Raw genomic sequence first — 60,948 nt, forward strand, 5'->3', positions numbered from 1 at the left:
GGGATGTCCTTGTCCAAAAAAATAGGCATGGTGGACTTTTAAATTCCCTCCCTCTATAAAACAGAAATAAATATGTTGGCCTTCATAAATATTATTTTGGCCTTTATTCAGATTACAATCACTCACTTTAGGTTATTTGACAATGAAATAATCTCCAAAATATCATTTTTTTTTAAACAAAGCAATTTATTATTATTTTATTATTAACTCATTTAGAATTATATAAAAAAACTTAGATATCCTCACAAATCAGATTTGCCAATTAGATTAATTTATAATCCTCCATTTCCTCAAAAATGTATTACTGGCGGTCACGTCATAGATGTTTTATATATTGTAGGTCTACCGTAGTCAACATGAGTAATGTGCTGCTAAAAGTGGTGTAGGTCTTATTTATTTTAAAAGCATATTGAAGTTGGAAGCAATCGGATTTGAAGCAATAGCCCGTGTGTCAACTATTTTGCACAGTTTTGCCCCGCTCTGAGACAAGCATGGGGACTGGTCTTGATAAATCAATGAGATTTTATTTTCACTGAATCTCCATTTTGGTATTGGTTAAGACTACAATTAGGTTGTGGAAATGTTATGCTCTTAGTACTGTAGCCTACTCCCGACCGCCACGTTGTACAGAGCCATATTTTTCTAACGGAAAATATGAGGGTTTGATTTTTCTTGGAATTACAGCCAATATTGAAGACCATCAAACGCTTCTCAAAGATGCCCTCTGGTGGTCAAACTAGCACTAACTAGCATTAATGGCAAAAATGGCTGACAATTAAATAACGTGCCATAGAATTCTGCGGCAGTATGACGTATAATGAATTATGCTGCAGTATGATTAAACTTATACAAAATAAAAGTCCCATAAGTGGTGGGAGTTAAATCATTACACAAAGGCGAGTATTCATTGGGCTTTTCATTTGAATAACAAATACGTTTTTCAAAACTTTAATATTGCAAATTCTTTATGTGATCTGTGCATGATTCCGTATTGAATCAGGTCGTGGGCCGCATACACCCTCCGGGCCTGGCCTTTGCCCAGGCGTGATTTAGCAGATTGTGCCCGTATGTAAATGAGTTGGGGGAGGGGTGTGCCATGATGTCACACAGTATGGTGTGTGTGTGTGTGGGGGGGGGTCTCTTGAGCAGAGCCTGGCTAGGCGCCAGCCGAACTGAAGCTTGCTGATGCCTTAAGTGTGCATATAGAATGGATTCAGAAAGTATTCAGAGCCCTTGACTTTTTCTACATTTTGTTACATTACAGCCTTATTCTAAAATGTATTAAATTGTCTTTATCCCTCATCAATCGACACACAATATCCCATAATGACAAAGAAAAAACTGCTTTTTAGAAATGTTTGCTAATGACACGAAGCTGCCTAGCGGGGAATCGTAGGTGGCTCGTTTCATCTCGTTGTACTGTATCTTGTTATTGATATCAAGTCTTGTTTTGAGGTGTTTTGACTGATGTCATGTCTATGCTAACATGGCTAAAATTCGCTAGCTGGCTAACCAACAACTGTAACTATGTATTTGAAAGACGAGTGCTCATTATGCAAATGTGTGTATATATGTTTTCAATAAACATTGAGACAAAATATAGTCTACATGTTGACAAAAACTATCAACCTGTTTATATAGTACCACATACAGGTAGCTGCCAAAATAATGGAAAAACTTGAGTAAATGAGGGATACAAAGTATATTGAAAGCAGGTGATTCCACACGGGTGTGGTTCCTGAGTTAATTAAGCAATTCATATCCCATCATGCATAAAAACGCTGGGCAGACCATTATTTTGGCTACCATGTCTATGTCCCCATAGGATGACAATGCTACCATCCACAGGGCACGAGTCGTCACTGAATAATTGGATGAGCATGAAAACGAAATGTCATGGCCGTCTCAGTCAGCAGATCTCAACCCAATTGAACACTTTTGGGAGACTCTGGAGCAGTGCCTGAGACAGCGTTTTCCACCACCATCAACAAAACACCAAATGATGGAATTTATTTTGAAAGAATGGTGTCGTATCCCTACAATAGAGTTCCAGACACTTGTAGAATATATGCTAAGGTGCATTGAAGCTGTTCTGGCTCGCCGTGGCCCAACGCCCTATTAAGACACTTTATGTTGGTGTTTCCTTTATTTTGGCAGTTACCTGTATGTGCGTGTTCTTCATCTGACAGACAAGCGAGGGAGCTTGGGTTAAGGAAATCAGGGGTCATAGTGAGTGATGGCTATGGCAGAGAGAGGGGATAGCACAGACAAACCGCACACAGAGGGCAGAAAGAGAGATTAAGAGAAAAAAAGAAGAAAAAGGGAGATACAACAACACTTAGAGAAAAGAGAGAGATGAGAAACTCAATTTCTCATGTCTGTCAGTAAAGAAGAGTGATGACTAAAGCACACCTCCCTCTGATCATAAGCATGTGTCAGAGAACCCTTGGAGACCGCAGGACTAAAACATCATAAAAATCGCTGAGGTCCATCAAACCCCCCCCCCCCCCCATCAAAAAATGATATCCTTCATCCTTAAATTGACTGCTTTCTCAGACCCACAACAATAGCTCAACTTTAAATCTCCTAACCATCCCATCACAGCCCCCCCGCCCTTTGCACACGCACACACACACACTCCTGATATAACTCACAGCCACACAGAAAGTGTTAAAAAATAAAAATGGAAACAAAGTAACTAGATTAGATTTTTCCCTAGTGTAATCTTTGCCAAAAATATATTTCATTATATCTGCCGAAACCCTTTCCAGCAAGGCAGTTGGTTTTCATTCCAGGAAAAACAGTAGAAGTATTGCAGCAGGTATTGACTGTGGTGGTCATCTAAAAAGAGCCGAGGTGCTTCATTTATGCGATGATGACAAACAGAATGGTTGACATTGGCTCAGTAGGACTCCAAACTAATATCTACACCGGCTTATGTCCAATACACACACACACACACATACATCTGCAGACAAATAAAACGCACACACAGGCGAACAAAGTAAACACACACATACTTCAACATAACAAATAATGACATTTCTGAACCCAGCACACCTCTCTCTATCTCTCCTTGTTCACCAGTGTTGAAATGGGTAAAGTATTGGATTTGTCCACAAAAGACTCAAAAATGGCCAATTCCAACTCTCGGAAGGGCACAATAATAAGCCTACTACTGTTCCTTCTTATGTATTTATATTTGATCACCTTCCCCAGCTCTTCTATATCTACTACATAAAACATGACTATTCTGGTAGATCTCCGACTCTGCAATCCAATTAAATGCAAATACTGAACAGCAACATGACCAGCTTCTATACCTACAATTATTTGCACAATATAAAATAAGTCAGTGTCTCTTTTCAATTCCCATGTGCTCCAGCTCTATGGATGGCTCTGGATTAGGCTAGTGTGGTTGATTCTACCTAAAGTATGAGGCTAATTTGGGTAATGTACGCATCATCTAGTTGCTCATACAAAAATCGTCTCTCAAAGTTCTCTATGCACGAGTGCAACCATCAGAACAGTCTCGTCAATAACACTGCGCTTCGTCTTTTGCTAGCGAATAGCATACATCAGAATCATATCCCTAACCTGCGTACCTCTTGCTCTATCCTCAGATGACAGAACTGTTGCAATGGATATCCGTTGATGTACAGTATTTTCCAAAATACGGAGTACGATTATCCCCTTGACATGACTTGATCAATCCTGTGATCAATGATTGGGTTTATCGAATCGATGCGCACTAGGCACGGGAAGACAGCTGTTCGCTTTCAACCAGTGACTACCATCGCACCGCGAGCCTTTCACTCACTTGCGCCCTGAGAGAGGAGGGTATTTGCGAGTACACTACAACGCCAAATGTTCGCTAATTCAACAGACATTATGGCTCAATCTCAAATCGACCCCTAGACCCAGTGGCGGTTCGAGTTTGTATGGCTTCCTGGGCAAACCCCCACTCCCATTCAGCGTCCCCCAACAACAACAAAAAGCACCATTCTGCACTAACTGTAATATTTATTCAAACATTTGGAACACAAATAATCATAACATTTAAAACTATATAAAAATAAAAACAGGGTAGTCTAGTGGTTAGAGCGTTGGACTAGTAACCAGAAGGTTGCAAGTTCAAATCCCCAAGCTGACAAGGTATAAATCTGTCGTTCTGCCCCTGAACAGGCAGTTAACCCACTGTACCTAGGCTGTCATTGAAAATAAGAATTTGTTCTTAACTGACTTGCCTAGTTAAATAAAGGTAAAAAATATATATATGCAAAAATAAGACATGTCAATACATAACCCATCCCCTGACACTGTCAACCAAGAGTCCAGACTTAATCAATTCACCTTGGTGGTGTGCAGACTGGTTTTATATTATTATTAACCATTTCACACAAACCAGAAAAAAAATGCAACAATATGTCTGTAAACTATATTCACAGTATTATGAATGAATTGTGGTTTATTTGGTAGCCTTTTGTAGTGTGTCTGATTTGACTAATTTCATTAGTACTGTACAACATTAGAGGTGCACTATTTGATAGATTCCCCCGCTCCCTCTACCTCTAGCTTCCAGTGAGGAGACCTGATGTCAACCTACCCCCTCCCCATCTCGTACTTCTGAGTGGGAGACCTTCCCAGGCAGTAGCCTGCCTACCTCACAAACTAGAATCAGGAAGCCCACTCCGACAAGGTTCATTTACCCACAGTCCCACACGTTGATATGATATCATTGATGTGACGTGCAAATGAGCGATAGAAAACTGATCGCGCAAATGTCACCATTTCAATTTTTTGGGTGCGGGCACCCCTGTGCAGTCTCTGGCAAGATGCCGCCATGGGTGGCTGCCCATGTCACCCAATGCCACCACTGCCTAAACCATAGGTGTCAAACTCACTCCACCGAGAGCCGAGTGTCTGCGGGTTTTCGCTCCTCCCTTGTCCTTGATTGATAAACTACTCAAACCTGGTTGTCTCTGGCTTTGAATGGAAAAAACTAAAACCTGCAGACATTAGACCCTCCATGGAATGAGTTTGACACCCCTGCCCTACACCCTATGCACTTGTGGAGATAAGAGAGGGTTTGAAAGGTGTAAGCAATATGGTAGTTAGCACCACTTGCTAACTGATACATCACCATGGGCTATCACCATGAGTCTTATTCAGTACATGTAATTATTCCTTGCTTTTCTTAAAGTGGCAATATGTAACATTTTGGGCGACCTGACCAAATTCACAAAGAAATCGGAGTTATAGATCTATCATTCTCCTTGAAAGCAAGTCTGTGTACTATTTCTATGCTTCCATTCTTACGTTTTGTCTTTGCATCTACTTTTGGATTCATACATCAGCTTCAAACCACTGAAACAACAATATTTTTGTTTATGAAAAATATATTTCACATCGATTTAGATAGAACAACGATTCTCTACATTGTACTAGCTTCTTTTGTCACAAACTGACATTGCTCAAACTATTAGAGTTTTAGCAACCAGGAAATGGCGAAGCGATTTCTGCGTAGTGCAACTTTAGGTCCACCAACCTTGCCAGCATGCATGCCAGCTAAGAAGAAAGCTGGACAAGCTACTCGTAACTTGATTGATAGCTAGTTATCAGGTTGGTTGGATTGGAAACCTATCTGGGCAAGCTAAAGCTAACTTCATACAACTGCTAGGTGCCTAGTAGTATTACAGAGAAACAATAACAGGACCAATCTGACGGGGCACATGCCCCTGTGCCCCCTATGGGCATGATTCCTCTGATCACATATATATCTGTATTATGCATGGGAATACTTTGGAACAGCTTTCCAGAATTAAAATCACAGAGCTGATTTGCTGGTGTTTTCAAAGTACTTTATCCCCCGCCCCCAACTTAAAAAAACACCTAAACATAACAGTTTATATAAAATATAAATAAAAATCACCTGTGTCCTCCAGTTGGGGAACGCTGACGTAGGGTCTAAATGTAACGCTCGTCGACGTAAGGAAGAGTGGACCAAAGCGCAGCATGGAAAGTGTTCATGATCTTTATTGTCAAGAATCACACAAAAAAAAAAAAAAATCATCATCATCATCATCATCATCATAATCATCATCATAATCATCATCATAATCATCATAATCATCATAATAACCGCAAACAGTTCCGTCAGGCACAGACACTAAATGGAAAACAACACCCCACAAAACCCAAACGGAAAATGACAACTTATATATGATCCCCAATCAGAGACAACGATAAACAGCTGCCTCTGATTGGGAACCACACTAGGCAAAAACAACAAAGAAATAGACAACATAGAATGCCCACCCCAAATCACACCCTGATCTAACCAAATAGAGAAATAAAATGTCTCTCTGAGGTCAGGGCATGACACTAAGGGTCAATTTTGGGATTGAGTTTATAAAGCAATTATAGTATGAGGGTATTAGATCAGTGTGGCTTGCAAGCCTACTCGGCTATAGCCTATGTGGGTGAAATATGATTGTTGACTGTAGGCTATATTTCCAATTTGTCTAATTTGAAATAGGCTATAGGTCCATTTGGTATGCACAGATATGATTGCAAATTAATATAGTGTAATGATCCTTGCTATGTGAGCCATGTCGCAATTCCTTCCAAGTGAGTTAACCCTCATGCATAGGGTGATGCGTAAGGTGTTTGCCTTTCATGTCAGTGACCTGGTTTAACTTCCCTGCAGTGCTGTTTGCTAGTGGGATGGTGCCCGTGAGGCCATCAGAGAGATATGTGAGGGACTTTGTGTAGAGGATAGAGAGTAATGTAGTAACCTTAAACAACACCTAACGACCTCATCAAGAGGTTAAGTTGTTGGCTTGAAAGTCGCTGGACCAGGGTTCGAGTCCCGGTCAGGGCTACCCCTGAATTTGCTACAAGTGGAATGTTGGTCGTGGGGCTATCGGACGCCCAGATGTGAGAGGGAGCTGAGTAGCATGGGGACTTGTCCTCCCGTTCCATTCAATTTGAGGCTTGTTACAATTTTCAACAAGTTAACCCTATTGGTGAGATGCGTAGGGTGTTTGCATTTCACACCAGATAGTTAGGCCCAGGTTCGCCTCCCTGCCCTGTGTGCGCTACAATATTGTTATCATCTTCTATTTTTGTCATTTTGATAGACCACTATGTAACAAAGTAACGTGTCTCACGGTCACGACAAGTAACATTGAACATTGAAAATGGTGGACGGACAAACGAGCAATGTGCAAGGCTGGTTCAAAGCCGCATCGTCACACATTCATAGTACATACATTTTCGACTCTATATTTATCTAGTGAACCCTACTGCAGAATTCACTGGTATCTCACAAAACCAGAGGGATAAACAGGCCATAGTCTCGGGGTAGATAGGCTATCTCTAATCCCAGCAACCTATGTGTAATTTGGTCTGGATGAAGGTGGATTTGAAGAGATTAAGGGTGAAATTGTTTATATGAATGACATCTCAGCTGTGCTGTCTTCCTATCAAATCCTCTTATGGAAAAACAGTGAGATAAGGAGGCTTGCTCTATAACCCTGAACTAAGTCCTGCTGTATAGGAGAGAATAGGTCATATCACAGCAGAGGGCATGGTATGTCAGTGTAGAGGCACCCTCTGAGGGGGTTGACAACAACCAAATTAATCCGGGATTCAGGGGAAATGGAAAGGAAGCCTGTGACACGACTTCCGCTTTTGGATGATACCAAAGGTGACACTCACGCTTAACTCCTCCACATTCCCTGGATTGGTTGAACAGTGTAGAAGAGAACCTCCCCAACAGTTTTTTTCTTCTCCTTGACAGGATCAGAAAGAAACGCTGCTCATGCATTCTGGAATGTGTCTGTGAGCTGTAAACATGCTTTCTCCTGCTCGCTCACACACACACACACACACACACACACACACACACACACACACACACACACACACACACACACACACACACACACACACACACACACACACACACACACACACACACACACACACACACACACACACACACACACACACACACACACAGCAGAGAGTGGTATGTGATTGTGAGACAGGGATTCTTGTCTCTCCCCACATCCCACAACCTTCATCCTGTTCTAGACAGCCCACAAATCCACGTGTGTGTGTGCATGCTTGCGTGCATAAATGCATTTGTGAGCACACATGCTTGCATGCCTGTGTGTAGGTGTTTACCGCTACCGCCCCCCACAATAACTTCCCAAATCTGCCAGGCCTTTTCCACTGGTGGTGAGAGATAACCTTTAACTGTTTTATTCGGGGGAGATAAATCTCTTTTAATCTTTTTCCTCCGGAGTCCGATTCACCGTCACCTTGCAGTCCCAGAGCTGCAGACAGAGCCGGACTCTAACATGGTTAAACCACTGTCTGTTAGCCTCTTTACTGCAGCAATAAAGTCAGATTGACAGGCTTTGGGGAACAGGAAGACTGAGCTAGTCACAGTTAGCCAACATTAGCCCCAATAGATAGGTCTCTGGTTTCCGTGGAAAGTCTTTAAGAGAATAAACAGAAAGTTCTCTGAATTATTCTGAAGTTGATTTGATTCCATAGGCCACACCTGCTTTCTACTGATCTCACTCTATTGAAATGCGTTCTGCTATCCTTGGGCATTCTTAATGCACTTACTAATGCATTTCCATGCAGTTTTGGGGTTCAGTAAACATTGGAACAGTTGTGGTACACCTCTGTTCTCCACCTGACCCTTAACCCCATCCTCACCCCCTCTGTCCCCCACACCCTCAAGACTGATGCCGCTAGTGTCCCGTTGGGAGAATAATGTGTGTGAATGATTGTACAAATCCTACACCGCTCTCCATAATTCATTAAAATCCTGCTCAAATAATCAACTGTTTCCTGGAGTTTATTTAGACAAAAGTTTCACCTAACAATGCACACACACACACACACACACACACACACACACACACACACACACACACACACACACACACACACACACACACACACACACACACACACACACACACACACACACACACACACACACACACACACACACACACACACACACACACACACACACACACACACACACACACACACGGGAGTCCCCAGCCGTTCATAAGTCATAGTGTAATTTGGGCCAGCTCTCTCCCTGGTTAAGATGAATGTCTCTGCTCTGAGAGTAAATAAGATTCCTGGGCTGTGTTAATATTACCCAGCCGGCTGGAACTGAAACCAATGACTTCTGGGCGTTTTTCCTTCTTCTCATTTCTGTTTCATAACACTGTGGAGGGTAATGTTATTGCTGTGCTAAATGGATAGTTTGTGAGGAGGCGAAAGAATGCTAAAAATAGAGAATCGACCCCCTGAGAGGGACACTGGCTTTGGGTAGAGAGAGAGAGAGCGAGGGAGGGAAGGGTGAAAGAATGGAGGGAAGGATGGAGGGAGGGATAGAGGGAAATTGGCCCACACCTATAGGGAAATAGGCTCACACCTCCGATAAGATACGACTGATGCCCCTAGCCCCTTGCTAGAATACCATTCCCCCCCTCCATGTACCAAAGCGACCCTCTCAATCAATGCAGGTCAATCTGTGAAAGCGTGTGCGTGCAGGAATTCAGCTGTCCGGGATTTTCAGTCAATCAATTAACCCAATCAATCAATTAGTGCCCTATAGGTATTGACTTGTATGAATTATTCTAATGTGGGGATAGGCAACTTTGATGGGGGTGGGGCAACAAAAAGTCTGAACTCATCACACACCACATTTTGCCATGGGGCGTAGAGAAAATGTTGCCATTTTAAAGCAAGTTTGCTGCAATTCTACACATTTTGCCATGGGCGGAGAGAGGATTTAGCGAAAAATGTGCAGTTTTACAGGTCATTTCTTGAAATTCTACACATTTTGCCATAGGATGGAAGCTAATGTTTACAGGTACCTGATGATCAATGGGTCCCATTGATAATTCAACCATCTAAATAAATGTAGCTGACATGGACTAATTGAGTGACTGCTGATGCACAACCAAATATCGAAATGGCACCTTGAGTACTCTATTATTCGAACTCTCAACAGTAAGTTGAAACTCCGACTGAGTTCCTCGCCCCCCCCTACAAAAGGAAGTCCGCGGGTTTACAAAAGGGGAGTGTAAGGGTTTTCCTCTGGTGAAGGAGAAGCGGACCAAAATGCAGCATGGTGGTTATTCATGTTCTTTAATAAAGGAACTCAACATGAAATAACTAACAAAACAATAAATGTGCGAAAACCTAAACAGTCCTATCTGGTGCAAACACAGAGACAGGAACAATCACCCACAAACACACAGTGAAACCCAGGCTACCTAAATATGGTTCCCAATCAGAGACAATGACTAACACCTGCCTCTGATTGAGAACCATATCAGGCCAGACATAGAAATAGACAAACAAGACATCCAACATAGAATGCCCACTCAGATCACACCCTGACCAACCAAAACATAGAAACATACAAAGCAAACTATGGTCAGGGTGTGACAGGGAGCCGCACGCCACCAGTTGCCCATCCCTGAGCTAGCTACTAGCTAGTTCAATTCCTCTCACGCTTAAAAAGCCAACCATTTACAAAAAAAATTAAAACAGCATATTATTGATCTGAAAGATTAGCTGTGTTAGCCCTGTGTTAGCCCAGTTAACTGTGTTAGCCCAGCTTATTCGGGGTCAGTGATGCATAGAACAACCATGTACTTTCTATCTGAGGAACAACTGCTGTCATTTTGCAAGCAACATTTCCAAAATGAATGAAATAAAATTTAACTTCATTAAAATTTTATCTGTAATTGCTCATCTCCTGAAGCCTAACTGTCATCTCCTTATTTTCATACTGTACCTAAATTACAAAGGTTGGATATGCACTAAACTAGTTTGTATGTCAGCACTTAAAAGGCATGTACAACATCTGGTATATGGTTTGCCTCATATACATTGTTTACTGGTGTCATTTTAAATTGAGAACATACAAAACATTAAGGACACTTTCTCTTTCCATGTCATAGACTGGCCAAGTGAATCCAGGTGGAAGCTACGATCCCTTATGGATGTCACTTATTAAATCCACTTCAATCAGTGTAGATGAAGGGGAGGAGACAAGTTGAAGAAGGATTTATACGCCTTGAGACAATTGAGACATGACCTGTGTTCAAATACTCAAACTATCCACACTAACCATACTATTTGTGACATAAATTGAGTATGTAGTATGGTATGCTTATTGGTCATAATATGGTTCTAGTTATTATGCCAAAAGTTCCTGGATGGGAACTTGACTACTAATACATTGAATGTGCCAGTATATTAACTATATGCTATCTAACTAACTACCTAACATATACTGACTTCATTATTCACATAATTTTTAGCTTAGGTAAGTTAAATAGTCGCTGTGCATTGTCAATGGACATTATTAATTAAGTCGTAAGATGTCTAGCTAGTAATATGTTATGTTAACAATCTAGCAAGAAGTTACATAGTGACAGCATTAACTTCCGGTAGACAGGCGAAGTGCTAGTATACTCAACTGAAAGGATACCGTTCGTTTACAGTATACTAAAATGAACTATTAGCATGTAGTATGTAGTATATACACTTTAAGTATGTAGTATACAGTATATTAGTATGGGTATTCGAACACAGCTATGGATTGTGTATGTGTGCAACTCAGAGGGTGAATGGGCAAGACAAAAGATTTAAGTGCCTTTGAACGGTGTATGGTGGTAGGTGCTGGTTTGTGTCAAGAACTGCAACACTGCTGGGTTTTTCACGCTCAACAGTTTCCTGTGTGTATCAAGAATAGATGACCATCCAAAGGACATCCAGCCAACTTGACACAACTGTGGGAAGCATTGGAGTCAACATGGGCCAGCATCGCTGTGGAACACTTGACACCTTGTAGAGTTTGTGCCCCGAAGAATCGAGGCTGGTTTGAGGGTAATAGGGGGAGGGGGTGCAACTCAATATTATGAAGGTATCCTTAATGTTTTGTACACTCAGTGTATAGCTCAACATGTTAACAATGTATGAGTTTAGTTATTGCCTCTGGGAGCCAGTGGACCATTAAAAACATTTGGTCCAGTCACTGCCCCGGTTACTACTAATTGTGGTGAGCTCCAGGGAGCAATTAACAATAACTGGGTTGTGGGTTTGATTCCCGGGACCACCTATAGGATAAAAGTGTCTGCTGAATGGAATATATTATATTTGTACCCTCTGTCATGATCATAATGTTGTCTGTATAATATAACATTGTTGAACAACTCACTTGTATTGTCCAAAATGACAGCGTTTCGGTCAAAGACCTACTCTTCGTCGTGGGCTTTGTCAAAGGCCAGGAGAACTGCCTGTTCCTCAATGTGTGGACCCCCACCCTTAAGCCTGAGGCTGGGCCACCTGTGATGGTGTGGAGCCATGGTGGCTACCTCCACTTGCTAAGTAGGGGGAGAGGAGGAATACTCCCCGAGAGAGGAGCTGGCAGCCATGACTGAGATGGGGTACATCAGCTTCAACGACAGGTTCAACTCTCTGGGCTTCCTGACTCTGAAGCTGCTGGGAGAGTGCTCACCCACTAACACGTATAAGTTCAGGTAGTTCCCGTTGTGTCCCTTTTGCTTCTAGTTGATGAACTCTGGTGAAGGAATCAAATGTATAATAACCTACAACAGTACAGCAGAAGATGCCAATCCATAAATCCGTGGTCGCAACGTGACAAACTGCAAACGTCAGCGGCATGAAGAAAAATAGACGCTCTACTTCTTGGCATTTTGCTGGCAAGTAATGTGCAAATAACCCTTGACATTCAGACATTAACAAAGATGACACATTTTGTATTCCTCATGATATTCCCTGATCCTTGCCCTCCCCACAGTTTAAGGTTATGAGCATGCATAACTGCAAACTCCTGGCCCAACTCATTTAACACCAACTTAGCATGGCAAGCTCTCAATGTCCACAGCAGTTTTCTACCAGATTGCTCATGGTGTGTTCAAGTATGATAATGGAGGCGACGTAGCCATTTTACAAACTATTTACCGCTCTTAAAAGAGATTTACAATATTCATGGTATTTATATTTGTACTTTCATCACATTTAATATTTTAACGTGTGTATACCTACCCATTAAGATGTGAATATTTAATGTGTCTTTGTCTTGTCTTGCTACCGATGCTGGGAGAAAAGGTTTTCTTTCTTGCACGCTAACACACATACTGTACACACACACACACACACACACACACACACACACACACACACACACACACACACACACACACACACACACACACACACACACACACACACACACACACACACACACACACACACTGTGTGTAGTGAGCATGTAGAGCCTACATTCTTATTAGACTCACCTCAGCCCCAATATGTTATGACCCGTTAAATTAAATTAAGCTTTATCATGGTGTAGCTTTGGTGTAGCTTTTTCATGGTGCAACAGTTTTAACTCTTGAGGAAGCTATACACGCACGCACACAAAAGAGGTGGTCTAAATCCCCTGTCCCATGTCCTATATCCGTATCCTGATCTGAAAGTGTTGGGTATTGGCAGAAGCTTTCAGGTACCCTAAGTTAGATGTAGATTCTGAAATAGGAACAAGGATATGGAACATAGAAAACGAGGCCATGTCAGAATGGGATTGAGCCAGGCTTCACTCATATCTAATTGGTGTCCCGCCTTTTTGTGTCCCCCAGGAAACTACGGCTTCATGGACCAGATAGCAGCGCTGAAGTGGGTCCAGAGGAACATCTATGTGTTTGGAGGAGACCCCAATCAGGTCACCATATTTGGGCAGAGCTCAAGTAACGTGGGGTGGTAAAGAATTCTCTTTTATCTGTGAGACAGACATGGAGAGTTTGGTCGAGTCACTTTAGAGATTTAGATTTTTATGGTTGGTATGTTGTTCTTCAAAAATGTTGTTCTTCAAATCAAGTCACATTTTATTGGTCACATACACGTGTTTAGCAGATGTTATTGCGAGTGTAGCAAAATACACACAAAACAACTAAATCACAACAATACACACAATACACCTAAATCTAAGTAAAGGAATGAAATTAAGAATATATAAATATATGGACAAGCAATGTCAGAGCAGCATAGACTAAGATACAGTACAATATAATAGAATACAGTACATACATAGTAGATGAGTAATGCAAAATATGTAAACATTATAAAAGTGAGTTGTGTTCTATTATTTAAGTGGCCAGAGATTTCAGTCTATGTATATAGACAGCAGCCTCTAATGTGCTAGTGATGACTAGTCAACAGTCTGATGGCCTTGAGATAGAAGCTCTCGGTCCCAGCTTTGATACACCTGTACTGACCTCGCCTTCTAGATGATAGCGGGTTGAAATGGCTGTGACTCGGATGGTTGTTGTCCCTGATTATCCTATTGGCCTTCCTGTGACATTGGGCACTGTAGGTGTCCTGGAGGGCAGGTAGTTTGCCCCTGTTTCCGTATAATGCAGTGATACAGCCCGACAGGATGCTCTCAATTGTGCATCTGTAAAAGTTTGAGGATTTTAGGTGCCAAGCCTTCTTCACCACACTGTCTGTGTGGATGGACCATTTCAGTTTGTCAGTGATGTGTATGCCAAGGAACTTGAAGCTTTCCACCTTCTCAACTGCGGTCCCGTCGATGTGGATAGGCGGCTGTACCCTCTACTGTTTCCTTGAGTTAATAGTCGAAGATCCAACAGCCCACGATCAGCTCTTTTGTTTTATTGACATTGAGTGAGAGCCCTCACCTCCTCCCTGTAGGTTGTCTCATCATTGTTGGTAATCAAGCCCACTACTGTTGTGTCGTCTGCAAACTTGATGATTGAGTTGGAGCTGTGCGTGGCCACACAGTCATGGGTGAACAGGGAGTTTAGGAAGGGGCTGAGCACGCACCCTTGTGGGGCCCCAGTGTTGAGAATCAACAAAGTGGAGGTGTTGTTTCTTCCCTTCACCACCTGGGGGAGACACGTCAGCAAGTCCAGGACCCAGTTGCACAGGGCGGGGTGCAGACTCAGGGCCTTGAGCTTAATGATGAGCTTGGAGGCTACTATGGTGTTGAATGCTGAGCTATAGTCAGCATTCTTACATAGGTATTCCTCTTGTCCAGATGGGATAAGGCAGTGTGAAGTGTGATGGCTATTGCATCGTCTGTGGATCTATTGGGGTGGTACGCAAATTGAAGTGGGTCTAGGGTGTCAGGTAAGGTAGAGGTGATATGATCTTTGACTAGTCTCTCAATGCCCTTCATGATGACAGAATTGAGTGCTACGGGGCGATAGTCATTTAGTTCAGTTACCTTTGCATTCTTGGGTACAGGAAGTAGGGGTGCCGTCTGTCCTGAGCTGCCAGAGTCTCCCGTCTGTCCTGAGCTGCCAGAGTCTCCCGTCTGTCCTGAGCTGCCAGAGTCTCCCGTCTATCTTGAGCTGCCAGAGTCGCCGTCTGTCAGGAGCTGCCAGAGCCGCCAGTCAGCCAGGAGCTGCCAGAGCCGCCAGTCAGCCAGGAGCTGCCAGAGCCGTCAGTCAGCCAGGAGCTGCCGGAATCGCCCTTCACTCCGGAGCTGCCGGAGTCTCGGGAGTCATTCGGGACCCGTGGCTTGGGTCCCCAGTCCGAGGTCGGCGGTGAGGGTCTGCGCGTTAAAGAGGCCACGGAGGCGGGTAGAGAAGTGGAGAAGGACTATGGTGGAATGGGGTCCACATCCCACGCCAGAGCCGCCACCGCGGACAGACTCACACTCTCACATGCATATACACACTCTCACATGCACATACACACACACAAGCTTGCACACATACACAATCCACTAGACAGATACTATCGGTATACTGGATTCACACAGTGATTTTAAAGTCAACAGTGCCAACCTACAGGTTGGCACCAAAATAAAGGAAACACTAATATAGTGTCTTAATAGGGTGTCAGGACATCTTCAATGCATCTTGGCATAGATTCTACAAGTGTCTGGAACACTATTGGAGGAATGCGACAACATTCTTACATGAGAAATTCAAACGTTTGGTATTTTATTAATGGTAGTGAAAAACACTATCTCAGGCGCCGCTCCAGAATCTCCCATAAGTGTGTCAATTCGTTAGTAGGCAAACGGAAGACAGTCCTCCCCTCCTCGATAGCCTTCTTTTGGTGAGAAAGCACAAGTGTATCCTATCACATAAGAGTTTTGCTGTCTGCCACAGCCCATTTGAATAAGCTGTTGTATTGTCTGAGAAAAAAGCGTGCACACATTTACAAACGATATGATACTTATCCTTGAATCTATAAAATGTCTTGCACAACTAACTTAATTTGTTTTAATCAAATCTTTACACATTTATTTTGGGATCCACCCCTGTAAATGTAATTTGCTTGAGGATGCGTGAGTAGAGAAGGAGCCTCTCATTTCACACAAGCTGATTTTCGTAGACATTCACTCTCTTCGCCGTCGCTCTTCGATTACCTTTGACCTTTTTCAAAAAGAGGTGAGAGAGGACAGAGGAGAGAAGATGCAGGAGTTGAGCAAATGTAATTGAGAAAATGCCATTGTATCCCTAATTTACTTGTGTTTCTTTCATTTAGGCAGTTACCTGTATTCTTTTCATGGCATTATCTTTCCACCAGATGGCAACTGTGCACAGTACAACGTACATTGATACAATAGAATAGAGAGTAACTGTCACTATCTCGCTCTCTTTCTCTGTCCCTGCCAGGCCATTCCATGGAAGGAATAACCGTCGTGGAGGCCAGATAATCTCATACACCTGCCAACGAAGGGGTGCTTGGTGGTGGACGGTCACGTGGAGGAAAGAGGTGACTACAATGATGTTCCCTTCCTAATAGGAACCACAAAGCAGGAGACTGACTTCAAGTGAGTATTAATGGGCTCTGTTCCATTACTCTTAAACGCAGCCTCTCTTCCCCTCTTCCTTGAAGTTGATCTGACATGAGTGGATTGGTTTAAGCAAGCTCGATTTTGCATTGTATCCAACCCTTATTTAAAGGGCCATGGCTATGGAAACCTCTTTCTTATAGCCAATTCATGCTTGCTCCAGCAATGCGTTCGGAGGCTCTGTACAGAGGGTGTGATGCAATTGCGCAGACTCGGGAGGCCAAATCGAGCTCCGTACCACATTGCGATGCGCCTCCCAAATTTTGTGAAATGCTCTGAATGGTCAATCCGACTTCTACAGTGGCCATTCAGCATTTACTGCAATACGGAAGTCAGGAGTCAAATAAAATATAAAATAAAGGAGCAGAGCTGTTGTGAAGGAAGTTGTCACGGAAGTGAGTTTGTGTTTATACAGGACCTCCCGCCCCCACCTACCGTCAACCAATCATGTCCCCAAAAAATTGAGGCGCACGGCGATGCAGTACGGAGCTCCATATGGCCCCTGCAAGCCCCCGGAAGCTCCGCAATTGCTCAAACCCTCCATATGGAGCCTCCGGATGCATAGCCAGAGCAAGCATAAATTTGCTTCAACAATGCAGAGGGCTCCATAGAGCTCAGCATTGACATGACTGGTTGATAGAAAGTGGGGGCGGGAGGTCTTGTATAAACACAAACTCACTTCCTTCACAACTTCCTTCAAAACAGCTTTGCTGATGATTTTGGGCTGTGGAATGTTGTCCCAATGTTGTCCCATTTGAACACTCTGTCATACACGTCGATCCAGAGTATGCCAAACATGCTCAATGGGTGTCATGTCTAGTGAGTATGCAGGGCATGAAAGAACTGGGAATTTTTCAGCTTCCAGGAATTGTGTACAGATCCTTGAAACATCACGCTTATCAATGCTGATGAGGTGATGGTGGTGGATGAATGGCATAACAAGGAACCTCAGGATCTCATCACGGTATATCTGTGCATTCAAATTGTCATTGATAATATGCAATTGTGTTTGTAGTCCATAGCTTATGCCTGCCCATACCATAACCCCACCGCCATCATATGGCACTCTATTCACAATGTTGACATCAGCAAATCGCTTGCCCACATGACGCCATACATGTGGTCTGCGGTTGTTGGACATACTGCCAATTTCTCGACGTTGGAGATGGCTTATGGTAGAGCATTCAGCTCTGGTGGACATCCCTGCATTCAGCATGCCAATTGCACGCTCCCTCAACTTGAGACATCTGTGGCATTGTGTTTTGTGACAAATGGCACATTTTAGAGTGGCTTTTATTGTCCCCAGCACAAGGTGCACCTGTGTAGTGATCATGCTGTTTAATCAGCTTCTTGATATGCCACACCTGTCAGGTGGATGGATTATCTTGGTAAAGAAAAAATGCTTACTAACAGGGATGTAAACATATGTGGGCATAAGCTTTTTGTTCATTATTTCAGCTCATGAAACATGAGACCAACACTTTACATGTTGTGTTTATATTTCTGCTTAGTGTAATAATAAGCTACATTTATCAATCTGACTCCAATATTATGTGAATAAATGCTACAGCTCAGTTAGCAATGAGAAATCGGGAGGCCGGCATCCTTCCAGAGCTTGTTTGTCCATTGCCTCATTCACGGGGCGCCGCGATAATGCAGCTTGTGCATATCATACAAAATATATCATACAAAATGGGTGATGGACATCCATCAAATTAATACATATCATACTTAATGGAGTGACTCGGCTTCACATACAGAATCATACAAAATGCTCTGAGACCAGGTTGCCTTGTCAGTCATTGACCAATTCTTATGTAGTACCACTGCAATGTGTGGAATTATAATAATTTGTTTTTTTTTGTTTAGTTTTCAAAATATAAAATCATTGTCACTTGCTTGTTTTGTACTCCGGTGGTATGCTGAGCATCATGCTGTATTATGCCATGGACTAAAATACAAGGTATATTGCAATCAGTGATCGATGATGCTAATAAACACTCTGGGTGTATGTTTATATTCTTTATTGACACAAATAAAATAATATAAAGTCTTATTTATTTTGTAGCCCTGAAGAACATGCCGGAGTACAATACTACACATTGGTTGGTGTAAAGCAGCCGTACATCCATGAGAGGGCGCCAAAAGCACATAATATACTTAACATCAGCCTCCACTACATGAGGTGAGTCGGTCCGTAAAAATAGGACTGTAACGCAGGAGGACTGTACCTTTTTAAGTCATCATCATACAGCATGCATATTTCTGTCACGCGTGCTGCTGCGCCTGCTCAGTGCACCAACCACAGACTGTTCAGTGACAAATGAACCACTATCCCGTTAGAAGTAGCTAGCCCGTGTGCTCCAGTATGGACCCACTGTAGACTTCGCGGCTATTGTTGCGATTCCGCGATTTGGGTGACAGCTCCCGTGGATCTAAAATTCCAGGAGCGACGGGATAATGAGAAGAGGGAATTATAATATTTATACTGCAGGGATAGCGCAGAGAGATATCCACAATAAAAGGTAAATAATCTATATATTTCATTTATTGTTTTCTCGTGTAGAATTCTTCTGCTGGCATAACGCTACGTTATAGGCTATGAAAATGCTGATGAATGCCACAACACCTACTCGTGCGGTTTGGTTTAGCCTTTTGTGCGTTGCCTGTATTGCTTTTGAATAGGCTATAGTTTTGCGTCTCCACAACCTTGCAGTTAAACTCTGACACAGTGATCATATAGCAAATACATTATAGGTATAGTTATAGTTACCATTTTCTTGTAATTTACCCTATGAATGATGGAAGGTTTGCATTAATCTTCTTTTTTCAGAACAGTCTATTTCGTCATTCTCTGCTGAAAACACCCCATTAATATAATTATTAGCTATGAATGTCATTACATTTGATTCACAACAGGCAAAATCCCCTTGATATCAATGTAGCCTTTCTCTGTAGCATGGCGAATATGGTTATAAACAAACACCGCAGTAACTTGATTTCCTGCTTAGGATAAGATTCAGTAGATGGATTTGCAGGTTGCCCAACGTGAAATACACAGGAACTCTTATTTCCTTCCTTTTTTTGTTTTAAGTTCTGGAAAAGAGTATCTTTATTGTTTTTACAATATTATATATGCGCTATCAATCGTTGTGGTCATGCACAATTAGTCATGTGTTATTTTTTTCGCGTCGCGTGTGCGCGTGTGTTCCTGTGCATGTTCATCTGTTCGTGACTCATTCCCTTTGTATCTATGTATGTGTGTGTGTGGGTCAACTTCCTCTGGACCAGATGTATAGTCAATCAGTTGGGGCACAACAGGCTACTTAAACCCTCTCTGGTCTCTCTTCCGGCCTCTGCCCTGCTAACAGCGACATTCTCAGTAACTCCATATGCCTGCTATGATTTCAGACCACTGACCACATGGCAGTTTCAGCCAGATGCTTGGAATAGTATGCAGCACATGCAGCGCTTTATAATAGCGAGGATCACCGTCGCCTGTGTTCCCTCTTCTGAGTTTGTTGTTCTGAAAGTAAGATCAGAGGTAAAGAGGTGAAGCTGTTACTGACCATCAGTAGCCAACCATATTGATATTGATGTGTCCCGAACTGAGACCTTTGTTCCTTTGGTTAGGAGGGGTGTGTTGTCACGTTTCTTTTTACCCGTTAAGAAAACCAAGCAAATGTTAGGCCACACAGTGGAGGCCAGGAGGGTCAAATGTCTTTCTCCTTGTGGTCACCGGTTGTGCAGACATCAGTATCTGCTGACCATGAAGTTCCAGGTGTACTGTGTAGACTTCAGCCGTAGCCTTCAGTCATCTCCCCTGCTGTGTTTTATTTGTGCCAATGAGTGACCACCATCTGTCTGGCAGACATGTGCTTCATCCTCTACCTCACTGAATTATTCAGTAGGTCTCGCCTACATTCACATTCTAGACATTCAGTCCTGTCTGTGTTACCCTAAAGCACTCTTTGTAATTGTGTTTTTTAAATCATTACTGTATTTCTAATAAATCACTGTGTGTGTTTTATATGAATGAAAATAACTCCAAAATATATTTTTTTAATAATTTATTTCCCTGAACTTCCTTGACATGCTCAGTCTGATCATGTGGGCATTAGGAAACAAATGTTAAGATATTTACATACACAGCCCTGATTGACTGATAGGATGGTCTTGAGCTCACCCCTTACCCAGATGCACAGTCATTGGTCTATATAATTAGATCACATTGTGATGTCATGATCTGGTCCAAAAGTTCCATCCCACCTGAACAGGCTGATATTCCAGTTTAAAAAAAAAACTGATTTTACACAAAAATGACATTATTATAATTTTCACAATTTCAGTGTTATTTCGACCTCATGGAAATATATAAATGGAAAATCACATTTTTAACTGCACTGCCCCTTTAAGTTGACTCCAACGGCCCAGTGTGTGTGTGTGTGTGTGTGTGTGTGTGTGTGTGTGTGTGTGTGTGTGTGTGTGTGTGTGTGTGTGTGTGTGTGTGTGTGTGTGTGTGTGTGCAGGGTTATGTTCCAGCCCAGCATTGACAAACCTAACCTGACAATTGTGATACTCAGGTTAGACAACGGTGAGCTCAATCGGGTGTTTTAGGGTCAGGCTGGAACAAATCAAATCAAATGTTATTTGTCACATGGACCAAATACCGTGAAATGCTTACTTACAAGCCCTTAGCCAACAATGCAGTTCAAGAAATATAGTTAATAAAATATTTACTAAATAAACTAAAGTAAAAAAATATATATATACATGTATATAAAATAGCACAATAAATGTATATAACAATAACGAGGCTATATAAAGGGGGTACCGGTACCGAATCAATGTGCGGGGGTACAGGTTAGTCGAGGTAATTTGTAAAGTGACTATACATAGATAATAAACAGCGAGTAGCAGCAGTGTAAAAACAAAGGGGGGGGGGGGGTTAAAGTAAGTAGTCCGGGTGGCCATTTGTTGAATTGTTCAGCAGACTTACGGCTTGGGGGTAGAAGATGTTAAGGAGCCTCTTGGTCCTAGACTTGGCGCTCTGTGCGGTAGCAGAGTCTAGGACCAAGAGGCTCCTTAACAGCTTCTACCCCCAAGCCTATGACTTGGGTGACTGGAGTCTTTGACAATTTTCTGGGCCTTCCTCTGGCACCGGCCCCAGTGACGTACTCCCTGTAGCGCCTTATGGCCAGATGCCAAGGAATTGCCATACCAGGTGGTGATGCAACCGGTCAGGATGCTGTCGATGGTGCAGCTGTATAACGTTTTGAGAATCTGCGGACACATGCCAAATCTCCTTGAGGGGGAAAAGGTGTTGTCGTGCCCTCTTCACAACTGTCTTGGTGTGTCTGGACCGTGTTTGTTTGTTGGTGATGTGGACACCAAGGAACATGAAACTCTCGACCCGCTCCACTTCAGTCCTGATGTTATTGGTCCACGATGAGCTCCTTTGTCTTGCTCACATTGAGAGGTTGCCTCCCCACACTGTCTCCGACCCTGTTCTAGCTGCCTGTGCCTGACTGCCGGTGCCTGACTGCCGGTGCCTGACTGCCGGTGCCTGACTGCCGGTGCCTGACTGCCGGTGCCTGACTGCCGGTGCCTGACTGCCGGTGCCTGACTGCCGGTGCTTGAGGGATGTGTGCAGGGTCTACATATGTCCAACATGTGCCCCCTCAAAATGAATAACATAAACAATACAGTTATCTTTCATTAGACTTGTGCCATGCTCCTGTTGCATGTAGTTGCAAACAACATTATGGAAACCACTCAAGTGGTTGAAAGCCAGTCACACAACCTAAATTAAGAGATACCAGAGTGATGGAATTACATTTCCTTTTTTACCAAAGCTGCCTTTCAATCAAGTTGGAAAATAACAACTATTGGTTGTGTAATAATGGCCTCAAGGATAGTGATGAGATGTGTCCTGCTGTGGTCCAGATTACGACTGATCTGGAACCAGGACACTGGTAATGATGCAGCCCATAGAACGTGTGGATTAACTGGGATTAGGACCATCCCGCTGTTTTGTTTTGGAGAGCACAGTATTAACATTCTTGTACTGTAGGGATCCCACTGATGTGGTCTGTTCACATGATGGATTGAGTCAAAACCTGTGCTTGTGGTGTGTAGCACCACAGAGGCATAGTCATAAACATGCTACACTCTGCCACGTGTGAACAGGTAAACTCAGTGAGGGCAGAAAGCTTTGTAACGGGTTGGGAGGGCGGTGAAATCAATATTCACTTCTCGAACCAAAGCAAACTTCTGTAGGTCTACACTGGTTATCCATGTTCTCAAACAGGCCTACAGAACGTACAGTTGAGGACCCTTGAACTGGTTGCGTTACGTAATTTCATTGTGCACAGACATGTGCGCGTGTGTGTGTGAGGTAGATTCCTGTGTAGGAGAGTGAAGAGAGAGAGAGGGGAAGGGAGCAGGGAGTAAAAAAAGGAGTAAAAAAAACTCACGGACGCTTAATAAAGCTCAATCCAAGTTTATTCACCCATTGGGTCATACAGCTGATTAAACAAAAAAATCGTATTCACACAAGCACTGGTATTTAACCCTTTCTCCTATGCTGAGTCTTCTCCTACACCTCTAAACAGCCAATACATCTCTGTTGCTAGACAGAAACTTTGTGACATCTGTCCTTCCTCACTTCATCTAACCTGACCTCGACCCCAAATTGCTCACTCCTCCTCAACTCACAGCTGTTGCCTTGCACCAGACTGTCTCTTCTCCCATAGGATCCCTGATGGCTAACAATAACATATCCTGACAGAATGTAAACGTTCTACGATCTTCTCTCTCCCGCAGCGACGTATTTCAAATTTTCACATTTAAAAGCCAGCTCCCAACAGCAGGTACTGTCAGCCAAACACTGGCAGGACTCTTGGTTCCCAGGGGGCTTATATTACAGGTCCACCGAACAGACAGACACCCTGACGTCCTCCTCACACACTGCCAACATAATGTACATTCACATGGCTCTCTGCTTCTCAAACCTGTGTTCTGTTTACCTTTCACCCATTCAAATCTGCAAGTTTTGCTAGGTTTTTTATTATCTTCCTCAATAGACACCACGTTTTAAACTATCCCACTACGGAAGGCATGTGAAGGCATGTGAAGTGCATTCAGCCGTAGTGGGACACTGTGTCAACACTGAGCTGAGGGGAATTTACCAACTGAATGTACAAATACAACATCACCTCCTCTTTTTACAGACATAGCCACCTTCTTGTTTTAAATTCATCACCCATGTGTATCCAGTAGTCAGTTAGACCGACATCTGGGGTTGGCTTGCTGGCATGCTGTAAAATTAAGAGCATGTCTGTTATATTTTTGCCAACACATTTGCCCACAACCATGCAAACCAAAGCATTTGACACGGTTTGTTTTTTTATTTTCCTTTTCAGATATTGACATGAAGAAAGACATTGAGACGTGGATAGCAGAGGAACGCGCTGACATCATCTTGAAATATGATACGGTGGGTGGTGTTCAACAAATACACTGTTCAGAGGGTTTTTAGGATGCTGTAAACGGTTTTCAAAGCTCTAAAATTGCCATGTGCACTCCCACCGTAGTTATTTCTCAATTACCTGATGACCAAAATAACCCAAGCGACCTGTCCACCAAAAGCTTCTCCAGTTAGAGAACTAGATAAGGTTTGAAAGCTCACAGACATCAGTCATTACAAAGTTCCAGTAATAGTCATTTTAGTCACATAGCATTGCATAGCATAGCAATAGCGCTGTTTTGCCCCAGGCCTGCATTGATGTATCCATGAATAAGTTAGTCTAAGACTGGTCTGCTTATGTAGGTAGACTGCACCACCTCCATCACATCCATAAACAAGGAAATAGATCAACCACACCAGTCAAAACCAAACAGCAGAGCTGTTGTTGTGTCCACGCGAGTGCAGTTTGTAATGCACGTCCTTGATGATCAGATGTTAATTCACTTTGGCCTGAGTTTGTACTTTAAACAAACATGCATTCCATCTTCCCGTACATGTCATGGAGTTATCCCGTCTGACTGTACCACATGTCCTCTCTGTCTGCGTGTTGTCCATCTGGTTCACACAGGAGGAAGAGTTCGCACTTCTTTGAGCGTGTTGTTAAAAAGAGTGACCGTCGCTCTCAGAGGGAGAAGAAAGAGAAACCGAATTTGAATGTATGTGTGTGTGTTGCTAAGGAATGTGTGTGTGTGTGTTGCTAAGGAATGTGTGTGTGGGTTGATGAATAAGCCTAATAGCATGCTTGTGGTTTGTTGTGTAACAGAAAATGATTATATAATATAATATGGAGGAGATTTAGACACACATATGCAGCTAAAACAGTGACAGTTGCCAGGCAAACACAATCATACTGTACGAGTGATTACATAGGCCTATATGTGCATGTATGTTGTTAATTCTATAAAACCTCTAGAAGTATACGTTATAAAATGATAGATTATGCAGTCTGTTTAGTACAAACTGGAGGTCATGAACTTCAAGCGATCCAAATTACCCTAGTAATATCTGTCTGACAGTGTCCCCTCTTCAAATGTGTGTCAGCAGACACACAGACACTGGAAAGTGCAAGAGGGAGGGAGAGCGAGAGAGGGAGAACTACAGCGAATGAGATAGAGTTGACACTCGAAATAGCAAGAGAGAGCGAGTAGGAATGAGACAGAGTTAAATTTAGCTCACAGGCAACAAGACATGAGAACATACTGTACATAGGATCTGCATTTGAGCCAGTTTGCTACAGAAGGAAAATAATCCTGCAGCCACAAAAAATGTATAAGTTACGAGGACATTTTTGTATGTATCAACACTACATAAGAGAAAATTAAGTCTGATATTTCAAAGTCGAAATACAAACTTCAGAAGCCTTTAAAAAAAAAACTAAATACACTACAAGTAAAACACATGTTGCATTGCAGGAAAGTTATCCTGCAATAGGGTGATCATATTAAGATCGGACATCTGTAGAGGGGACCCTGTCTGGCCTTAGCAACACCTGTGACAACGGCCACAGCTAGACCATAGCAATCAATTACACCATGGTCTCTCTCAGCTACTGAACCATAACTGAAATCAGCTGATTTCTGTCTGTCTGTAGGATTCTACTGTCTATGTGGTATTTGACTTCTGAACAGAAGAAGCACACACTGTCTCAGACCTCAGGTGGTGACAGTACAGACACCATGTCTTTAGTGCAATTCACCATGGGTGTTCTGTTTAATGTAAGGTGCAGATGGCTTAGTCAGGTTGCCATTTCTGTTTCTGTTTGGCAAAGACAACAACTTGGCTGCCCTTTGATGTTGTCTTGCCAAACAAGGTTATGACTTATTATAAACTGGGTGGTTCAAGCCCTGAATGCTGATTGGCTGACAGCTGTGGAATATCAGACCATATACCACGGGTATGACAAAACATTTATTTTTACTGGTCTAATTACGTTGGTAACCATTTTATAATAGCAATATGGCACCTCCGGGGTTTGTGGTATATGGTCAATATCACACGGCTAATGGGTGTGTCCAGGCACTCCACTCCATGAACAACCTTAGCCATGGTATATTGGCCATATACAACACCCCCTCATGCCTTATTGCTTAATTATACAATGAGTGGGTGTAATCTTGAATGCTGATTGATTAAAACTGCATTCCAGCCGGTGTCTATTCCATAAGTTAAATCTATGACTTTAAAATGCCTATTTACTCTGTTCCATCTGACTGCACAATCCACTGTCTCATCAGCCCAGCCAGGCAATTTATAAACTTTATCTCCGCTATAAAAAAAACATGTAGACATGTATCTTACATTTCTTTTAGACTAACATTTATTTTTCAACAGAAGAGATTTGTATAAACCTCGCTGTCTGTCTCTCTGACATTTGCAACATTGTTTCAGTATTCAAGTTCGATCTCCAGCTGTCGCATAGTAATGAACGTGTCAGGAGTTGGAGGTCGGGATGAGACAGACACAGACAGCTTTTCTCATCCAGTCGATATCATGAATCAGCATCAGTTTTATGGATATATATATATACAAATACATATAAATGAAAAACCGGTCAAATGAAACAATAACAGCTAGTTTGCAGTATTTTTCCAGTTTCAGTTTGAAGTGATTGTGTTAGCTGTGTTGTTGGCTAGCTCCTCTGAACAGCAGTGTCCTGGCGAGAGAGGACATTTTCTATGCCAGGTGAAATCGCGCCTCATTAGCTCATTGTTATGGATGTATCCAAATAAATGTCAATAGAAAACAGCTTGAACAAAATGTAAATAAAATAAAATGTTATTGGTCACATACACATATTTAGCAAATGTTATTGTGAGTGTAGCGAAATGCTTCTGTTCCTAGCTCCAGCAGTGCAGTAGTTTCTATCAATTCATCACATCTGTTGCAAGGGGGTAAGGATGTTAGGGACAATATAGGATGAATCACAATAATTGTTTGCTAAAATAATAATTGCTTGAGGAAAATGTTCTGCAATGGCAATCCTGGTTATAGGTAACAATCCTTTGCACAAAATGCTGACATTATTACGCATATTCATTGTAAATGATGGAAATGAAGATACACAAGATATTTGAATATATATGTTTTTCCGTAACAGCTATATATAAACCAAATTGAGGTGAGAGCAATGGAAATTATTTTAGCTGTTATTCTGCTTCTGTTCAGTGGGTGGCACTGTGTGCTCTTTTCGAAGGATGGGTTCTGGCTTATCAGGGGCCTAGGGATCCGGGACACGGGGATGGTCTGCCGGTCACTGGGATGACAACCCAACTTGGTAGGGGCTTTGGCGGGTGGAGTAGTGGAGAACAATTGGAGGGTTACTTAGTAGCAATGCAAATATCATGGTACAGCTATGTGGCCACTCAATCACTATGGTACTTTTTAATACATTGAATAAATATATATATATATATATATATATATATATATTTAACCTTTATTTAACTAAGCTATGCCAATTGTGTGACGCCCTATGGGACTCCCAATCATGGCCAGATGTGATGCAGCCAGGATTCGAACCAGGGACTGCAGTGACGCCTCATGCACTGAGATGTGTATACTACAAGTGTACACGAAAAGTGTTGATGATGAATAGATTTGAAACTTGTATGTCATTATGGTGAAATGGTGAAATAAGTAGGGCCAGTTAGAATTGTAATTGTAAAGAAGAACAATATTTACCATGCTCAAAGAGGGAATATAAACTCATTCAAAATTGTAGATGAAGGTGAGTGGAAAATGGACTGGGGAGGGTGAAATACAGTTGTACGTTTACATACACTTACGTTGGAGTCATTAACATTTGTTTTTCAACCACTCCACAAATGTATTGTTCACAAACTATAGTTTTGGCAAGTCGGTAAGGACATCTACTTTGTGCAGGACACAAGTAATCTTTCCAACAATATTTGAATATTTCACTTATAACTCACTGTATCACAATTCCAGTGGGTCAGAAGTTTACATACACTATGTTGAATGTGCCTTTAAACAGCTTGGAAAATTACATAAAATTACATCATGACTTTATAAGCTTCTGATAGGCTAATTGACAAAATCTGAGTCAATTGGAGGTGTAACTGTGGATGTATTTCAAGGTCTACCTTTAAACTCAGTGCCTCTTTGCTTGACATCATGGGAAAATCAAAAGAAATCAGCCAAGACCTCAGAAAAAAATTGTAGACCTGGTTCTACCTTTGGAGCAGTGAAACGAGTCCTATATCGACATAACCTGAAAGGCTGCTCAGCAAGGAAGAAGCCACTGCTCCAAAACCTCCATAAAAAAGCCAGACTATAATTTGCAACTGCACATGGGGGCAGAGATCGTACTTTTTGGAGAAATGCCCTCTGGTCTGATGAAACAAAAATAGAACTGTTTGGCCATAATGACCATTGTTATGTTTGGAGGAAAAAGGGGGAGGCTTGCGAGCCGAAGAACACCATCCCAACCGTGAAGCACGGGGGTGGCAGCATCATGTTGTGGATGCTGCAGGAGGGACTGGCTTTGCTGCAGGAGGGACTGGTGCATTTCACAAAATAGATGGCATCGTGAGAAGGAAAATTATGTGGATATATTGAAGCAACATCTCAAGACAGTCACAAAGTTAAAGCTTGGTCAAAAAGGGTCTTCCAAATGAACAATGACCCCAAGCTTACTTCCAAAGTTGTGGCAAAATGGCTTAAGGACAACAAAATCAAGGTATTGGAGTGGCCATCACAAAACCCTGACCTCAATCCTACAGAAAATTTGTGGGCAAGAACTGAAAAAACGTGTGCGAGCAAGGAGGCTTACAAACCTGACTCAGTTACGCCAGTTCTGTCAGGAGGAATGGATCAAAATTCACCCAACTTATTGTGGGAAGCTTGTGGAAGGCTACCCGAAAAGTTTGACCCAAGTTAAACAATTTAAAGGCAATGCTACCAAAAACTAAACGTCTGGCCCACCGGGATGTGATAAAAGAAATAAAAGCTGAAATAAATCATTCTCTCTGCTATTATTCTGACATTTCACATTCTTAAAATAAAGTGGTGATCCCAACTGACCTAAGACAGGGAATTTTTACTAGGATTAAATGTTGTTGTGAAAAACTGAGTTTAAATGTATTTGGCTAAGGTGTATGTAAACCTCCGACTTCAACTGTATACTTCTCCCATGGGCAAAGAAACTCAGAAGGGGTGATGATATTAATTAACAGTTATTTTGATACTGTCCAAACAGCAAGGTAGAGGGATGATCTAAAATATGTTATTGGACCATCAACAGATATGGTTCAAATAATGATGATCCACGCTTCTTTGTAAATACTGTATATAAACTCGGCAAAAAAAGAAACATCCTCTGACTGTCAACTGCATTTATTTTCAGCAAACTTAACATGTGTAAATATTTGTATGAACATAACAAGATCCAACAACTGAGACATAAACTGAACAAGTTCCACAGACATGTTACTAACAGAAATGGAATAATATATCCCTGAACAAACAGGGGGGTGGGGGGGGGATCAAAATCCAAAGTAACAGTCAGTATCTGGTATGGCCACCAGCTGCATTAAGTACTGCAGTGCATCTCCTCCTCATGGACTGAACCAAATTTGCCAGTTCTTGCTGTGAGATGTTACACCACTCTTCCACCAAGGCACCTGCAAGTTCCCAGACATTTCTGGGGGGAATGGCCCTAGCCTTCACACTCCGATCCAACCGGTCCCAGACGTGCGATCCGGGCTCTTCGCTGACCATGGCAGAACACTGACATTCCTGTCTTGCAGGAAATCACGCACACAACGAGCAGTATGGCTGGTGGCATTGTCATGCTGGAGGGTCATGTCAGGAGGAGCCTGCAGGAAGGGTACCACTTGAGGGAGGAGCATGTCTTCCCTGAAACGCACAGCGTTGCGGTTACCTGCAATGACAACAAGCTCAGTCCGATGATGCTGTGACACACTGATGGAGGGATTGTGTGTTCCTGGTGTAACTCTGGCAGTTGTTGTTGCCATCCTTTACCTGTCCCGCAGGTGTGATGTTCTGATGTACCAATCCTGTGCAGGTGTTGTTAGACGTGGTCTGCCACTGCGAGGACGATCAGCTGTCCATCCTGTCTCCCTGTAGCGCTGTCTTAGGCATCACACAGTACGGACATTGCAATTTTTTGCCCTGGTCACATCTGCAGTCCTCATGCCTCCTTGCAGCATGCCTAAGGCACGTTCACACAGATGAGCAGGGACCCAGGGCATCTTTCTTTTGATGTTTTTCAGAGTCAGTAGAAAGGCCTCTTTAGTGTAAGCTGTTCGTGTCTTAACGACCGTTCCACAGGTGCATGTTCATTATTTGTTCATGGTTCATTGAACAGGCATGAGAAACAGTGTTTAAACACTTTGCAATAAAGGTCTATGTAGTTATTTGGATTTTTACAAATTATCTTTGAAAGACAGGGTCCTGCAAAAGGGCGTTTCTTTTTTTGCTGAGTTTATAATAAATGATCACCCCTGCAAGCAATGCAATACTCTATTATTATGGTGGGAGATTATAATACTGTTTTAAATACCTCAATGGACCGTAAAGGAAATCACATGACAAAATATCACACTCATACTCTTCAGGACGTCATGAATGTCATGAATACATTGGAACTAGTGAATATATGGAGTCTTAAATATCCTAATGATATATATATATGGCGGAGGTTCAATCAAGCTAGTCGTCTTGACTTCTTTCTTATGTCATTCTCGTTGGCACCAAAAGTGAAAAAAGTGTTGATGGCTGATATAATGCTGTCGGATCATCAGATAGTTGGCATATACATTACCCTTACTGAATTTCCATGTGGGCGAAGATATTGGAAATTCAATCAAAGCCTATTGGATAATAACTTGTTTTTAACTAGAGGATGCATTTTTAAATGCATTTTTTCAACATAACATAGGTACAGCATAACCGCTTATTGTATGGGACACATTTAAATGTGGCATTAGAGGCCATGCAATTCAGTACTTATGTCACGCCCTGACCTTAGTTATCTTTGTTTTCTTTATTATTTTGGTTAGGTCAGGGTGTGACGAGGGTGGTATGTATGTTTTTTCTTGTCTAGGGTTTTTTGTATATCCATGGGGTTGTGGTTTGTCTAGGTAAATGTAGGTCTATGGTGGCCTAAATTGGTTCCCAATCAGAGGCAGCTGTTTATCGTTGTCTGTGATTGGGGATCCTATTTAGGTTGCCATTTTCCATTTTGGTTTTGTGGGTTATTGTCTGTGTAGTTGCATGTCAGCACTCGGTTTATCGTAGTGGCACATTTTGTTAGTTTGTTTAATGTTCTTCGTTTAAATAAAGAAGAATGTATCTTATCACGCTGCGCCTTGGTCTCATCATTACGACGAACTCCTCTCTAAAACAAAAGCAATTTAGGTCAAAAGAGTCCACAATAACAAAGGACATAGAAGGTCTAACAGAACAGATAGATAGCAATAAAAAATGTACCATATAAGCATAGGTTAGAGGAAAAACAAAAAGAAATAGAGGAACTTATTCAAGAAAGTTAAATTGGAATATATTATATTAATAAAGCAAACTGGATGGAATATGTGGAAAAATGCACCAAATTCGTTTAAAATCTTCAACATAGAAATGCTACCAGAAATAATTGACTGAAACTTGTGACAAATGACGGAGTTACCCATGATTCACCAAATTATATTTTGAAAGAGGAAACAAAGTACTTTGAGCTTATGTTTTGGTTTCAGTCTCCTCCATCTCCTCTAACCGAAGCTAATTGTATGGATTATTTTCGATTAATAATGTAACATTAACAGCCGTACAGAAAGACTTGATGGTGATGGTGAAATAGAAGAGGAGGAACTACTTGATGCAATTAAAGACGTTATGTCCGGGAAAACTCCAGGGCTGGATGGCATAACAGTTGAGGTAAACCAAACCTTTGTTGATATACTCAGAGGACCATTATTAGCATGTTTTAATCACTCCTATGGTAGATTATCAGACACACACCAAGAATGTCTGATTTCATTATTACTGAAACAGGATACAAGTGGGAAATATAAAGATCCAGTCCATTTAAAAAAATTGGAGGCCCCCCTTACACTTCAGTGTTGTGGTGCAAAAATTCTAGCAAAATGTATAGCACATAGAATTGAAAAGGAATTGTCAGACATTATTCATTCTAATTAGACAGGTTGTTTACATGGGTGATACATTGGAGATAATATAAGGCAAGTACTGGAAACAATAGAACACTGGAAACCAGGCTATTTATAGCGGACTTTGAAAAGTATTTTGATAAAGTACGACTAGAGTTGATATACACTGCTCAAAAAAATTAAGGGAACACTTAAACAACACAATGTAACTCCAAGTCAATCACACTTCTGTGAAATCAAACTGTCCACTTAGGAAGCAACACTGATTGACCCGACCGCCACAGGTGGGGGTTGTGCTTACAGCCCAACACCGTGCAGGACGTTTGGCATTTGCCAGAGAACACCAAGATTGGCAAATTCCCCACTGGCGCCCTGTGCTCTTCACAGATGAAAGCAGGTTCACACTGAGCACATGTGACAGACATGACAGTCTGGAGACGCCGTGGAGAACATTCTGCTGCCTGCAACATCCTCCAGCATGACCAGTTTGGCGGTGGGTCAGTCATGGTGTGGGGTGGCATTTCTTTGGGTGGCCGCACAGCCCTCCATGTGCTCGCCAGAGGTAAACTGACTGCCATTAGGTACCGAGATGAGATCCTCAGACCCCTTGTGAGACCCCTTGTTGGCCCTGGGTTCCTCAGACCCCTTGTTGGCCCTGGGTTCCTCCTAATGCAAGACAATGCTAGACCTCATGTGGCTGGAGTGTGTCAGCAGTTCCTGCAAGAGAAAGGCATTGATGCTATGGACTGACCCGCCCGTTCCCCAGACCTGAATCCAATTGAGCACATCTGGGACATCATGTCTCGCTCCATCCACCAACGCCACGTTGCACCACAGACGGTCCAGGAGTTGGCGGATGCTTTAGTCCAGATCTGGGGGGAGATCCCTCAAGAGACCATCCGCCACCTCATCAGGAGCATGCCCAGGCGTTGTAGGGAGGTCATACAGGCACGTGGAGGCCACACACACTACGGAGCCTCATTTTGACTTGTTTTCAGGACATTACATCACAGTTGGATCAGCCTGTAGTGTGGTTTTCCACTTTAATTTTGAGTGTGACTCCAAATCCAGACCTCCATGGGTTGATAAATTTGATTTCCATTGATCATTCTTTTGTGACTTTGTTGTCATCACATTCAACTATGTAAAGAAAAAAGTATTTCACACGAATATTTCATTAATTCCAGGATGTGTTATTTTAGTGTTCCCTTTATTTTTTTTGAGCAGTGTATAAAAGCCTGGACCATTTAAATTTTGGAGAAGCTCTTATAAAATGGGTTAAATATTTACCAAATAAACTAAAGTAAATAATTAGAAAAAGTAACACAATAATATAACAATAACAAGTCTATATCGGGGTACCGGTACCGAGTGTGCGGGGGGGTGTACAGGTTAGTTGAGGTAATATGTAAATGTAGGTAGGATAGATAATAAACAGCGAGTAGCAGCAGTGTACATAACAAATGGAGGGGAGGGAGGGAGCAGTCAATGTAAATAGTCCAGTGGACATTTGATTAATTATTCAGCAGTCTTATGGTTTGGGGGTAGAAGCTATTAATTTTGTCTGGCTTGCCGTTCCAAATAAAATGGCCTTAATTTAAAAAGAAAATGTTTAAAAAGGTAGAATCTTTGTAAATGACATCATAAAAACGACTGGTGGACTAATGTCATACATGCAGCTAACTAAAACATATGGAAATCTCTGCTTTACAAAAAATTACAACCAACTAATTGCAGCATTACTGCAAAAAATGTGGCACCTGACCACATGACTGAACAGTAGTCCAGGTGCGACAAAACTAGGGCCTGTAGGACCTGCCTTGTTGATAGTGCTGTTAAGAACAGACCAGCACTTTATTATGGATAGACTTCTCCCCATTTTAGCTACTGTATCAACATGTTTTGACCATGACAGTTTAAAATCCAGGGTTTTGCCAAGCAGTTTAGTCACCTGAATGTGCTAAATTTCCACATGATTTATTACAGGATTTAGTTGAGGTTTAGGGTTTAGTGAATGATGTGTCCCAAAAACAATTATTTTAGTTTTGGAAATATTTAGAACTAACTTATTCCTTGTCACAAATTCTGAAACTACCTGCAGCTCTTTGTTGAGTGTTAGTAATTTCAGTTGCTGTAGTAGTTGATGTGTATAGTGTTGAGACATCACACACATAGACACATTGGCTTTAATCAAAGTAAAGATTGAAAAAAGTAAGGGGCCTAGACAGCTGCCCTAGGGAATTCCTTATTCTACCTGGATTATGTTGGAGAGGCTTCCATTAAAAAACACCCTCTATGTTCTGTTAGACTGTTAACTCTTTATTCACAATATAGCTGGGGGATGTAAAACCATAACATACTTTTTTCAGCAGCAGACTGATTGATAATGTCAAAAGCTGCACTGAAGTCTAACAAAACCTTTTGATCATCATTTGTGTAAGTGCTGTGCTTGTTGAATGTCTTTTCTTATAAGCGTGCTGAAAGTCTGTCAATTTGTTTTTTTGTAAAATAGCATTGTATCTGGTTACACATTTTTTTTAAAGGTTACTATGTTTACCAACGGGCTGATTGGTCGGCTATTTGAGCTAGTGAAGTGGGCTTTACTATTCTTGGCTCGTGGAATTACTTTTGCATCCCTCGAGCCCTGAGGGCACACACTTTCTAGTAGGCTTAGATTGAAGATGTGGCAATATCCCCAGTAATTATCCATCCAAGTTGTCAGACCCCAGGGCTTGTCATTGTTAATAGGCAACAATCCTTTTTTGCCTCTTTCACACTCACTTTATGGAATAAAATAAAAAATTACAACACGTGTCTTTCAGAATTTGGTCTGTTATACTTGGATGTGCAGTGTCGGCAGTTGTTGCTGGCATGTCATGCCAAAGTTTGCTCATCTTGCCTATGAACATATCATTAAAGTGTTGGCAATATCATTTGGTTTTGTGAAGAATGAGTCATCTGATTCAATGAATGATGGAGCTGAGTTGTGCTCCAAAGCTTTTTACTATCATTATTTATATCATTATCACTTTCCTTCATAGAATAGTTTCTTCTTATTTTAGTCACTAATTTCTCAATTTGCAGTATGTATGCCAATCGGTTGTGCCTCCAGACTTATTTGCCATACCTTTTGCCTCATTCCTCGCAATCAAACCATTTTTAATTCCTCATCAATCCAAGGGGATTTAACAGTTTTTACAGTCATTTTCTTAATGGGTGCATGGTCATTAATAACTGGAATAAGCATTTCATAAATGTATGACCTCTTATACACTATATTAGGCCCATCTTTTGGAACGTTGGTTTTCCTAGATATGGCTACTATATTATGATCACTACATCCAATAGCTTTGTATACTGCTTTAATGTAAATTTCTACAGCATTAGTAAAGATGTGATCAATACATGTTGATGATTTCAATCCTGTGCTGTTTGTAACTACCCTGGTAGGTTGACTGATTACCTCAGCCAGGTTGCAGGCACTGGTTATAGTTTTAAGCTTTTTCTTGAGTGGGTAGCTTGATGAAAGCCATTCAATAATGAAATCTCCCAGAAAATATATCTCTCTGTTGATATCAAATCAAATTTTATTTGTCACATACACATGGTTAGCAGATTTAAATGCGAGTGTAGCGAAATGCTTGTGCTTCTAGTTCCGACAATGCAGTAATAACCAACAAGTAATCTAACTAACAATTCCAAAACTACTGTCTTATGCACAGAAGTGTAAGGGGATAAAGAATATGTACATAAAGATATATGAATGAGTGATGGTACAGACCAGCATAGGGAAGGTACAGTAGATGGTATCGAGTACAGTATATACATATGAGATGAGTATGTAAACAAAGTGGCATAGTTAAAGTGGCTACTGATACATGTATTACATAAGGATGCAGTAGATGATATAGAGTACATTATATACGTATAAATATGAGATGAATAATGTAGGGTATGTAAACATTATATTAGGTAGCATTATTTAAAGTGGCTAGTGATACATTTTACATAATTTCCCATCAATTCCCATTATTAAAGTGGCTGGAGTTGAGTCAGTGTGTTGGCAGCAGCCACTCAATGTTAGTGGTTGCTGTTTAACAGTCTGATGGCCTTGAGATAGAAGCTGTTTTTCGGTCTCTCGGTCCCAGCTTTGATGCACCTGTACTGACCTCGCCTTCTGGATGATAGCGGGGTGAACAGGCAGTGGCTCGGGTGGTTGTTGTCCTTGATAATCTTTATGGCCTTCTTGTAACATTGGGTGGTGTAGGTGTCCTGGAGGGCAGGTAGTTTGCCCCCGGTGACCTCACTACCCTCTGGAGAGCCTTACGGTTATGGGCGGAGCAGTTGCCGTACCAGGCGGTGATATAGCCCGCCAGGATGCTTTCGATATTGTATCACATACAATATCTTGATACTCCCCATCCCGGATCCGGGATCGTGAATAAAGCCTCAGGCTCATTAGCATAACGCAACGTTAACGATTTCTGAAAATCGCAAATAAAATGAAAATAATGTGCCTGCTCTCATGCTTAGCCTTTTCTTAACAACACTGTCATCTCAGATTTTCAAAATATGCTTTTGAACCATAGCAATTCACTAACTTGTGTAAGAGTATGCAAAGCTAGCTTAGCATTTTGAGTAGCATTTAGCACGCAACATTTTCACAAAAACCAGATAACCAAATAAATAAAATCATTTACCTTTGAAGAGCTTCGGATGTTTTCAATGAGGAGACTCTCAGTTACATAGCAAATGTTCAGTTTTTCCTGAAAGAATCTTTGTGTAGGAGAAATCGCTCCGTTTTGTACATCACATTTGGCTACCTAATCTAACCGAAAATTCAGTCACCAACAACGTCAAACTTTTTCCGAATTAACTCCATAATATCGACCGAAACATGGTAAACGTTGTTTGGAATCAATCCTCAAGGTGTTTTTTCACATATCTCTTCATTGATATATCGTTCGTGGAAGCCTGCTTTCTTCTCTGAATTCCATGTAAAAATACTTGCAGCTGAGGTTTGCGCACCAATTTCGGCGCAGGACACCGGGCGGACACCTGGTAAATGTGGTCTCTTATGGTCAATCTTCCAATGATATGCCTACAAATACGTCACAATGCTGCAGACACCTTGGGGAAACGACAGAAAGGGCAGGCTCATTCCTCTCGCATTCACAGCCATATAAGGAGACAATGGAAAACGGAGCCTCAAAAATCCTGCTGATTTCCTGGATGCCGTTTCATCTTGGTTTTGCCTGTAGCTCACGTTCTAGGGCACGCACAGAGAATATCTTTGCAGTTCTGGAAACGTCAGAGTGTTTTCTTTCCAAAGCTATCAAAAAAAGCTATCCAAAGCTATCATATATGCATAGTCGAGCATCTTTTTGTGACAAAATATCTTGTTTAAAACGGGAACGTTTTTCATCCAAAAATGAAATAGCGCTCCCAGAGTTTCAAGAGGTTAAAAAATTGTCCGACTGGCCGGTACTCTGATGGTGTTGTTGATTGCAGAAACAGTCATGGGTCCACCATGTCAGACCTAGGTACACTGCCGTTCAAATGTTTGGGGTCACTTAGAAATGTCCTTGTTTTCCATGAAAACATACATGAAATGAGATGCAAGATTTTTAATTAAATAATAATTGTGTCATTTAAGACATTACATTTAAGTCATTTAGCAGACGCTCTTATCCAGAGCGACTTACAAATTGGTGAATTCACCTTCTGACATCCAGTGGAACAGCCACTTTACAATAGTGCATCTAAATCATTTAAGGGGGGTGAGAAGGATTAATCCTATCCTAGGTATTCCTTGAAGAGGTGGGGTTTCAGGTGTCTCCGGAAGGTGGTGATTGACTCCGCTGTCCTGGCGTCGTGAGGGAGTTTGTTCCACCATTGGGGGGCCAGAGCAGCGAACAGTTTTGACTGGGCTGAGCGGGAACTGTACTTCCTCAGTGGTAGGGAGGCGAGCAGGCCAGAGGTGGATGAACGCAGTGCCCTTGTTTGGGTGTAGGGCCTGATCAGAGCCTGGAGGTACTGCGGTGCCGTTCCCCTCACAGCTCCGTAGGCAAGCACCATGGTCTTGTAGCGGATGCGAGCTTCAACTGGAAGCCAGTGGAGAGAGCGGAGGAGCGGGGTGACGTGTCCTTCAAACTTTGCTTTCGTCAAATAATCCTTCATTTGCAGCAATTATATTTGGCATTCTAGTTGTCAATTTGTTGAGGTAATCTGAAAATATTTCACCCCATGCTTCCCGAAGCACCTCCCACAAGTTGGATTGGCTTGATGGGCACTTCTTATGTACCATACGGTCAAGCTGCTCCCACAACAGCTCAATAGGGTTGAGATCCGGTGACTGTGCTGGCCACTCCATTCTAGACAGAATACCAGCTGACTGCTTCTTCCCTAAATAGTTCTTGCATAGTTTGGAGCAGTGCTGTTGTCCTGTTGTTGGAGGAAATTCACTCCAATTAAGCGCCGTCCACAGGGTATGGCATGGCGTTGCAAAATGGAATAAGAGCCTTCCTTCTTTATGATCCCTTTTACCCTGTACAAATCTCCCACTTTACCACCACCAAAGCACCCCAGACATCACATTGCCTCCACCATGCTTGACAGATGGCGTCAAGCAATCCTCCAGCATATTTCCATTTTTTCTGTGTCTCACAAATGTTCTTCTTTGTGATCCGAACACCTGAAACTTAGATTTTCTGTCCATAACACTTTTTTCCAATCTTCCTTTGTCCAGTGTCTGTGTTATTTTGCCCATATTTGTCTTTTTATTGGCCAGTCTGAAATATGGCTTTTTCTTTGCAACTCTGCCTAGAAGGCCAGCATCCCGGAGTCGCCTCTTCACTGTTGACGTTGAGACTGATGTTTTGCGGGTACTATTTAATGAAGCTGCCAGTGAGGCATCTGTTTCTGTTTCTCGAACTAGACGTGTCCTCTTGCTCAGTTGTGCACCGGTGCCTCCCACTCCTCTTTCTATTCTGGTTAGTGCGGAGTTTGCGCTGTTCTGTGAAGGGAGTAGTACACAGCGTTGTACAAGATCTTGTACAAGATCTTCAGTTTCTTGGCAATTTCTCAGAAAAATAATAGATTCACGAGTTTCAGAAGATATTTCTTTCTGGCCATTTTGATGCTCCAGATACTAGTCTAATTCGTCTTTTAAAATTATGAACTTGGATTAGCTAATGCAACGTGCTAATGGAACAAAGGAGTGATGGTTGCTGATAATGGGCTTCTGTGCGCCTATGTAGATATTCCATAAGAAATCTGCCGTTTCCAGCTACAATAGTAATTTACAACATTAGCAATGTCTACACTGTATTTCTGAGCAATTTGATGTTGTATTTATCGACAAATAAAACATGTTTTTCTTTTAAAAACAAGGACATTTCTAAGTGACGCCAAACTTTTGAAAGGTAGTGTATGCATGGAGGAACATTACCAAGTCCAAGCATGTTCTCTGACCATGTCTCTCTCTCTCTCTCCCTCTCGCTTTCCACACATTCCTTCTCAAATCAAATCAAATTTATTTATATAGCCCTTCGTACATCAGCTGATATCTCAAAGTGATCTACAGAAACCCAGCCTAAAACCCCAAACAGCAAGCGATGCAGGTGTAGAAGCACAGTGGCTAGGAAAAACTCCCTAGAAAGGCCAAAACCTAGGAAGAAACCTAGAGAGGAACCAGGCTATGTGGGGTGGCCAGTCCTCTTCTGGCTGTGCCGGGTGGAGATTTATAACAGATCATGGCCATAATGTTCAAATGTTCATAAATGACCAGCATTGTCAATAATAATAAGGCAGAACAGTTGAAACTGGAGCAACAGCACGGCCAGGTGGACTGAGGACAGCTTTGAGTCATCATGTCAGGTAGTCCTGGGGCATGGTCCTAGGGCTCAGGTCCTCCGAGAGAGAGAAAGAAAGAGAGAATTAGAGAGAGCACATGTGGGGTGGCCAGTCCTCTTCTGGCTGTGCCGGGTGGAGATTATAGCAGAACATGGCCAAGATGTTCAAATGTTCATAAATGACCAGCATGGTCAAATAATAATAAGGCAGAACAGTTGAAACTGGAGCAGCAGCATGGCCAGGTGGACTGGGGACAGCAAGGAGTCATCATGTCAGGTAGTCCTGGGGCATGGTCCCAGGGCTCAGGTTCTCCGAGAGGGAGAAAGAAAGAGAGAATGAGAGAATTAGAGAATGCACACTTAGATTCACACAGGACACCGAATAGGACAGGAGAAGTACTCCAGATATAACAAACTGACCCCAGCCCCCCGACACATAAACTACTGCAGCATAAATACTGGAGGCTGAGACAGGAGGGGTCAGGAGACACTGTGGACCCATCCAAGGACACCCCCGGACAGGGCCAAACAGGAAGGATATAACCCCACCCACTTTGCCAAAGCACAGCCCACACACCACTAGAGGGATATCTTCAACCACCAACTTACCATCCTGAGACAAGGCTGAGTATAGCCCACAAAGATCTCCGCCATGGCACAACCCAAGGGGGGGCGCCAACCCAGACAGGATGACCACATCAGTGAATCAACCCACTCAGGTGACGCACCCCTTCCAGGGACGGCATGAGAGAGCCCCAGTAAGCCAGTGACTCAGACCCTGTAATAGGGTTAGAGGCAGAGAATCCCAGTGGAAAGAGGGGAACCGGCCAGGCAGAGACAGCAAGGGCGGTTCGTTGCTCCAGAGCCTTTCCGTTCACCTTCCCACTCCTGGGCCAGACTACACTCAATCATATGACCCACTAAAGAGATGAGTCTTCAGTAAAGACTTAAAGGTTGAGACCGAGTTTGCGTCTCTGACATGGAAAGGCAGACCGTTCCATAAAAATGGAGCTCTATAGGAGAAAGCCCTGCCTCCAGCTGTTTGCTTAGAAATTCTAGGGACAATTAGGAGGCCTGCGTCTTGTGACCGTAGCGAATGTGTAGGTATGTACGGCAGGACCAAATCAGAGAGATAGGTAGGAGTAAGCCCATGTAATGCTTTGTAGGTTAGCAGTAACACCTTGAAATCAGCCCTTGCTTTGACAGGAAGCCAGTGTAGGGAGGCTAGCACTGGAGTAATATGATCACATTTTTTGGTTCTAGACAGGATTCTAGCAGCCGTATTTAGCACTAACTGAAGTTTATTTAGTGCTTTATCCGGGAAGCCGGAAAGTAGAGCATTGCAGTCGTCTAACCTAGAAGTGACAAAAGCATGGATGAATTTTTCTGCATCATTTTTGGACAGACCGTTTCTGATTTTTGCAATGTTACGTAGATGGAAAAAAGCTGTCCTTGAAATGGTCTTGATATGTTCTTTAAAAGAGAGATCAGGGTCCAGAGTAACGCTGAGGTCCTTCACAGTTTTATTTGAGACGACTGTACAACCATTAAGATTAATTGTCAGATTCAACAGAAGATCTCTTTGTTTCCTGGGACCTAGAACAAGCATCTCTGTTTTTTCCGTATTTAAAAGTAGAAAGTTTGCAGCCATCCACTTCCTTATGTCTGAAACACATGCTTCTAGCAAGGGCAATTTTGGGGCTTCACCATGTTTCATTGAAATGTACAGCTGTGTGTCATCTGCATAGCAGTGAAAGCTAACATTATGTTTTCGAATAACATCCCCAAGAGGTAAAATATATAGTGAAAACAATAGTGGTCCTAAAACGGAACCTTGAGGAACACCGAAATTTACAGTTGATTTGTCAGAGGACAAACCATTCACAGAGACAAACTGATGTCTTTCCGACAGATAAGATCTAAACCAGGCCAGAACTTGTCCGTGTAAACCAATTTGGGTTTCCAATCTCTCCAAAAGAATGTGGTGATCGATGGTATCAAAAGCAGCACTAAGGTCTAGGAGCACGAGGACAGATGCAGAGCCTCGGTCCGATGCCATTAAAATGTCATTTACCACCTTCACAAGTGCAGTCTCAGTGCTATGATGGGGTCTAAAACCAGACTGAAGCATTTCGTATACATTGTTTGTCTTCAGGAAGGCAGTGAGTTGCCGCGCAACAGCCTTTTCTAACATTTTTGAGAGGAATGGAAGATTCGATACAGACCGATAGTTTTTTATATTTTCTGGGTCAAGGTTTGGCTTTTTCAAGAGAGGCTTTATTACTGCCACTTTTAGTGAGTTTGGTACACATCCGGTGGATAGAGAGCCGTTTATGATGTTCAACATAGGAGGGCCAAGCACAGGAAGCAGCTCTTTCAGTAGTTTAGTTGGAATAGGGTCCAGTATGCAGCTTGAAGGTCATTACTATTTTCATCATTGTGTCAAGAGATATAGTACTAAAACACTTGAGTGTCTCTCTTGATCCTAGGTCCTGGCAGAGTTGTGCAGACTCAGGACAACTGAGCTTTGAAGGAATACGCAGATTTAAAGAGGAGTCCGTAATTTGCTTTCTAATCATCATAATCTTTTCCTCAAAGAAGTTCATGAATTTATCATTGCTAAAGTGAAAGTCATCCTCTCTTGGGGAATGCTGCTTTTTAGTTAGCTTTGCGACAGTATCAAAAAGGAATTTCGGGTTATTATTATTTTCCTCAATTAAGTTAGAAAAATAGGATGATCGAGCAGCAGTAAGGGCTCTTCTGTACTGCGCGTACTGTCTTTCTAAGCTAGTCGGAAGACTTCCAGTTTGGTGTGGCGCCATTTCCGTTCCAATTTTCTGGAAGCTTGCTTCAGAGCACGGGTATTTTCTGTGTACCAGGGAGCTAGTTTCTTATGAGAAATGTTGTTAGTTTTTTGGGGTGCAACTGCATCTAGGGTATTGCGCAAGGTTAAATTGAGTTCCTCAGTTAGGTGGTTAACTGATTTTTGTCCTCTGGCGTCCTTGGGTAGACAGAGGGAATCTGGAAGGACATCAAGGAATCTTTGTGTGAATTTATAGCACGACTTTTGATGTTCCTTGGTTGGGGTCTGAGCAGATTATTTGTTGCAATTGCAAACGTAATAAAATGGTGGTCCGATAGTCCAGGATTATGAGGAAAAACATTAAGATCCACAACATTTATTCCATGGGACAAAACTAGGTCCAGAGTATGACTGTGACAGTGAGTGGGTCCAGAGACATGTTGGACAAAACCCACTGAGTCGATGATGGCTCCGAAAGCCTTTTGGAGTGGGTCTGTGGACTTTTCCATGTGCCGACGTGGATAACAACATCTCTATACTCATCTAAGGCGAAGTCACCAAAGATTTGAATATTATCTGCTATGACCACAAGGTCTGATAGGAATTCAGGGAATGAGGAACGCTGTATATGGCCCAGGAGGCCTGTAAACAGTAGCTATAAAAAGTGATTGAGTAGGCTGCATAGATTTCATGACTAGAAGCTCAAAAGACGAAAATGTCATTTGTTTTTTTGTAAATTGAAATTTGCTATCGTAAATGTTAGCAACACCTCCACCTTTGCGGGATGGACGGGGGATATGGTCACTAGTGTAGCCAGGAGGTGAGGCCTCATTTAACACAGTAAATTCATCAGGCTTAAGCCATGTTTCAGTCAGGCCAATCACAACAAGATTATGATCAGTGATTAGTTCATTGACTATAATTGCCTTTGAAGTAAGGGATCTAACATTAAGTAGCCCTATTTTGAGATGTGAGGTATCATGATCTCTTTCAATAATGACAGGAATGGAGGTTGTCTTTATCTTAGTGAGATTGATAAGGCGAACACCGCCATGTATAGTTTTGCCCAACCGAGGTCGAGAGACAGACACGGTCTCAATGGTGATAGCTGAGCTGACTACACTGACTGTGCTAGTGGCAGACTCCACTCAGCTGGCAGGCTGGCTAACAGCCTGCTGCCTGGCCTGCACCCTATTTCATTGTGGAGCTAGTGGAGTTAGAGCCCTGTCTATGTTGGTAGATAAGATGAGAGCACCCCTCCAGTTAGGATGGAGTCCGTCACTCCTCAACAGGTCAGGCTTGGTCCTGTTTGTGGGTGAGTCCCAGAAAACAGTTTTCAACCAGCGATTGAGTTGTGAGACTGAGGTAGAGCTCATCACTCCCCCTAACTGGGAGGGGGCCAGAGACAATTACTCGATGCCGACACATCTTTCTAGCTGATTTACACGCAGAAGCTATGTTGCGCTTGGTGATCTCTGACTGTTTCATCCTAACATCGTTGGTGCCGACATGAATAACAATATCTCTATACTCTCTACACTCGCCAGTTTTAGCTTTAGCCAGCACCATCTTCAGATTAGCCTTAACGTCGGTAGCCCTGCCCCCTGGTAAACAGTGTATGATCGCTGGATGATTCGTTTTAAGTCTAATACTGCGGGTAATGGAGTCGCCAATGACTAGAGTTTTCAATTTGTCAGAGCTAATGGTGGGAAGCTTCGGCGTCTCAGACCCCGTAACGGGAGGAGTAGAGACCAGAGAAGACTCGGCCTAATGGGGAAAACCGGTTGAAAGTTTCTGTCGGCTGAATGAGCGACACCGGTTGAGCGTTCCTACAGCATTTCCTTCCAGAAACCGCGAGAAAGTTGTCCGGCTGCGGGGACTGTGCCAGGGGATTTATACTACTATCTGTACTTACTGGTGGCACAGACGCTGTTTCATCCTTTCTTACACTGAAATGACCCTTTGCCTAACGATTGCGTCTGAAGCCGGGCTTGTAGCACAGCTATCCTCCCTGTAAGGCGATCGTTCTCCTGTATATTATGAGTACAGCGACTGCAATTAGAAGGCATCATGTTAATGTTACTACTGAGCTTCGGCTGTTGGAGGTCCTGACGAACCGTGTCCAGATAAAGCGTCCGGAGTGAAAAAGGGGAAAAGAGGGGGAAAAATTATAAAGAGGGAAAAAAATATACATATATAAACGGTAATTAAAAAGTAAAAACCGTAAAGTTGTCAAGTAGCAAAATAGGTTGGCAACAAAACGCACAGCAACTCGTAAACAAGTCTGCAAGTTGTGACCGGAAATTACGAAACTATAGTTTCGTATAGACACAAACTCTCCCTTACACTGTTTAACTATATCCATCTCCCACTTTCTTCTCTCTGCGTTCTCCACCCCAAATGACATCCGCCAGGACCTATTTTTTAGCCCTCACTTTCTCACACTTGACACCATTTGCAGTCTACCCTCCGGGAGCCATCGCTGTGATCGTTCGTCTGTGGTGGCATGGTTTGGTTTCTGTGGTTTCTGTAGGCTGAATGTATCGACCCTCTCTCTCTTTGCCCGCAACCTGCTTTCTGATTGTTTTCTATGCTTTCTAATAGTTTGCCACATCTATGTAGTCCATTGACTAGTCCTGAGAGAAAATTGTCCTCCGCCCCTTGGGCAATATCTGCGCCACAATGTACATATGGCAATGGTATTTTCTGTTCTAATGGCCGCGATTTAACACAGCATAGAAAGACACAATGCATCCATTTGTATCATCTTTGAGACAGGCACAGCGATGTGATGCACTTGTACTAAAATCAAATGCATTGTTCTCTAGAGAACAGCATGTTTTGTGTTTTTCCCAGTGGCCCAAAGTCTGACTTTAATTAACTATTTAAAAGCAACAGGCCAACTTACTGCATGTTTTCCCTTGGCTGTGTGCTGTTTCTGATTTGTCTGTGTGTTATTCCAGGGCAGACAGGAGGGGATGGTGATTGACTCCTGGGAGGATGCAGACTACAGTATTTACAGAGTCACCGACCGTTTCGGATTTCTGCAGTAAGTCAAACTGGGTTTGTGTGTACAGTATTGTACACATTACTTTACTGGCAGACTCTGACTGATGTTGTCCATTCCCCCCCTCCCACAGTGACAAGGAGCTGCCAACCCTTAGTGCACATGAGGAGAAGGTAAGAAGAGGAAATGCAACATATGCATCAAAAGGGTCAAAGATACACACTACAGTTTCCGTTATGCGCTATATTGAAGCCACTAACTAACCTTTCAAGTGTGACCTCTAACATATAGAGGTGTAATGTTCCTTGTGCAGCTGTTGTGTGTGTGTGTGTGTGTGTGTGTGTGTGTGTGTGTGTGTGTGTGTGTGTGTGTGTGTGTGTGTGTGTGTGTGTGTGTGTGTGTGTGTGTGTGTGTCAATGCTTAGTGCGTGCTCTGTGTGTGTGTATTAGCCAATCCATGCCGCCCTCCCACTAACTTAGGGCCACATCCATCTAAGGCGAAGCCGATCCGTAGGCATCTCACTCACTCCTGGAATGGGAGCTACGCTTCCTCTCACCATAGAACCGGTCATGTGGTCGTGATTGATTCAATTAATACCACATTTAACCTTGGGCAGAATTGGATAAACTCTCCTCAATTTTAAATGGCAATGCAGTACAAACCAGCACATGCCAAATCATAGCAGTTGTGGTCAGGACACCAGGTTCTCAAGTCAAGTGATATTTTATATGATCCCACGAAGGGAGTTTATTCAGTTGTAGTTTTAGAAGAAACATTGTAAGTACTGTGTTTATTACTGTACTATACTGTATAGCGTAAATGTGCCTTATTCATGTAAATGTGTTTTCATCTTGCATACATAACATTTCACCTAGTATTTTCTGTTTCGCCCTGACAGAAAAATAACCTGGAAATTGAAAGGGTGGAGAAATGGCTGAAGATGGTGAAGAAATGGGATAAATACAGGAACAGTGACAGGGTGAGAATCTCTCTCTCCCTCACACACACACACACACACACACACACACACACACACACACACACACACACACACACACACACACACACACACACACACACACACACACACACACACACACACACACACACCCTTTCCTTGTGTTTATAAATGTTTATATTAGCCTGAAATGCTCACTCAACATTTACACTCCTGCCTCAACCCCCCATTTGTGCATCACCTGACTCTCCCTGTGTGTGTACCACTGCTCTCCTCTCAGATGGTAAAGCGTGTGTATAAGGGTATCCCACTGCAGCTGAGAGGCCAGGCCTGGGCCCTGATGCTGGATGTGGAGAAGGTGAAGAATGAAAACGAGGGGAAGTATGAGGTAAGAGAGTACCCAGTATCTAACACGCACGCACACACGCACACATACACACACTGTTGGTTCATCAAGCATCTACTCTAAACAGTGGGATTTGATACCGTTCTCCAACCAGCACGTTGCAGTCTAAAGCCAGTGGTCACTCAGGACCACTAAACCATGTTGTTATGATTTGAAGGCGACTGCCACTTCAGGTCTCAGGAAAGTGATGTCATTGTGCTAGGCTACGCTATCAGTAACCAGGTTCACTACATGGGCAGAGTTCATGAAAAAAAAACTTTGCAACATTACTGAATACCCTATACCTGTGATTGTCTTCAGAAATGTCTTCACACCCCTTGACTTTTTTCCACATTTTGTCCTGTTACAGAGTGGGATTAAAATTGATTTAATTGTCATTTTTTGTCAACGATGTACACAAAATTCTCTGTAATGTCAAAGTATTAACGGAACATAAAACACTGAGATATTTTGATTAGATAAGTATCAATACATCTTAGTATCACGTTTGGCAGTGATTACAGCTGTAAGTCTTTCTGGGCAAGTCTCTGTACAGTATTTGCCCATTCATTCTTTTTTTTTATTATTCAAGCTCTGTCAGGTTGGTTGTTGATCATTGGTGTACAGTACAGCTATTTTGAAGTCTTGCCATGGATTTTCAAGCCGATTTAAGTCAAAACTGTAACTAGGCCACTTGGGAACATTCAATGTTGTCTTGGTAAGTATCTCCAGTGTATATTTGGCCTTGCAATTTAGGTTATTGTCCTGCTCAAAGGTGGATTTTTCTGCCATTGTCTGTTGAAAAGTTGACTGAACCAGGTTTTCCTCTAGGGCTTTGCCTGTGCTTAGCTCTATGTCTTTTATTTTTTTATCCCCCCAAAAAAATCCCTAGCCCTTGCCAATGACAAGCATACCCATAACATCCATGCTTGGAAGTATGAAGAGTGGTACTCAGTGATGTGTTGTGTTGGATTGCCCCAAACATAATGCTTTGTATTCAGGAACAAAAGTGACTTTCTTTGCCATATTGTTTGCAGTATTACTTTAGTGTTGATCTATTCTTAGTTTTCTCCTATCACAGCCATTTAACTCTGTAACTGGTTGAAAATCACTTTTGGCCTCATGGTGAAATCCCTGAGTGGTTTCCTTCCTCTCCGTCATCTTTGTAGTGACTGGGTGTATTGCTACACCATACAAAGTGTAATGAATCATTTCAACATGTTCAAAGGGATATTCAGTGGCTGCTTCTTTTTGCTTTTCCCATCTACCAGTCGGTGCCTTTCTTTGCGAGGCATTGGAAAACATCCCTGGTCACTGTGGTTGAGTCTGTGTTTGAAATTCACTGCTCGACTGAGATAATTGTGTATGTGGGGTACAGAGGTGGGGTAGTCATGAAAAAAAAATGACACACACCATTAATGCACATAGAGTTAGTCCATGCATCATATTATCTGGCTTGTTAAGCTAATCTTTCGTCCTGAAGTTATTTAGGCTTGACAAAGGTGTTGAATACTTATTGACTCAAGATATTTCAGCTTTTTCTTTTTTATAAATGTGTAAAAAAAAAATCTATACAATCTTAATTCCACTTTGACATTATGGGGAATTGTGTATCGATCAGTGACACAAAATACAAATGTAATCCATTTAGCTGTAACACAGCAGAATGTGGGACAAGTCAAGGGGTGTGAATACTTTCTGATGGCAGTTAGACAGCACATGAACATACATAGAAGTGTGCTAATCTTCCCCCACATATTGCAGCCTGAAGCCAGTGTGCTGAACACAAAATATTGTAATGTTATACCCCAAGACCATTTCATGTTTATAGGACCATCATTTTTCACAACTTCCCCCAATCCCATCCACCCGTTGCTACATTCAGCAGGATTATAGTCACTGGCAGGTGTCTTCACTGACATTTTCAACATGTCCCTGAGTCTGTAATATCAACATGTTTCTAGCAGACCACCATAGTCCCTGTGCCCAAGAACATGAAGGCAACCTGCCTAAATGACTACAGACCCGTAGCACTCATGTCCGTAGCCATGAAGTTCTTTGAAAGGCTGGTAAAGGCTCACGTCCGTAGCCATGAAGTGCTTTGAAAGGCTGGTCATGGCTCACATCAACACCATTATCCCAGAAACCCTAGACCCACTCCAATTTGCATCCGCCCCAACAGATCCACAGATGATGTGATCTCTATTGCACTCTACACTGCCCTTTCCCACCTGGACAAAAGGAACACCTATGTGAGAATGCTATTCATTGACTACAGCTCAGCATTCAACACCCTCAAAGCTCATCACTAAGCTAAGGATCCTGGGACTAAACACATCCCTCTGCAACTGGATCCTGGACTTCATGACGGGCCGCCCCCAGGTGGTGAGGGTAAGTAGCAACACATCTGCTACGCTGATTCTCAACACTGGAGCCCCTCAGGAGTGCGTGCTCAGTTCACCCACGACTGCATGGCCATGCACGACTCCAACACCATCATTAAGTTTGCAGACGACACAACAGTGGTAGGCCTGATTACCGACAACGATGAGTCAGCCTATAGGGAGGAGGTCAGAGACCTGGCTGGGTGGTGCCAGGATAACAACCTATACCTCAACGTATCCAAGACTAAGGAGATGATTGTGGACTACAGGAAAAGGAGGACCAAACACGCGCCCATTCTCATCGACAGGGCTGTAGTGGAGCAGGTTGAGAGCTTCAAGTTCCTTGCTGTCCACATCACCGACAAACTAGAATGGTCCAAACACACCAAGACAGTCATGAAGAGGGTACGACAAAGCCTATTCCCCCTCAGGAAACTAAAAAGATTTGGCATCCGGACTGGTTGCATCACTGCCTGGTATGACTATTGCTCGGCCTCCAACCGCAAGGCACTACAGAGGGTAGTGCTTACGGCCCAGTACATCACTGGGAATAAGCTGCCTGCCATCCAGGACCTCTATACCAGGCGTTGTCAGAGGAAGGCCCTAAAAATTGCCAAAGACCCCAGCCACCCCAGTTATAGACTGTTCTCTCTACTACCGCATGGCAAGCAGTACCGGAGTGCCAAGTCTAGGACATAAAGGCTTCTCAACAATTTTTACCCCCAAGCCATAAGACTCCTGAACAGGTAAACGAATGGCGACCCAGACTATTTGCATTGTGTGCCCCCCCAACCCCTCTTTTACGCTGATGCTATCATATATGCATAGTCACTTTAACCATATCTACATGTATATACTACCTCAATCAGCCCGACTAACCAGTGTCTGTATATAGCCTCGCTACTGTTATTTTTCACTGTATTTTTACTGTTTTTTATTTCTTTACTTACCTATTGTTCACCTAATACCATTTTTGCACTGTTGGTTAGAGCCTGTCAGTAAGCATTTCACTGTAAGGTTTACACCTATTGTATTCAGCGCAGGTGACAAATAAACTTGATTTGATTTGACATTGTTTTTGATTGATTGTTGGGTGCGGCTCCAAAAAGAGAGAGGATTATGTTACTGTATGTAGGATGAAAACAGGCAAATGGCATTGAGATGGAGATACAAAGATCACACGCACATCACACAATAACAGAGGTTTACTGACAGGGGATTATGGCTTTTGATATAAAGTTAATATAATAATATATTGCCTATATGCTATAGAATCTATGATTTTGAGAAGAAAAAATATTTTGGGCAAGATTTTTTTACCAAGACTGTGTACTGTTGATGTTCATTAATTTCTAATATGTTTGAAGTGTGCAAGGGATTTAGAAAATGTATATATTGTTTTAATTGACTTTTTCAGAGGATGAAGGAACAAGCCAGAATCTTCTCCCAGGAAATCAAACAGATAGATCTGGACGTGAATAGGACATTTAGAAACCACATCATGTTCATGGATCGATTCGGAGTCAAGTAAGTTGGCAGCTGTATTCTACCATAAGGGTGGCTGTTCATGTACAGTGGCAAGAAAAAGTATGTGTACCCTTTGGAATTATCTGGATTTCTGCGTAAATTGGTCATAATCTTATCTGATCTTCATCTAAGTCACAACAACAAACACAGTCTGCTTAAACTAATAACGCACAAATTATTGTATTTTTCTTGTCTATATTGAATACATCATTTAAACATTCACAGTGTAGGTTGGAAAAAGTATGTAAACCCTTAGAGTCTGCTAACCTGGAGTACAATCATTGAGACGAGATTGGAGATGTTGGTTAGAGCTGCCCTGCCCTATAGAAAACACTCACAAAATGTTTGTTTTCTATTCACAAGAAGCATTGCCTGATGTGAACCATGCCTCAAACAAAAGAGATCTCAGAAGACCTACGATTAAGAATTGTTGACGTGCGTAAAGCTGGAAAGGGTTACAAAAGTATCTCTAAATGCCTTGACGATCATCAGTCCACGGTAAGACAAATTGTCTATAAATGAAGAAAGTTCAGCACTGTTGCTACTCTCCCTAGGAGTGGCAAAGATGACTGCAAGAGCACAGCACAGAATGCTCAATGAGCTTAAGAAGAATCTTCAAGTGTCAGCTAAATGCTTAAAGAAATCTCTAGAACATGCTGACATCTCTGTTGACGAGTCTACGATACTTACAAAATTAAACAAGAATGGTGTTCATGAGAGGACACCACGGAAGAAGCCACTGATGTCCAAAAAAAACATTGCTGCATGTCTGAAGTTCGTAAAAGAGCATCTGGATGTTCCACAGCACTACTTGTGAAATATTCTGTGGACAGATGAAACTAAAGTTGAGTTGTGTGGAGAAAAAAGGCACACCATCATCAAAACCTCATCCTAACTGTAAAGTATGGTGAAGGGAGCATCATGGTTTGGAGCTGTTTGCTGCCTCAAGGCCCGGACAGCTTGCTATCATCAACGGAAAAATATTTTTCAGGAGAATGTAAGGCTATCTGTCCGCCATTTGAAGCTCAATCGAAGTTGAGTGATGCAACAGAACAACGACCCAAAACACAGAAGTAAATCAACAACAGAATGGCTTCAACAGAAGAAAATACGCCTTCTGGAGTGGCCCAGCCATAGTACTGACCTCAACCCAGACCGTCTGACCTCAAGAGAGCGGTTCACACCAGACATCCCAAGAATATTGCTGGACTGAAACAGTTTTGCAAAGAGGAATGGTCCAAAATTCCTCCTGACAGGTCTGATCTGCAACTACAGAAAACGTTTGGTTGAGGTTATTGCTGCCAAAGGAGTGTCAACCAGTTATTAAATCCAAGGGTTCACATACTTTTCCCACCCTGCACTGTGAATGTTTACATGGTGTGTTCAATAGAGACATCAAAATGTACAATTGTTTGTGTTATTAGTTTAAGCAGACTGTGTTTGTCTTTTGTTGTGATTTAGATGAAGATCAGATCAAATTTTATGACCAATTCATACAGAAATCCAAGTATTTCCAAAGGGTTCACATACTTTTTCTTGCCACTGAATGTCTCAGTGCTGATCTAAGTTCAGATCTCCCAGTCTATTTAATATTAGAGTGGCTCCGGTTTCGGATATTCTGGAACTCGTGGTGCTATTTATACATAGATTTTTACGTAGCTGCTGCCTACTTAGCTCTCACTGTTCGCTGCTGCTTCCCCCTCATTGATATGGAGGGGGAAACTTTGTGCTGTACACAAAATACATGATCAACATGTTCGTACAATCTTTGGTGTCTGTTGTAACAGTATTGCAAACATAAGCACAACACAGAGGCAGTCTATTTCATGTATTCAGGCGAGTACACTACGTGACCAAAAGTATGTGGACACCTGCTCGTCGAACATCTCATTCCAAAATCATGGGCATTAATATGGAGTTGGTCACCCCTTTGCTGCCACAACAGCCTCCACTCTGCTGGGAAGGCGTTCCACTCCGTCAAACCCAGATTATTTTGTCGGACTGCCAGATGGTGAAGCGTGATTCATCACTCCAGAGAATGTGTTTCCACTGCTCCAGAGTCCAATGGTGGCGAGCTTTACACTACTCCAGCCGACGCTTGGCGATCTTAGGCTTGTGTGCGGCTGCTCGGCCATGGAAACCTGTTTCATGAAGCTCTTGACATTGCTTTCAGAGGCAGTTTGGCACTCGGTAGTGAGTGCTGCAACCGAGGACAGACTATTTTTTACGCACTACGCTCTTCATCACTCGCCGGTCCCATTCGGTGAGCTTGTGTGGCTTACCACTTTGCAGCTAAGCTGTTGTTGCTCCTAGAAGTTTCAACTTCACAATAACAGCACTTAGTCGACCGGGGCAGCTCTTGCACATGCAGAAATTTGACGAACTGACATGTTGGATAGGTGGCATCCTATGACGGTGACACGTTGAAAGCCACTGAGCTCTTTAGTAAGGCCATTCTACAGCCAATGTTTGTTTATGCAGATTACATGGCAGTGTGCTCGATTTTATATACCTGTCGGCAACGGGTGTGGCTGAAATAGCCAAATTCACTCATTTGAAGGGGTGTCTACATACTTTGGATACATAATGTATATATATCACAAGCAAGACAGACAGGCAGTCAAAAAATAAATTATTTTCTCATCATTGCAAACATTGACTAGTTTTTCTTTTTCATCAACTCTCACTACGATAACTATGAAGATTAGCATCACAAGTAGTAGGCAGTCTAAAGCACTAGTTAAGTGCAATACCATGGAAATGAATGTTGAAAGTTACATTTATATTTCTAAACTTAAACACTATGCAAAGGCCACACGCAATCTTGAAATAACCTATACATGCTGTGACATTATATTGATTTTGGGGGGCTGTAAAAGGGAAAAACCACCTTTTCTGTTAAGTTCAACGAATCACGACCCGCCATAGGTTATCAACGGTGCTATTGATGAGATAGTTTGACTGTCAAGTCCGTGTATCGGTGTGTGGCCCGTGACTTTTATTAAGAGACTTTTATTGAGAAAGAAAATAATAGCTGCCCCTGCGACTCCCAGCGTGTTTGACCTAATCAACAGTACAAAACCAAAGATATTGATCTGTTTTAAGCAATTGTGTCATCGTGTTGACCATAAACATATATACTAACATCACCAATCTGAGGTAAAAAAGGACGTGTAATTCCCCCCCCCCAATTCAATGCGGTCAAAACGTCAGCTTGTGTAATGTTGTCCACACAACATATTGTCCACACATCATGGAAAGCAGCGAAATTAACCAAATTTCTATTTAGTGGAATAATCCAAAACACAAATGGATTAATAGTCTCAATTGCTTTACTGACAATAATGCAATATTGAACTAACTCAGATGTTGCAATCTACACATGTTTGATATTTAACATTAGCTACAGGGGGTAGTCGTTGAAAGTCCAGCATAGATGAACAGCCAACGTGTTGATGATGCAATTTAGCTACTCTAAAAGGGCAAAGGTGATGCAGTAGCACGGGAGTGCGCAGTCTTCTCAAATGTGAAATGTATAAGTTCTCCACACTCGAGAATGCCCTCGAAGAACTCACTCAGAGCATGGGAGTATGCATGTTGAGAATCACCCACAGGCACGCAGTCTAATTAGAAATGTGATGTTATTTTTTCATCTTCATTCCGAACAAATAAAATACAAATGTTATTTGTCACAGGCTTCAGAAACAACAGGTGTAGACTAACACCGAAATGCTTACTTCCCAACAATGTAGAGAGAAAGATTTTTTAAATTATAGAAAATAGTTATAACACAAGGAATAAATACACAACTTATTAGTAAATAGACAGCTACGAAAAATATAGATGAAAACTGCATTAGTAAATAGTATGGTCTGCAGCTTATCATGAGATATTGTAACTCTTGGGACTTAACATTCGAGATTGTGCACCGGCTGTTGTTAACAAAGAGTCTCACCTCCCCATATTTTCAGGTCATTTATTTAAATCACAAAGCTCATATGCCTTTACTGTGGTGGAGGGACATTCTCAGCAACAAAAGAGCGATCAAATTCAGATCCTACATATGTACAGTATATAAAGGTATGATGTGTTAACAACGTGCTTCTACACCTGCATTGCTTGCTGTTTGGGGTTTTAGGCTGGGTTTCTGTACAGCACTTTGAGATATCAGCTAATGTACGAAGGGCTATATAAATAAATGTGATTTGATTTGATGTGAAAGTTGCCTGAACCACAGCAATTACCATTCTCTGTCTCTGAATGACTGACCTCTCCTCTCTGCGTCTACACAGGCAGCAGTCTTTATTTCATGTCCTGTCTGCCTATTCAGTCTACAACACGGTGAGTTTGTTTTAGTCTTCCCTCAGTCATAAATAATGTCAATATTTACGTAATGTTTGCATCCAGATTCAGCCCAATGTTCAGAAATTAACTGCTTCATAACACTAAAACTAGTGGCAACTGAGCTGCCTCCAACTATAAGGAGATGAAACCTGGACAAATTTAGCCTGGTGATCAATGTGACATTGTTGGACCTCTAACCTCTGACCCTGTAGGAGGTGAGCTACTGCCAGGGCATGAGCCAGGTTGCTGCCTTGCTGCTGATGTACATGAACGAGGAAGACGCCTTCTGGGCCCTGTCACAGCTACTGACCAATCAGAAGCATGCCATGCACGGTGAGCTGACCAATAAGATACCATGTAAACATTGGTTGAATCAATCAGATATGTCATGCATGGTAGTCCGACCAATCAATGATAGGAATCAGCTACATTACCAGTGGAATAATATATGAATATGTAATAAAATCTTAATAAAGATATGGAATTGACTAGTCAGTACATTCTGTTATGGAGTTCTAGCCACAAGATGTACCTGTGTGTTTACACAACTTAATAAAGCAGTCGAATCATACACTTTCTCTCTCATTCTCCCTCTAAGGTTTCTTTATTCCTGGGTTTCCCAAACTGCAGCGCTTCCAGGCGCACCATGATCAAATTCTCTCCAAACTCATCCCCAAACTGAAGAAACATCTGGTTAGATCAGTTTTTTAAATGTTTTATTAACCCATCGACTAACTCCCCCCCCTCTTCGGAGGACACATATCTTGTTTCTTTTTTTACAGCTTTTCTGCTACACATACATACGTTTTACATAGACATTTTACATGTCATTTTTCATACATTATTTGACATAGATCACTGTTTAGGTTGCCTTCACACACACACACACACACACACACACACACACACACACACACACACACACACACACACACACACACACACACACACACACACACACACTACGTAATGGCATTATGTTTCATAATAGTGAGATTATTACAGTAATTGCATATAGTTACATTGAAATTCGTGTTACTGTGTAGAACTGACCGTCGTTCTTTCTACCCGTCTTCCATCTCTCTCTCCCTCTTTTTCTCTTTCTTCCTCCATCGCCTCTCTCTTTTTTTCTCTCCCTCCGTCCCTCCCTCCCTCTGTCTCTCTAGGACAGGGAGCAGATGTCCTGTGGGATCTACAGCACTAAATGGTTCCTGCAGTGTTTCATTGACAGGGTGAGAGAAAGTGTGTTTTAAAGGACCGTTGCCATTTTTAGCCGATTTAAATCATTCTTCCTTTTTATTGGCCCGTGACAACCAAGAACTCTTCTCCTTAAAAGGTACAATCTGGGATCTGGGATTGCTGACAAACGATTGGCATATTATAACTTTTAGCAGAGGAGAAAGTAGACAAAGAATTGATGCCGTGAGCCCCATATTCACCAACAATAATAAACTTCAAATAGCAGAATTGCAATTGTATTCATGGACGTTCATTAATTTCAAATGATTACAACTTCAAGCAGGGTGAACTTACAAAGTAAAACTTATTTCAGCCTTTATTAGCGTTGTTAACTGCGTATAAAGGGAACATAACCTATGCATAATCACGAGGCTTAATAACTACTCAGTGTGTCCTCGACTCTGTTCATACACACAATCCTGTGGCTCTGGTAGTTTGGAGAGAGACAAGCTGCTGTCAGCGCTTCTCAGTCCCGCTGGAGCTCACCACAGAGATGGGGCTATGGGCTGGGGCTGTGGGTTAGGAGGGACGCCACCAATCCCCCCTCACTACCACTGGACTGGAGGCAGGAGGGGAGGGAGGAAGAGAAAGATGAAGACAAACAAAGACTTAGCCTAGTAATCAATGATTATGTCATGGATCAATAATGGTAATTTTAGGGATGACAAGCCTATGTGTTTACATATAGGAAAACAATCTTACTAATGTATAGTGTGTGAACTCATGACTTCTGATTTCAAGAATAGTTTTACCGCTTTGTGAATGGGAAATGATGTTTCTTGGAAGTCAGATCTTTTTTTCCCTCTCTTCATAGACCCCGTTCACCCTGACTCTACGTCTGTGGGACATCTACATTCTGGAAGGAGAGACAATCCTTACCGCCATGTCCTACACAATCCTTCGAATATTTAAGAGTAAGGAGTGCATCTACCTTTAACAAGAAGCCTTTTAGCTACTTTAGCCTATTAGCTATTAGCTACTCATTACATAAGTCTTTGCTAATACAATATTGCTTGTGTCTCTGTTAGAGCAGCTATAATTCCAATGATGTTGACTCCTGTCCTGTTTGCTGTATCTGTGTGTCATCAGAGCGTCTCCTGAAGATGAATCTGGAGGACCTGAGAGAGTTCCTTCAGGACAAGATCGGCCTGTCGTTCCTCTACAGCGATGACGTCATCATCGATCAGCTGCAGGCCTCCATGGCGGAACTACGGAAGATGAAGCTGGACCTTCCACCCCCAGGTAGCACACTGCTTAGCTGATTTATGTGCTGTTGGACAAGGCTAACAATTTAACATCAGTAGAAAATGCAGAGGCCAAACATCTCCTGAGGGGTTGTGAATGAGCTTTCCCTTGAGGAAAGAAATTAGGTCATATAATGACCATTTGATACTGGTTAGTTAGTTGTGGGGTATTTTTGAAAGATGGTACCCATAATTACCATTTAATGTTTAAGCATAAACCAGGTAAACACTTAATTACCAACTGATACAGAACTGTAAATCAAAGCATAGTTCCTATAATTTACCTCAGTTTTAATGTTCCTGTGTTTTATTTCTAGCCAAGCCAGAGGAACTGCCACGGAAGGTCCTGGGTTTGGAGCTACCTGTTCTGCTCACCCCTCTCAAGCCCCCCAGGGGAGTCACCTCTGACCCGGGTACCAAACGACCAGGAGCAGGGCCTATGGGTCTCCACATCATCACCCACCAGCCAGATGTCATCTCCCAGGACAACAGCCCCTCTAAGGAGGCAAGGAAGGACAAGGAAGCTCTAAATAGGGAGGAAGAGGAAGATGAGGAAGTCCCTCTTCCATCTCCAGACCCCATTCTCATCCACACCATCCAAGCTCAAGTGACCCCCGATGGGCCTCCCCAGGCTGGGGCTGGACCACCACCTTATGAGCCACCAGGGAGCAATGAGCACAATGTTATGGGACATTCTGCCATTCTTATGCCACTCCACAAAGAAATGAGTGTTAAGAGCTCATTTGGTCCAGTGGCTTTACCAGAGACACAGGCCGTAGTTCAACAGGGTACAAACACACCTCCACAAATCCCCATGGAGGAGCCGACCCTGACTCCCCCTTTATCCCTTAGCCCTCCACAGCCACCCTGCAGGGTCCCCCGGACTCAGTCAGCACCCTTAGCCCAGGCTTCCCGGCGGCCTATGTGAGAGTGAGAGCCTATCGGTGGGGGTGGGGGAGAGAGCGGAGGATGGGTACCTGGCCAGGCTTCTGGAGCAGGCCTTGGCTCTGCCTAAACACAGGGCCCAGACAGGAGACAAAGGAGAGCCAGAAGGGCCAGTTCGATTCTAGAGCATTGCAAAGCATTCTAAGTTCCCCCCTGTTGTCTACAAAACAGACATTGCAGAAAAACGGTGTTATGTTGTAGGAGAAGCTGCCATAGTGGAGTTCCAAGGGACAGTGCCACATTCTCTCCCATCATAGTGAAAGCATTACAGCTTACTTAATTTGAGTAGTTTTGTAATATTTTAACAATGGACATTATGTTTGCTTAGATAGCCTCTGTAAAATATTTTCTAATATAGTCTTATTTTAGTAAAGTTTTATATTTGTATGTGGACACCTGCTTGTCGAACATCTCATTCCAAAATCATGGGCATTAAATAAATATGGAGTTGGTCCCCCCCTTTGCTGCTAAAACAGCCTCCACTCTTCTGGGAATACTTTCCAATATACACTGCTCAAAAAAATAAAGGGAACACTTAAACAACACAATGTAACTCCAAGTCAATCACACTTCTGTGAAATCAAACTGTCCACTTAGGAAGCAACACTGATTTGCAATACATTTCACATGCTGTTGTGCAAATCGAATAGACAACAGGTGGAAATTATAGGCAAATTAGCAAGACACCCCCAATAAAGGAGTGGTTCTGCAGGTGGGGACCACAGACCACTTCTCAGTTCCTATGCTTCCTGACTGATGTTTTGGTCACTTTTGAATGCTGGCGGTGCTTTCACTCTAGTGGTAGCATGAGACGGAGTCTACAACCCACACAAGTGGCTCAGGTAGTGCAGCTCATCCAGGATGGCACATCAATGCGAGCTGTGGCAAGAAGGTTTGCGGTGTCTGTCAGAGTCCAGAGCATGGAGGCACTACCAGGAGACAGGCCACTACATCTGGAGACGTGGAGAAGGCCGTAGGAGGGCAATTACCCAGCAGCAGGACCGCTACCTGCTCCTTTGTGCAAGGAGGAGCACTGCCAGAGCCCTGCAAAATGACCTCCAGCAGGCCACAAATGTGCATGTGTCTGCTCAAACGGTCAGAAACAGACTCCATGAGGGTGGTATGAGGGCCCGACGTCCACAGGTGGGGGTTGTGCTTACAGCCCAACACCGTGCAGGACGTTTGGCATTTGCCAGAGAACACCAAGATTGGCAAATACGCCACTGGTGCCCTGTGCTCTTCACAGATGAAAGCAGGTTCACACTGAGCATCTAGAATGTCATTGTATGCTGTAGCGTTATGATTTCCCTTCACTGGAACTAAGGGGCCTAGCACAAACCATAAAATATAGCCCGGGACCATTAATCCTCCTCCACCATACTTTACAGTTGGCACTATGCATTTAGGCAGGTAGCGTTCTCCTGGCATCTGCCAAAACCAGATTCGTCCGTCGGACTGCCAGATGGTGAAGCATGATCCATCACTCCAGATAATGCATTGCCACTGCTGAGTCCAATGGTGGCAAGTTTTACACCACTCCAGCCAACGCTTGGCATTGCGCATGGTGATTTTAGGCTTGTGTGCGGCTGCTCGGCCATGGAAACCCATTTCATGAAGCTCCTGATGAACAGTTATTGTGCTGATGTTGCTTCCAGAGGTAGTTTGGAAC

At 42.5% G+C, this 60,948-nt stretch overlaps 1 protein-coding gene across 1 annotated transcript; it reads left to right on the plus strand.

Annotated features, from left to right (window-relative positions):
• Window positions 1-19,251: 19,251 nt before the first annotated feature.
• Window positions 19,252-60,530, plus strand: LOC135505993 (USP6 N-terminal-like protein). The gene is made up of 14 exons (XM_064925316.1): window positions 19,252-19,437; window positions 24,337-24,410; window positions 46,210-46,295; window positions 46,387-46,426; window positions 47,152-47,232; window positions 47,492-47,599; window positions 51,398-51,507; window positions 55,800-55,848; window positions 56,064-56,184; window positions 56,450-56,544; window positions 57,018-57,083; window positions 57,905-58,004; window positions 58,180-58,332; window positions 58,652-60,530. Exons 2-14 carry the CDS (start codon window positions 24,345-24,347, stop codon window positions 59,260-59,262), a joined length of 1,686 nt encoding a protein of 561 aa, XP_064781388.1. The 5' UTR covers window positions 19,252-19,437; window positions 24,337-24,344; the 3' UTR covers window positions 59,263-60,530.
• Window positions 60,531-60,948: the final 418 nt, after the last annotated feature.

Source organism: Oncorhynchus masou, chromosome 2, assembly GCF_036934945.1.
Source record: "Oncorhynchus masou masou isolate Uvic2021 chromosome 2, UVic_Omas_1.1, whole genome shotgun sequence".
Classification (NCBI taxonomy): Eukaryota; Metazoa; Chordata; class Actinopteri; order Salmoniformes; family Salmonidae; genus Oncorhynchus; species Oncorhynchus masou.

Coding starts and splice junctions, on each gene's coding strand:
- LOC135505993 (XM_064925316.1), top strand. CDS start 24,345: ATGAAGAAAGACATTGAGACGTGGATAGCAGAGGAACGCGCTGACATC. Junction 46,296..46,386: donor GACCGTTTCGGATTTCTGCA/GTAAGTCAAACT, acceptor CCCCTCCCACAG/TGACAAGGAGCTGCCAACCC. Junction 46,427..47,151: donor TTAGTGCACATGAGGAGAAG/GTAAGAAGAGGA, acceptor TCGCCCTGACAG/AAAAATAACCTGGAAATTGA.